The 72,089-nt window shown below is 36.4% G+C and overlaps 5 protein-coding genes across 5 annotated transcripts; 2 read left to right on the forward strand and 3 right to left on the reverse strand.

Annotated features, from left to right (window-relative positions):
• The first annotated feature begins 14,177 nt into the window (after positions 1-14,177).
• Positions 14,178-18,527, forward strand: LOC125189149 (amine oxidase [copper-containing] gamma 1-like). The gene is made up of 5 exons (XM_048086393.2): positions 14,178-14,816; positions 16,097-16,770; positions 17,011-17,124; positions 17,406-17,953; positions 18,119-18,527. Exons 1-5 carry the CDS (start codon positions 14,276-14,278, stop codon positions 18,327-18,329), a joined length of 2,088 nt encoding a protein of 695 aa, XP_047942350.1. The 5' UTR covers positions 14,178-14,275; the 3' UTR covers positions 18,330-18,527.
• Positions 18,528-23,147: 4,620 nt separating this feature from the next.
• On the forward strand, positions 23,148-27,410 carry LOC125188034 (Copper amine oxidase family protein). Its single transcript, XM_048084768.2, has 5 exons — positions 23,148-23,834; positions 24,688-25,358; positions 25,474-25,587; positions 26,068-26,615; positions 27,011-27,410. The coding sequence occupies exons 1-5, from the start codon at positions 23,246-23,248 to the stop codon at positions 27,219-27,221; spliced, it is 2,133 nt and encodes a 710-aa protein (XP_047940725.2). The 5' UTR covers positions 23,148-23,245; the 3' UTR covers positions 27,222-27,410.
• A 7,611-nt stretch (positions 27,411-35,021) lies between these two features.
• On the reverse strand, positions 35,022-37,312 carry LOC125188984 (geraniol 8-hydroxylase-like). Its single transcript, XM_048086122.2, has 2 exons — positions 36,289-37,312; positions 35,022-35,787 (listed from the first exon to the last, which is right to left on the reverse strand). The coding sequence occupies exons 1-2, from the start codon at positions 37,222-37,224 to the stop codon at positions 35,167-35,169; spliced, it is 1,557 nt and encodes a 518-aa protein (XP_047942079.1). The 5' UTR covers positions 37,225-37,312; the 3' UTR covers positions 35,022-35,166.
• Positions 37,313-48,257: 10,945 nt separating this feature from the next.
• LOC125191252 (copper ion binding protein) lies at positions 48,258-53,924 on the reverse strand. The gene is made up of 2 exons (XM_048088767.2): positions 53,767-53,924; positions 48,258-49,112 (listed from the first exon to the last, which is right to left on the reverse strand). Exon 2 carries the CDS (start codon positions 49,087-49,089, stop codon positions 48,565-48,567), a length of 525 nt encoding a protein of 174 aa, XP_047944724.1. The 5' UTR covers positions 49,090-49,112; positions 53,767-53,924; the 3' UTR covers positions 48,258-48,564.
• A 673-nt stretch (positions 53,925-54,597) lies between these two features.
• Positions 54,598-57,156, reverse strand: ACD2 (accelerated cell death 2 (ACD2)). Its single transcript, XM_048083969.2, has 2 exons — positions 56,806-57,156; positions 54,598-55,318 (listed from the first exon to the last, which is right to left on the reverse strand). The coding sequence occupies exons 1-2, from the start codon at positions 57,127-57,129 to the stop codon at positions 54,707-54,709; spliced, it is 936 nt and encodes a 311-aa protein (XP_047939926.1). The 5' UTR covers positions 57,130-57,156; the 3' UTR covers positions 54,598-54,706.
• Positions 57,157-72,089: the final 14,933 nt, after the last annotated feature.

Consider the following 72,089-nt stretch of genomic DNA (forward strand, 5'->3'; position numbering starts at 1 on the left):
CAGAGAGGGGAGGAGAGAAATGGAGAAAGGGAATTAGAGAGGAGACGAGAGGAGAGAGGTAGAGAATTAGTGAAAGGAGAGAGGGAATTCAATAAAAAAAGAGAAAGTTTGATGCCACCTCATGTTGTTTACCAATAGCTCAGAAACTATCCCTCAGCTTATTAATTCTCTTAGATGTTGTGAAGTATATGGACTCTAATTGTGATTGGGCTTGATTTATTTAGGCTGGGCTAATTTAATTCATAGGCCCATGTGATTATTGGTGTTAGCCCAATAACTAATAAGGGATACTCCGATGGCTGCCACGTGGATGCCTCTCTCGGATCTTGGCTGTTGGCCGTTGGATCTAGGTTAGTGTTTGTTATGAGTCTTGAGACTCATCACATTCTGATTCATTCGATACCATCTTCTCTCTCTCTTGTATGAGCCGCTCCTGCTTCTCTCTTCTCTCTCTTTAGATTCCGGCACCGTTCGCCGGTTATCTTCTCCGATCTTCTGTTTCCCTCATTGGTTCTCGGTTCTAGAGAGAATCATCGGTTTAGCTTCTGAGTGTGTGAGTGTGTGAGCATTCCTTCTCAGATCTAGGGTTTGTCCAACTTCTTCGTTGGATTCTTGAGAGATTGGAGGTTTCCTTGAGGGTTCTTGTGTTGCAGAGAAGTGCTCTGAGGTTGTTGTGAGCTCCGTGTGACTGAGGTGGTTTCTTGTGTTGTAGCAGTCGGAGTATCCTAGGGTTAGGGTTTGGTTACTTCGCCGTGCTCCCTTGAGACTTGTTGGTGAAGATTGAGGAGGTCCTTAGCCCTGTGAAGTCGTGTGTGTGCGACCTGAGCCATATCCTAAATCTTCTGAACCTTTGTTGCTATTTCAATTTAGATCCGCAAGGATCTTGCGTTTGATTACTAATACTTCTACTTAGTGTGCAGGTGCTTAATCGGATCAAGCTTGAGGAGTCCAGCCTGGTTGAAGGCTTGGCTAGTAGCTAGGGTTCCTGATTTGTAATCACTGTACTTAGTGTATTTGTAATCTTACTACCTTGTAGCTATTGTTGTATTTGGCTTGTAATTTCTGAGATTAGCCATCTCAGAGATCAATCAATAAAGGGGTCCCTGTAATTAGCGAATCCCGAGTGATCTGATCCCTACAGTGGTATCAGAGCCACGGGGGGATCACTTGGGCGCGCCGGGTCGCAAAAATAAGGAGGTGGGCTCGTCAGAGTAAGGCTCAGCCTCCGGTACAGGCTCTGAGGTAAGTCGGATTCTCCTTAACGAAGGGTTTCCGCTCAGGTAAATTGGCTTGATCTCTAAAACTTTTACAGCTTTCTAGTTTTAGGGGTGGGCAGTTGTTGCTGGTAGTTGCCACTGGCCGTGGCTTATGCTCTTTGTTCTCCTGCTTGTCTTGCATGTTCTAGTTGCTCTTTACAGCTTTCTTGCTTCCGTTGCTGTTTTCTTTTAGTGTCTCTTTAATCTCAAAGTGTGTATCCCAGAGCTTGACTCTGTGTCCTTAAGTGAATTGCCTATCCACCATGTGCCTTAACCGCCTTGAGTGACCCCCTGCGCCCCCATACATTGGGTGATTGTGAACTGGGAAATCCTTTTGCCGGGGTACACGTGACAGATAGGGAAGAACTCTCTCTGGACTTGATTCTTGAGTTTGAGATCACTTTGAGGTGACTCCTGTGCGTGTGCGCCTTTGCTGTATAAGTGCTTCTGTGTTTCTTGCATGAGAAACCCCTGCATATCTGTTTTAAGTGGTCTCTTTGACTGTTGTGTGTTTAAGACCACTCTCTGTGAAAGTAGGGTTGCTTGCTGTGCTCTCTGGTTTGCTGGTACTTTTGTGTGTGTTAAAATCTTTCTCAAAATGTCCCAGCCAGTTGGCATTGTCCCCTTTAATGGGAAAAATGATTTTGTGATTTGGAAACAGAAAATGAAGTGTGTTTTAATTCAGCATAAAGTTTTCAAATCTGTGGAGGGATTAGTCCCTGACACTGAGTCTGCAGATAAGGCTGCAGAAATGAATGAATTAGCTAGGTCTATTATTATACTCAACCTCTCTGATTCAGTGATTAGAAAGGTTAGTACCATTGAGTCTGCCTCTGAGCTTTGGGAAAAGCTAGATACTCTGTATACTGAAACCTCAATGTCATCAAGAATGTATTTGCTTGAAAAACTCTTTAAGTTTAAACTTGATCTTTCAAAGGACATTGAGGATAATATTGATATTTTTCAAAAACTTGTTCAAGACATTAAAAGGTCTGGTGACAAAACCATTGATGAGTATATTAGCATTGCCCTAATGAATGCTATCCCTGATTCTTACAATGATGTTAAAGCTGCCATTAAGTACCCCCTCTATTTTTAGATCTGCCCCTAACATTTAAAGCCTTTGACGGAGCAGTTTTAAAAGCTTGATTTTCCTTAAGCTCAATTTCCTTGGATTTTAATAAAACCTAGATTCTTGTGCCTCTGCCCCCTGGTGCCTCTGTGGTTGACTGCAGGTGGCTGTTTAAGCTGAAAGATGAGATTGAGGGGTTGAGGTACAAGGCTAGGTTGGTTGCAAAGGGTTTTACACAGCAAGAGGGGGTAGACTATACAGAAATTTTTGCTCCTGTGGTTAAGTTTACTACTGTGAGAGTGATGCTTGCCTTATGTGCTCATTTTAATTGGGAATTAAAGCAAATGGATGTCAAAACTGCTTTCCTTCATGGTGACTTGGATAAACCCATTTACATGAAACATCCAGAGGGTTTTGTGGATCCAAACTTTCCCAACCATGTGTGTTTACTTAAGAAAGCTTTGTATGGTCTTAAACAATCTCCAAGGCAGTGGAATATTAAGTTCAATACTTGCATGCAGAAGTTAGGCTTTGTTAGGAGCTCCTTTGATGCTTGTTTGTATGTGAAAGATCTTGATAAAGTGCATGTGTTCTTGCTGCTGTATGTGGATGACATGCTTATTATGGGTCCTTGCATGAAGTCTGTTACACATGTGCAATCTGCTCTCTGTGATAATTTTGACATGAAAGACCTTGGTGATGCCAAAAAGATTTTGGGGATTAATATCCTAAGGGATAGGAAATCTTCATCTCTGATTCTTCATCAGGAGCCTTATGTGCAAAAAATTCTTGAAAAGTTTAATATGCTTGGTGCTAAAACTGCTTCTGTTCCTCTAGCTGCTCATTTCTTGCTAAGTAAGGACTTGTTTCCTAAGTCTGAGTCTGATGTGAAAGCTATGAAAAAGGTCCCTTATTCTAATGCTATAGGTTTTGTTATGTATCTCATGGTTAGTACTAGGCCTGATATTGCCTATGTTGTTTCTTGCTTAAGTAGATACATGTCTAATCCTGGACCTGTGCATTGGGAGGCTCTTAAATGGTTGCTTAGGTATATGAAACATACTTCCAAGTATGGTCTGTGTTTTTCTAAGTGTGATGATGGTGTTGAGCTATGTGGTTTTGTTGATTCTAACTATGCTAATGACAAGGACAAGAGAAAGTCCACTACTTCCTATGTGTTTACTGTGTGTAGGTCTTGTATTAGTTGGAAATTACAATTGCAGCACATAGTTTCCCTCTCCACTACTGAGTCAGAATATATAGCTATCACAGAGGCTATGAAGGAGGCTATTTGGTTAAAGGGAGTTCTCTCTGAACTCAAATTCTTGCATAATACTCCTGCTGTTTATTCTGATAGTCAGTCTGCTATTTAATTGTGCAAAAATCCTGTTTTTCATGATAGAACTAAGCATATAGATGTTAGGTTCCATTTCATTAGAGATGTTGTTGAAAAATCTGAGGTTTTATTGCATAAAGTGCATACTGATAAAAACCCTGCAGACATGGGCACTAAGTGCTTACCTGTGGAGAAACTGCTTTCTTGCATTAAAAGGCTGCATTTTGATTGTGGTTAGCATGTGCATATGCATGTCCCGGGGGAAGACCTTGATGATTCATTAAGTTTTGGCTTAGTTGAAATCACAAGGCATTAAAAGTCCTATAAGACTAATTGGCTTGCCATCGGGTGTCTTATTAGGCAACCTGGCCTTATCTCTTGACTAATGAGCTTTAAAACTCTTTGGTGTCTTGAGAGGGCCTTGTAGGCTATGATGAAAGCAACACATGACCGTGGCTCTCCTCTGTTTACCAAATTTAGTCCAAGGTGGAGTATGTGAAGTATATGGACTCTAATTGTGATTGGGCTTGATTTATTCCGGCTGGGCTGATTTAATTCATAGGCCCATGTGATTATTGGTGTTAGCCCAATAACTAATAAGGGATACTCCGATGGCTGCCACGTGGATGCCTCTCTCGGATCTTGGCTGTTGGCCGTTGGATCTAGGTTAGTGTTTGTTATGAGTCTTAAGACTCATCACATTCTGATTCGTTCGATACCATCTTCTCTCTCTCTTGTATGAGCCGCTCCTGCTTCTCTCTTCTCTCTCTTTGGATTCTGGCACCGTTCGCCGGTTATCTTCTCCGATCTTCTGTTTCCCTCGTTGGTTCTCGGTTCTAGAGAGAATCATCGGTTTAGCTTCTGAGTGTGTGAGTGTGTGAGCATTCCTTCTCAGATCTAGGGTTTGTCCAACTTCTTCGTTGGATTCTTGAGAGATTGGAGGTTTCCTTGAGGGTTCTTGTGTTGCAGAGAAGTGCTCTGAGGTTGTTGTGAGCTCCGTGTGACTGAGGTGGTTTCTTGTGTTGTAGCAGTCGGAGTATCCCTAGGGTTAGTGTTTGGTTACTTCGCAGTGCTCCCTTGAGACTTGTTGGTGAAGATTGAGGAGGTCCTTGGCCCTGTGAAGTCGTGTGTGCGCGACCTGAGCCATATCCTAAATCTTTTGAACCTTTGTTGCTATTTCAGTTTAGATCCGCAAGGATCTTGCGTTTGATTACTAATACTTCTACTTAGTGTGCAGGTGCTTAATCGGATCAAGCTTGAGGAGTCCAGCCTGGTTGAAGGCTTGGCTAGTAGCTAGGGTTCCTGATTTGTACTCACTGCACTTAGTGTATTTGTAATCTTGCTACCTTGTAGCTATTGTTGTATTTGGCTTGTAATTTCTGAGATTAGCCATCTCAGAGATCAATCAATAAAGAGGTCCCGGTAATTAGCGATCCCGAGTGATCTGATCCCTACAGATGTGATATGAATAAAATGGAAATAGAATCACCAGCATCTTAGCTTAGGGAGTACTAATTTGTTGACCGTGTTATGCATTCTCGCTCCATGTATGGAGGTGAAGTTGTAAATCCACACTACGGATCCGTCTGCGTTGGATCCGTGTAAGAACTGCGAGTCAAGCACCCTGTAACTATTCACACTCGATGCCCATTTAATGTCCCGTCAGAAGGGTTTGGTTCTACTTTTAAGCGGGCTTTCAATAATTTTAAGAAGCATGGACTATGTCCAGAAGCAATCTATCCCTTGGTGGGTACATGTAAAGCTACAGTGTGCTTGCATAGGACACCTAAGTGGGATGGAAAAGTCATTGGGGGTGGAAGAATTGCAAAAAAGGTAAGTGTAACTTTAACTTGTTGATTTCGACAAATTGATTAAACCTGTACACTCTTCATCTATGTTGACTATTTATTGGTTGTTTTTTTGTATAGGAAAAAAAAACTTGGATTGATTATTTTATGCGGCTAACAAATGACAAAGACATTGAAAGAAAATTGGATTTCCAATTGGGGTTGGGTCGGTACGGTATATTGTACCGAAAATGCTGTACCGTATCCGTGCCAAAAATATCGGTATAAAAAAATTTCACACCGCTACTGTACCGAAAGTTTCGGTATTCGGAGATTTCGGTATTAATAATATCACAACTATTACCATATCGATATTTCGGTATATCGTATCGATTTTTGGTATACCGTACTATACGATTTCGGTACACTATACCGTTATACTGCCCCGTTTCGTATACCTTTATACCAAAACATATATTTCAAAAACCAAAAAATATATTATCTATTTAATCTATTTCATTTAGTTTTATATATAAATATATTGAATATATTGTTTCGGTATATATACCGATTTTCGGCATATACCGAATATTCGGTATAACGTGGTATACCGTTTTTCCAAAAATACGGTATACCACGGTATAAGAAAATCCATACCGTTTACGTATCGAAAATTTACGGTACCGTATTGTACCGTACCAAAAATTCGGTAATTTTTGAGATTTTTCGGAACAATACGAGCGATGTATTTTTTTCGATATTTTTACCCACCACTAATCACAAATACAATTAAGTAATTTTGGACATTATATTAGTCTACTAAATCGTGATTTAGTAGAATTTGGAAATTCCCTTAATTTTATTTAAATATAATATATCATGAAACAAAATCATCATCTTATTCAAATTAAAGAAACTCCAACTGCACTGGCATTCGATTGAATTTTTTACTTTCTTGGACTTTTGTATGAGTATTTTATTTGATTAGTTAGTTTAATTATATTTTGAATTATCCGGCCAAAAATTGAGGAAAAAAATTAAAACTGGACCCGTTTTATTTTTCCGAAATATAAAGGTTCAAAATAAGATATTTTAAACCAAAACCAGAAAACATTGTATATATTATTTAAAATAACTTTTGGACTTGAGTAAATTAAAAATGTAATTATCAAATCTTTTCATTCAGCTCTCTTTACAATTTTCAATTGAATCACACTTCAAACGTTTATATTAAAACCTCAACAGTACTATAGGCACATGCAATTGCAAACCCTTGGTAACTAGTTACTAGTCGCAGTTATCGAGATCATAAATTATTTAATAGTAAGCGTATATATAGATCTTAACATTTTAATACCCCAAAATTCGGTTTCGACAATAATGCAGATTGATAACAAATTAACTGGAAACACGTGTCCTATTGATTAGCTCATTTTTATCGTTGAATTCTACTCTATAGCAAAGGAAGACGTGACGAGATACAATAGCTAGTATATGGTTTAATCAATTGAGGGAACATCTTTTTTAGTCTACGAACTTTGCCAAAGTATCATTTTAAGTCCGTGAACTTTGAAAATATCATTTCAGATCCATCAACTATGGGTTAACATCATTTGAAGTACTTTTTTACTACTTCCAAGTTTTATAGGACGAAAATACTCTCGATAACTTAAAGGATATATATTTTTAATAAACTTATCATATACTCATATTTTTTATAAATATCTTTACAATATATTTTTGATGAATTTTCTAAATATATTTTGACCTTCAATATTATCATTTAATTATGTGACATGCAAGTAAAATTTCTTTTCTTCAATTTTTTATATTAAAGAATTTTAAAATAGAATAAAGAACTTTTCTTCAATAATAAAAAATTGAATAAGGATCTTTTCTTGCATGTCACAAAATTAAGTGATAATATTGAAGGTCAAATTATATTTAGAAAATTCATCAAAAATATATAGTAAAGACATTTATAAAAAAATATGAGTATAGGATAAGTTTATTAAAAATATATACCCTTTAAGGTATCAAGGATATTTTTGTCCAAAAAAACTTGGAAATAGTAAAAAAGTACTTCAAATGATATTAACTCATAGTTGATGGACCTGAAATGATATTTTCAAAGTTCACGGACCTAAAATGATACTTTGGCAAAGTTCGTGGACCAAAAAAGATGTTCCCTCTAATCAATTTAAAGAATATGGAAACCAAACTGGTCCAGTTTCGAGAAAAAAAAAAAAAGCACTAGTCTTGATTATAGACGAATCATCGTCTTCCCACATTTGCATTTGTTTCAAGTGTAAATTTTAAAGTAACTGCATTCATCACACGAAATTTTAAAAATATATTGATTTGATCTTTTAAGTACTTCACAATAACTAAAATAATTCAACTTGTCATGTCAAAATAATTTGGTAATATGGTGTGATGTCATTTTCGATTTAACCGAAAATACAATTTGAGTTAATTCTTAATTGTTCATGTATTTATGTCCTAATAATTTAGGAGAACATTTAAATATAAATATTGTTTATGGTTTTCTAATCAATTAATCATTATGTTTATTCAACATATGGGAACAAAATTCGTGGATGTATGCATGATGCTACTTTTTCATTCATCGTGCTTTTGCTAATCTTTAAATAGTTATATTGCATAAGAAGGAAAACTATGATCAGTGTATTATATTGTAGCCATAAAAAGAAATTTGAAATCCTTAAATAATGTGCCATTTAAACAAGCTGGGGAATTTTGCCATTTATGTTTGGTGTTTATTACTTATGTAGCAGAATCAAAATCAATTTCACGAAAATTATTAATGTTATTAGAAATAGAGGGAACATCTTTTTTGGTCCACGAACTTTGCCAAATTATCATTTTAGGTCCGTAAATTTTGAAAAAATAATTTGAGGTCCATCAACTATGGGTTAATATCATTTAAAGTACTTTTATACTATTTCCAAGTTTTTTTTAACGAAAATACCATCAATACCTTAAAGGGTATATATTTTTAATAAACTTATCATATACTCATATTTTTTATAAATATCTTTACAATATATTTTTTACGAATTTTCTAATTATAATTTGACCTTCAATATTATCACTTAATTTTGTGACATGCAAGTAAAATTGCTTCTTCAATTTTTTATATTAAAGAATTTTAAAATAGAATAAAGAACTTTTCTTTAATATTAAAAAATTTAATAAGGAGGTTACACACTTCTCACACATTCTTACATCTTCTTTCCCTTCCATTATCTCCCTTTTGATCCAATTTTTATGGTTGGATCAACCTATTTTTTTGTGTGTTAGAATTATTACAGAGACAAGGTCTTGGAAAAATAAAATACAGATTCAATCATAGAGAATCACATCATTCTGTCACGTCCACTGCTGGCTAAACCATAAGTGTCTTACTGATGAGAGTTTCTTCATTGTCAACGATGATATCAGAGACGGTGGAAAGCAGTGTAGCTGATTCCAAATCTAATTTTTAAAAGCTCTATAGAAGACTTCAAGGCTTATGTAGATTTGCGTGCGCACTCATCTCTCCAATTGTATAGCATCTACCGTATGTCATTGACGATGATAGTCGTAGAACCATCCAGAGAACCATCCAGATGATGGATGGTCAAATAATCTCCCCACAAAGAATAGTCGATTAGTTTCAAATAACTCCAAATAATCAAAATGTTCTTATACTTTCTCCGTCCCAAAAGAATATGCACTTTGGGTTCGGCACGAGTTTTAATGCAAAATTGGTATAGTAAGAGAGGAGAAGAGAGAAAAAGTAATTAATGTATTGTTAATGGAGAGTGGGTCCCACCTCATTACAAATAAAAGAGTTTCCAAAATTAGAAAATGCATATTCATGTGGAACGTACTAAAAATGAAAGAGTGCATATTCTTGTGGGACAGATAGAGTATATCTTAAGTCTATCCTATGAGGTTAACATCAGAGAACTAAGGGGCACGGGAAATGTGCATGAATTCAAAATTAAAGAAAGTTCGAGAATAAAAGCATCAATTGACACGTATTAAGTGTAGATTAATATGCATAGGAGACATTCATCGAATACAGAGAGCGGTAAGAAAAAGAGCTGGCGTGTTTTGGGAAGAGAGAGAAGGGATTGGTTATTCCAGCAGTGAGAAATCGTAAAGAAGAATGATAATATATTAAATTTCTCCATTCTTAATAATATATGTGGTACTAAAGATCTCTTAATTCGAAAAATAAATTTAATCCTAACAGCTTATAAAAATAAATATAACTAAAAAAGATGACTATTTTTGTGGGATGATCCAAAATGATAAAAAAAAATAAACTGTTTTTATGGGATGGATGAAGTAAAGTCCAAAAGTGATCCTAAATACATTACCCCTTTATGATTTGGTCTATAATATTATATTTTTGGACAGTATATTAGAATGTATAATAAATCGTGATTTAGTAGAAATTGGAAATTCCCTCAATTTTATTTAAATAAAAAAAATTGTGAATAATATATCATGAAGCCAAATCATCATCTTATTCAAGTTAAAGAAACTCCAACTGCATAGGCCTTCGATTGATTTTTTCTATTTTCTTGGACTTTTGTAGGAGTATTTTATTTGATTAGTTAATTTAATTATATTTTGAATTATCCGGCCAAAAATTGAGGAAAAAAGATTAAAACTGGACCCATTTTATTTTTCCGAAATATAAAGGTTCAAAATAAGATATTTTAAACCAAAACCAGAAAACATTTATATACTATTATTTAAAATAACATTTGGACTTTAGTCAAAATGTAAATATCAAATCTTTCACTTCTCTTTTCTTCTTTTTCTTTTCTTTTTTTTTTTTTTTTTTTTTTTTTTTTTTTACATTTATCAACTGAATCACACTACAAACGTTTATATAAAAGGTAAAAACCTCAACAGTACTACTACTATAGCATTTATTCTCTATATTTTGTGAAAAGGCACATGCAATTGCAATCCCTGGCTAACTAGTTGCACTGATCGAGATCAAAAATTAATTATGGGTGCATTGATAACAAATTAACTGGAAACACGTGTCCAATAGATTGGCTCATTTTTATCGTTGAATTCTACTATCTTGCAAATGAAGACGTGACGAGATACATTAGCTAATGTCTAAAAGAATAATACTATCTCCGTCCTTGAAAGTTTGATATAATTTATCATTTCAGTCTGTCTCTAAAAATTTGACCAGTGGTGGAGCCAGGAATTTTGCGGTGAGGGGTCCAAGAAGAAGAAAATTTTTAGCGCTCACTGTTAATAAATATAGATATCTCGATGATTTTGTTATCGAAATTAGTCGTAGGAAGACCCTTTTATGTTTTGCCTTTTTTCATCGTTTAGAATTAGAATATCTTAAATAAAGGAATGTTTTCAGATATTTAGTACACAAGAAAAATAAATGCATATCAAGAAAATTTAATCTTATCGAGAATAATTGATATAATAACTTTGTGATGATCTTAAAAAAAAATTAGAAGATTTTCATAAGTAAAACAATTGTTTAAGTGTACATATTAAATTTTTTTGATAAAACTATTAATTATATTACAATACTTATAAAAAAGTAGTTTAAAATGTATATTACAATAATGACAAGTTATTAAACAAATAATATCCTTTCAAACTATACTCTTTAAAAGTCACGAATTAAACAAATCTCTAATAAATGAATTGACAATAAAAGTTATTGAATATATATAGCACATCTCTAAAATATAATTTGACAAAAAAAAAAAATTAGAATATATCATTAGATAAAAATAACCTTTCATAATGATTAGGTTAATATTGCAATTTATTTGACAAGAAATGACTTACTAAACACATGCCAAATATTTAAAAAGGGAAGGTAGGAGTGCGTGGCTGAGAATCGAACTTTGCACCTTCACCACAACTATGATATATAGCCAGCATCACTTGCCAACTATGCTAACAAGTTATATGAGTAATGCTTCTGAATATATATAATACTCGAATGGCTGGGGGGCCCTTGGGCCCCCCATGCCCCAGCGTGGTTCCGCCCATGAGTTTGACATACTTTACTTTTTACCATTTAGGCAGTGGACCTCATATTCCACTAACTTATTCATACTCACATTTTATTATAAAACTAATGCTTTAAAAATAGGACCCACATTCCCCCAATTTTTTCAACTTATTTTCCATTACATTTCTTAAAATTCATGTCAGATGAAAGTGTGCTAATATTGGAGATAGTACCATGGTTTAATAGTTTAAAAATCATGGGCACCGAACTTGTCCAGTTTCGAGAAAATAAAAGAAAGCACTGGTCTTGATTATAGACGAATCATCGTCTCCCTACATTTGCATTTGTTTCAAGTGTAAATTTTAAAGTAACTGCATTCATCACACGAAATTTTAAAAATATATTGAGTTGATCTTTTAAGTACTTCACAATAACTAAAATAATTCAACTTGTCATGTCAAAATAATTTGGTCATTTGGTGTGATGTCATTTTCGATTTAACCAAAAATACAATTTGAGTTAATTCTTAATTGTTCTTGTATTTATGTCCTACTAATAATTTAGGAGAACATTAAAATATAAATATTGTTTATGGATTTCCAGTCAATTAATCATTATGTTTATTCAACATATGGGAACAAAATTCGTGGACGTATGTATGATGCTACTTAGTCTTTTTCATTCATCGTGCTTTTGCTAATCTTTAAATAGTTATATTGCATAAAAAGGATCAGTGAATTATATTGTAGCCATAAAAAGAAATTTGAAATCCTTAAATAATGTTCCATGTAAACAAGCATGGGGAATTTTGCCATTTATGTTTGATGTTAATTACTTATGTAGCAGAATCAAAATCAAGTTCACGAAAATTATTAATGTTATTAGAAATGAATGGTCTTGGTCATATATCTTCCTAAAGAATTACTCTTTTTATCAGATTAACATAATGACTAGTTATCATCAAAATGTACATTTTATTTTAACTCTTTTATATGTCATTCTTTTATTTAAATTGTTGATGGATAATTGACCCAAATATCTGTCAACTAAATTACTACAGTACTTTTATTTATCCTTCAAGATACTCAAATCTTAATTGATGTAATTCAGTGTATTTAACTTTTCAAAAATACTTGATGGCTTCCACCAGAAATCCAAGATACATTTCAAAAATCTTAACATACATTAAAAAAGTGTGGCCAATGAGTTATGGTGGAGGTGCACCAAATAAGGTGTAGATAAACTATCAAAAGAAAATATTCATATTGCTCTACAACCGGTATATATATAATTTAAATTGGAATTTTCATAAATTTGGAGCGACTTCACTAGCACTAAGTTGCTGCTAATGCATATATTAATCGATAATGCACCACTGTCAAAGTTTCAACGCCCACATGATCACAAAAATCCCAAAATATTTAAAAATGTATGGCCACTAACCACCATCAAAATGGTGTGTGCACGTGCTCTAGTGGTGGTTGTGATGAGAACTAATTTAATTATCTTTCCATTTTCTATAATTCTAATGGCGTTTTGGAGATCTGGGACCTTATGGTCAAGTGATCAGTAAAAAAGATATTAATCGCATTTTATTATCTCTCTACTTTAATTTATAAATATTAATGTTTTAAAATAATACTAATATTACTCTCATTATTCGCTATTAACTGTCACAAATTATCCGACTGCATAAAATAAAATATGCGAAAAGAATTGATATAACGTACATCTTATTTACTCCCTCCGTCCCACATTTGGAGTGATAATTAGTTATAACACGGGTTTTAAGGAATTGGTGGAGTGTGTAATTAATGAAGTGAGAGGTGGAGTGTGTAATAAATGAAGTTAGTTGGTGGAAAGTGAGATGAGTTGACTTTTAGATTTTGATTTATGTTTTGGTTTATTTTTGTGTATATAATGACATTTGAGTGTAATTTGAGTGAATAATGGGGTAAAATGTTATGTGCAAATATGGTAAATTCTAAATGTTACTCCAAATGTGGGACGGACTTTTATGGCAAAATGTCACTCCAAATCTGGGACGGAGGGAGTATTTTATGGCATAACAATGACAGTCTTTATAACAATAGTTAGTCAAAATCCAATATTCTTGCCAAAGAATGAGACATTTTATTAGATGACGAATTATATTCATTAGCTTTTAGGAAAATAAACCTTACTAAGGTAGTATAAATCTATTTAAAGTGAACTATGTCATTAGTCTCTAACCCTTTAGGGTTTTTTCACCATAGACTCCTAATAAAAAAAAAAGTCATCTATAAATACGAATGCGGAATTTTTAGTTATTTTTCGGACGAAAATGCCCAAATCAATTGAAGGATATTTTTGGCAATCCCTAAATTAGCCGACATATGAATTTTGTCACATTTCTGTCAATAACTTCTTCTTATATGATTTTCTAATAAGTTATGATACTTCATACATGATTCTGTTGACAGAAATGTGACAAAAATCATACTATATATCTCAATATAATGGAGTGACAAACACTAGGGGTAACTGGAATATTTTTATTGTTACGGTCTATAGTGGAAGAAGGTTAGTGAGAAATAGCAGAATTTTCACCCATCTATTTAAAAGTGACAATCCAGGCAACATGTTACTAAAGACAGTCACAACACACCCATTCATGTAAACAAAACAAAAATGTCAAAAAGAACAGCAAAATAATAATGACAAGCTACCCTCAAATCAAACTATGAAATACCCCACTAGATTGATTGCCTTAAATACACAAAGACACAGTCATAGTCACACTTGAACATACACAAAAAAATGGAGGGCAATAGCTTCCTCCGCCGCCTCTTCGTCATCTCCGCCGTCGCCTCCGTCGTCCTTCTAACCCTCATCGCCCTCCCCACCAAAACCAAACCCAATCCCCCCAACAGCCCCACAAAAGAGGACATCCCCCGCCACCCCCTGGATCCATTGACGGTCCAGGAGATGGCCCGGGCCCACCAGGCCATCAAGTCCTTCTTCGCCGGGAAAGTCTACAGCGTCCACTCGCTGGTGCTGGAGGAGCCCGACAAGGAGGCGGTGCGGAGTTGGCGGAGGGGGCAGCCCCTGCCGCCGCGGAAGGCGTCCGTGATCGCACGCGCCGCCAGGACGAACTACATCCTGACGGTGGGCTTGGAGAGCGGAGAGGTGACGCAGCACGACGCCGCGCACATCTCCGGCTATCCGATGCTCACGCTGGAGGAGATGGGGAGTGTGATGTACGCGCCCTTCTCCAACGCCGATTTCAACCACACGATTCTCTCCAGAGGCGTCGATCTCGCCGACGTCGCTTGCCTGCCCTTCTCCCCTGGCTGGTTTGGTAAGACTTCGCCTCTCATTCTTTTCTCACCTACATCAACTTCATTCTAATTTGTTCAAAAACATTATTCAAAGTATAGTCATGACTAATTCAAGTTGATGGTCTACTCCCTCCATTCCACTCTATTTCTTTTTAGTCAGTCCCAAAAGAATATACATTTTCTAATATGATGATGTAATTTATCTCTTTTATTTTATTAATAATGCATTAAAATACATATCGACTAAAAGTATATACTCTTGTGAAATAGAAGAAGTAAGTAATTTTCTGGTAATATAAATTGGGCCCGCAAAATAGAATGGGATGTATCTTAGCCGTTTGTATTTATGTGTCGAAGATGCTACTATGTGTCGAAGATGCTACTACTTTATATGCACATGACATGATCATATGGTTTCTAATTTATACATGCCGGCAACAATAGGTTTGTTAGATGCTTACTGAGGCTGGTCGTGACTTAACGTGGTCTGGAAATAATAAATAGTACTCCGTATATGTTGCTGTCGACATTTTTATATCTTATGCCCGAACGTAGTATCCCACTTTCATTTTTTTATGGAGTAATAATTTCGATCCATTTTATTCTTTAATTTTTAGCTTCATATATATAAATGTTTACTTTTAGCTTTTGATTTTACGAGATACCATTGTTTAGCGTCAAGTAGAGAGAGAGAATAATTGGATATATTGATGTTGATAGAAAAAATAATTGAAGTAGTAATGAATAGAGTTAAACGTTGATGGGGATTTGTTTTATTTTTTCAAGAAATGGTAATGTAACATTTTTGTAAGATAAATAAAAAAGAAAAACATGACATCCTTTCAGACAGAGTAAGTTAAAGATTAAATAGTGTGCAAACACAACTGCCCACATTATCGGTACTCAATTTATTTGATGTTTCTATTTTCGTTTTTATTAATTTATTTTAATTTTAGTATTTTCCTTAGCATTTATCCAGCTTGAGAGTGTAGTTCGTTTGCATTTATAGTTGATGAAAATGTGTCGTGTTCTATCCCTTAAAAAATGACACGTCCATTAAAAAATGGTACGCACCAATTTAGAATATCAGAAGTCAAAAATATATAAATTGCACTTATAGTACTTACCAAGATGTCTTACAACTAAGAAAGAGTTTTTGTCGTCTAGTATTTTATAACTGTAATAGATACACACCTTGTATTACATACTATTACTAATAATGTTATCATTTGATAATAATAATAATAATAGGATCATATCACTAGAATCATTCTCATATCTATGTAACAAAATGGTTTAGGTGAGGCTGAGAATAAAAGGAGACTGGTAAAACTAGAATGCTTCACAATAAAGGACACTGCAAACTTCTACATGAGGCCCATTGAAGGTGTCATCGTGGTCACCGACGTGGACACAAACCAAGTGGTTGAGATCGTCGAGAAAGGAAACCACATCCCCATTCCCAAAGCCGAGGGAACCGATTACCGATTAGACGTGGCAAACGGGCCGGTCATCAAGCTCAAGAGCCCCGTCTCCATGGAGCAACCCAACGGCCCAAACTTCATCATAGAAGACGAGCATTTGGTGAAGTGGGCAAACTGGGAGTTCCACTTGAAGCCGGACCCGAGGGCCGGGGTAGTGATATCACAGGCCAAGGTCCGTGATCCGGAGACAGGAGTAATGAGGGATGTGATGTACCAAGGATTCTCATCGGAGCTGTTTGTGCCTTACATGGACCCTGAGGAGGCGTGGTACTTCAAAACTTACATGGACGCGGGAGAATACGGGTTCGGGCTTCAGGCCCTGCCTCTTGAGCCACTGAATGATTGTCCGAGAAATGCAAAGTATATGGATGCAGTTTTTGCGGCATCTGATGGAACGCCTTATGTTAGATCGAACATGATTTGCCTTTTCGAGCGATACGCAGGGGATGCTGCCTGGCGACATACAGAGAACCCCATGACTGGCGATATGGTATCATATAAATAACTCTCTTTATAGGGTCGTATTCTCTTAAGACCGCTGGTAAAATGACAACCGAGAACTATATCAGTTTGCTGATTCATTAATCTCAGTTGACATCCATCCCAAAATATCAAATTATGTCTCGATATCAGTTTGCTGATTCATAAATCAACAAACTGATATGGTTCTCTGTTCTCATTTGATTACAACTCGTTTCTCTATGTATCTATTAATTAATTGCGGTTGTAGATTCGAGAAGCGAGGCCGAGGATTTCACTAGTAGCGAGAATGGTGGCGTCCCTGGCTAACTATGACTATGTTGTGGATTGGGAGTTTCATGCTGATGGACTAATCAATGTCAAGGTAAGTGCATATACTCGTTTGATTACTACTCCCTCCGTTCCATGTTAATAGAATAATTTTTCTATTTTTGGAAGTTCCAATATAATTGAGTCATTTTAATTTTTAGCAAAAAATAACGTACTCTTTTATTTTATTCTCTTTTCATGTCTCTTACTTTACTCCCCATCCATTTAACACGCTATTCTTAAACTCCGTAGCGAAAAGAAATACTTCTATTAACTAGGAAACGGAGGGAGTAGTTTTCTTTATTTGGTAAATCTAAATAATGTCCTGATGAGCAGGTATCATTGACTGGCATAGTGATAGTGAAAGGAACTAATTATGTGAACATGAACCAAGTAAACGAAGACGAAGACGAGCTCTACGGCACCCTCTTATCCGACAACATCGTCGGAGTCGTCCACGACCACTACATCAACTTCCACCTCGACATGGACGTGGACGGCTCCGACAACTCCTTCGTCAACGTCCATCTCCAACGGGCCTACACCAACGGCAAATCTCCGAGGAAGAGCTTCATGAAGGTCAACAAGACCATTGCCAAGACGGAGAAGGACGCGCAGATCAAGCTGAAGCTCACGGACCCCTCAGAGTTCCACATCATCAACCCGAACAAGAAGTCGAGAGTGGGCAACCCGGCCGGGTACAAGGTGGTCCCCGCAGGGACGGCCGCTAGCTTGCTCGACCCTGAGGACGCTCCTCAGATGAGAAACGCATTTACAAACAACCAGATTTGGGTGACGCCGTACAACAAGAGTGAGCGGTGGTCGGGAGGCCTGTTCGCCTACCAGAGCCACGGCGAGGACACTCTTCAAGTGTGGTCCGACAGGTAAACATTCCTTAGCCCGACCACACCTTGATTAAGTGAGACATTTCTTTCCAGTACGAGATTTAATAAAATGAGGTTTTGTTAGTTAAATGGAGGAGAATAAAGTAACGAAAAGTATGAGAGAGAAGGTGTATATATTTGACTTGTGTGTTTTTTTTTTGGTAGGGACCGGCCCATTGAGAACAAGGATATTGTGTTGTGGTACACATTGGGGTTCCATCATGTTCCTTGCCAAGAAGATTATCCTATCATGCCTACAGTGTCGTCGGGCTTTGACCTGAAGCCGGTGAATTTCTTTTCAAGGAATCCGGTGTTGAGGGTCGCCCCTTACGTTGAGAGCGAGCTGCCGGTTTGCAAGGCTCCTGCTTCAGCTTGAGAATTTGCACGCTTAGGTCAATTTTTTTCATCTTAGGGTATTTTGAGTAATATGTTGCTTTGATTACAAAGAGGTTCTGGTAAAACCTGAACCTTTAAATTCCAGATTGGAACAAGAAATTGGGGTAGCTAGGATGAGCATAAGTATAAAGCCACAATCCCGTTGTCATTGTTTAAATGAAGTCAATTTATCTACTGATTGCTTGCGTTCTCTTTAGATCATATGCGAAACACGAAACTCCATTTGAAGTAGAGCCACAAAATGCTTGGATACTCCCTTTGTCTCGTAAAGTCTTGATTTGCAATTTTGGTTCACTTTTATTATAGAAATAAGAATTACATTCAAAATAATATCTTTTTTCACTCACTTTTTTTTTATATTTTTTAAATTGGTAACGGACTCAACCGGGACTTTTAGTTAGACTCCTCTCGGTATGATATATTAATGCAATAATTTGACCCCAAATAATCTAGTTTGACTTGACATGGTGCTTTAACCTCCATTGAACTATAATTATTTCGTGCTTAAAAGTTAGTCTCGAAATTTTATAGAACCCTTATGCTGACAACTGAAATAAATATCATATGACTATATAAGTTTTACTCCCGCCGTCCACAAAAGATGTCACACTTTCCTTTTTAGTTTGTCCCACAAAAGATGTCACATTTTCATTTTAGGAAAAATTTTGTCTCTCACATGAATATAAAAATTATATTTCCTCTCTCTATTTAACAAACAAAACAAAACCTTCTAAAATCTTGTGTCGGCCCACAAGTGTGACATCTTTTGTCGGACGGGGGGAGTACTATAATGGGGGTGGTTCCAGTGAGAATTCAAAATCATTGTAGTGACACCATAAAACATATCAGTTTTTGATATTGAGTAGGAATTGATATTCATGTATCAACGAACTGAGTCATGAACTGATATTAATAAATTTGTGAACTACTCCCTGTTTTCGCATATTTAGTCCATTTTTGTGTTTGACACGAGTTTTAGGAAATGCAAATAAAAGTGAGTTGAAAAATTTAGTTATTATGAGTCTCATGTTTATATATTAGTATTTGTATAATAAAATGTGACTAGAATGAGTTAGTGGAACGTGAGTCATGCTTATTATTTATGGTAAAAAGAGAAAATGGACAATTAATATGGGACGGATGAAAATAACAAAACTGGATAAAATTTTATTTTTAATAAAATTTAAAATGAATTAAACCATTTTTTCTACTATAATACACGTAATAATTACATAAAAAGAACGAAATTTGGTAAAATATGTGCATGACAGGAAAATACTGAATGACCTTGAAAGAGCCAAACATCACGCGTGGATGGAGATGCCTAATAAAGGTTCAACATTACAATTAAAAACCTCCAAAAATTATAGGGGTAGTGTCTTTCGTTATCGTTATTGTCGATTTTTCGACTACGAAAAGACAAAAAATTTCCTTTTCGGGTTTTTGCTCTATGATATGGGCATATTCGATATTATTCATAATTTCTATATTCTTTTTTTCATCTAATTATTCTTTTCCATTTTATTTTACATATTTTGATAAATTAAGTGATAAATATATTTCTTTAGGTAAATTAAAGAAAAAAAAAACACAAAATCCCAATCCAATTCTGATTTTCCTGTTCGAATTGTTATTTTTTTCCTCCTCATAATGTTAAAGACGTCCGCCAACGAATTTGACATGTCATGATTTTTAATTAGCAATAGTCAGAGTTTTAAAAAAATATATTCCCTTAATTCACTGCATGAAAAGTTATAAGAGCATCCGCAATGGTGCTTAGGCCAGTCATAGGCCAGCCATTCTCTCCCTTGCCACGTCAGCAACACTGAAAAAACCACCTGCCACATCAGATTTAGGCCAGCCATAGGCCAGCCGCAATAAAAACAATTCAAAATATACTACATTTACGGAATTAAAATTACGATTAAAATACGGAATTAAATTTACGACACATATACGGGAAAATTCATTAATTGCATTTAAAAAAGTTACATAGATAAAAAAAAATTACATGCATAATAAAGAAAAAAAACTATCGCCGTGCAATCCTCCGTGCCCACAACTCTTCAATTATATCCTTTTGGAGTTGAATATGAGCATCCACTTGGCGCATGTTGGCAAATTCCTTGAGTCGGCCGGCTTCATCGAGAGGTACCCCCTGTCGTACACTAGGGGTGGCCGTTCCGTGGCTTGGACCGGCTTCATCGTCACTGACCCAACTAGTCAGTTGTACGCCTTCGTCTTCGACGATCATGTTGTGCAGGATAATGCAGGCGTACATTATCTCAGAAACGCATCCGACATCCCACAAACGCGTTGGGCCCTTAATTGCCGCCCATCGAGACTGGAGCACACCAAATGCGCGCTCCACGTCCTTGCGCGCCGACTCCTGTCGTTGCGCAAAGTAGGCCTTCTTTTCATCACTTGTTTGTCGGATCGTCTTCACAAAGACCGGCCACCGAGGGTATATCACATCCGCCAAGTAGTAGCCCATATCATGCCGGTTGCCGTTGGCCACAAAAGAGACGGCTGGACCGACGCCCTGGCACTTCTCGTTGAAGAGGGGAGACGAGTTCAGGACGTTGAGGTCGTTGTTCGACCCGGCTACCCCAAAATACGCATGCCAGATCCACAGCCGGTAATCAACTACGGCCTCGAGGATTATCGTGGGGTTCTTTGACTTGTAGCCGGTCGTGTAGGCCCCCTTCCAGGCAGTCGGACAGTTCTTCCACTCCCAATGCATACAGTCTATGCTGCCTAACATCCCCGGGAACCCATGCTTCTCCCCGTGCATCTGCATCAAATTCTGACAATCTTCGGGAGTAGGGCTTCGAAGGTACTACTCACCGAAAATGCTGATCACGCCCCCACAGAACTCCTTCAGACATTTCAGGGCTGACGACTCACCGATGTGGAGGTACTCATCCCACATGTCTGCCGCGCCTCCGTAGGCCAACTGCCTGATTGCCGCCGTGCACTTTTGGATAGGGGTGTGGCCGGGTCTGCCAGCCGCATCGTGCCTGAAGCGGAAACACAGATATTGACGCTCCAATGCCCCAACGATGCGCGTAAACAACTCCCTGCGCATTCTAAAACGCCGCCGGAACATGTTGGCGGGAAACCGCGGGTACTCTGCAAAGTAGTCCTCGTACAGCCGCTGATGTGCAGCTACGTGATCCCGATCAATCACTGCTCGGTGGTGGACAACTCGTGGAGGGCGAGGTATCGCCTGCCGTTCCACCATACGCATGTACCGCTCCATCCCGCGGTTCATGTAGGCCTCCATAGCCTCGTTCATCCTCCGTTCGTACTCCTCAGGATCCACACCACTACCACTACCACTACCACTACCGCTACCGCCCGCGTTACTCATCGTTCGATGATGCTCTTGTACAGAAAGTTAGAGAGATAGAAAACTCGTTAAAACAAGTGGTGCAAATGAAAATGAAACGAAAATCGCGTTTATATATGATTTAAAAAAAAAAAAAAAAAACGAAAATCGGCGCTGGCCGATCGCTGGCCGATCGGGCCTCCACAATGGCGGCTAGCCGATCGGCTAGCGCTTCGGCCAGCGACGAGCGATCGGCCAGCCCACGCCGATCCGCTCGCCGAAATCGCCCTCGCCGGTTGCAATGGTTCGGCTAGCCGATCGGCTAGTGCGACGAATCGGCTAGCCGGTCGCTAGCCGACCATTGCGGATGCTCTAAACATGAATATTAAGGGATGCAAATTTTTTGCCTATTAATTATAGGGAGCCCACGTTAAAACGCAATTTTTAGTTTAAGACATTATAAATGTCACCACTCAAAAAATGATATTGGAATGTTATTAGGGGAACAAAGGGAGGGAGTACATTTTAGTCAAATATACTCTTCAAAATGTACCAAACAATTCAAAATCTAAAAGTAATTAACTCAAGTTACAGCAAAACCGTTTAATTTGTGTGATTGCATTAATTAACTTTTGATTTTGTATTGACTAAGCAAAACGATGCTGCCCATAAAAAATTATCATTGATATTCCCTATAGAAATGTTAAATCGTTAATATTAATATACACTATAAAATATTTTTACCCAATAAAATTGCAGAACCCCTTCTCGGTTCTAGTTCAAAACTTAACGTTTGATAATCTTCATGTTCATCCTATAAAACCAAGGTGAATTATATTAAATGAGGTTTATTAAATTCTTTAAAAACTATTAGCATCAAATCGTACGAATAAGTTTATATTAAGTGCTTGGTTAAATACAAAGTCAGATTCATGTGATAGCTTCTCTAGATAAACGCAATATATGTATATATATAGTACGAGTGCATTTATTTGTCTAATTCCATCGTGTATTTTTCTTTGTCCGAAAAGATTCTTTTGTATTTTTCTGATTACGGACTCAATTTCATATATAGGCTATAAGAACAATCCAGGTAGAATTGACTCTCTTTTTTAAAAGTATAGTCTTTTGGGATGAGTTCTTCCGTATAGTCTTTATCATGTAGTGCTTTTATTGAGCGCCCAAACGGCTCGGAGTGGTAGCCGGGCAAAAAACTCGTCGTGATCAACGAGTATGTTTTTAGGGCCGACTGCGAATGGTGACTCACGAATTAATGGCAGGGCAAAGAATTCGTTGTGACTAACGTGGCCGTGACCAACGAGAATTCAGAGTGGTGGCCTAACAAAGAACCAGTCGTGACCAATGAGGACGTTGGCCTTTAAGAAGGGTCAATTATTACAAACTCAATTTTTCACATCGACCAGAAGAACAACTGGTGTAGAGTTTATAAACTAAATGCATGGTTAGGACTAAAGCTCAAAGACAAAAACGCACTCCTAGATATGTATAAGACATAGCAATCACTATTCTAACAGAAACACAGTTTAGTGGAAAACAGTGGGAAAATGGATGCAAGAAGCGTCTTGTTCATCTTTTCCGCCGTCCTAGTCACACTCTTCACTCTCTCCATCCTCTCATCGCCGCCCTCCCACAAGGCCGACCTGTCCATCAATCGCAAGAGACCAGCTTTCCTCCAAACTCCCACAAAGCACTCCCCCCGCCGCCACTCTGCCGTCGTCCCCCACCACCCTCTCGACCCCCTCACCGTGACGGAGATTCACCGGGTCAAGGAAATAATCCAGAGCCACCACTTGTTCATAAACAAAGCCTACGCCCTCCACTCCGTAGTCCTCCAGGAGCCCGAGAAGCAGGCGGTGCTCCGGTGGAGGAAGGGGGATCCCCCGCCGCCGCGGAAGGCAGCTGTCGTGGCGCGCGCCGGCGGGGAGACCCTCGTGCTGACGGCGGACGTCGGCTCCGGCGAGGTGGTTCGGCACGAAACCGGCCGGGCGTCGGGTTACCCGACCATGACGGTGGAGGACATGACGTCGGCGACGTGGGCCCCCCTCGCCAGCGCTGTTTTCAATCGGACGGTGGTGGCGCGCGGCGTCGATTTGTCGGACCTTGCCTGCCTGCCTCTTTCCACTGGGTGGTTCGGTTAGTGGCTTCCGTCTCCTATTTTTCCACCTTAATATACTTCCAAAATTATTGAAAAATTATTACTCCCTCCCTCCTAAAAAAATAGGACATTTAAGATAACACGAGAATTAATTTATAGTAATTGATAAAGTAAGAAATACGAAAAAAAATTAGTTAAAATGGTATTATGTGAATAATAAAATTATATTATTATTAATTTTTTTTATTAGTGAATAAATTGATGTATACTGATAATGAGTTTGAAAGAAATTTTTTTAAAAGGAATGAGATATTTTTATAGGACGGGTGAAAATGGAAAATTGTAGTATTATTTTTATGGAACGGAGGAAGTATTAATTTAGAAAAATGAAAAAGGTGGTTGTTATTGTTGCCACATTTAATGAGTTTTAATTTTTAGTACCAAAATTATGGAATTGACAAATTTTTGTTTTACATACTAGTGGTAGTAGTTCATACAATGATTCCACTAAATAATTTAATTAGATTGACGCTGATATGACAATATGAATGAAATATTTGAGGATACCAAAATTCAGCCAGTCATATCAAAATGAATTTTGGGGTAAATCATTCTTAATTGTAAAGTGTAACTTTTACACAGGCAATATCTTCAAAATTAGGCCAAAACTACTTTGCAAGTCACCATTAACAATGATGCTGTGTAGATGCTCACCCGAATCAAATTCATGATTTGAATTTTGGACGATTTTTTAGTTTTAGGCCATAAATTAGATTTAAAACTTTACAAAAATGACGTGACAGAGTGACTGCTTCATCAAATTCATGAAAAATAGATAACTTATTGTAATTTTTGTTCACTTTTGGTTGATGATTGTGATATATTGATCAGGCAAAAATGAGGAGAATAGAAGGTTGGTAAAAGTCCAATGCTACACCACCGAAGGCACGGCAAACTTCTACATGAGGCCAATCGAAGGCCTAACCGTCGTCGTTGATCTCGACACCCACGAAATACTGGAAATCACAGAGAAGGGCAGAGACATACCCATCCCAAATGCAGCCAACACCGATTATCGTTTCACGGCTCAAAATTCGTACCAAAGGCTCGTGAATCCCATATCGCTCGAGCAACCAAAGGGCTCGAGCTTCACGGTGGAGGACAACCATTTGGTCAAGTGGGCAAACTGGGAATTTCACCTCAAACCCGACCCCAGGGCAGGTGTCATCATCTCAAGGGCCATGGTCCGCGACCCTTGGACCGGGGAGATGAGAAATGTTATGTACAAAGGACTCACATCGGAACTCTTTGTGCCATACATGGACCCCACGGATGCTTGGTACTTCAAGACGTATATGGATGCAGGGGAATATGGTTTTGGGCTGCAGGCTATGCCCCTCGACCCGCTTAACGATTGCCCAAGAAACGCCTATTATATGGATGGCGTGTTTGCTGCGGCCGATGGGACGCCATATGTTCGGTCTAGCATGGTTTGTGTGTTCGAGAGCTATGCAGGGGACATAGCGTGGAGACACGCTGAGAGCCCCATCACCGGAATGGAGGTACAGTTTTAAAATGTCGCAATTACTTTTTCTTATCGGGACCTGATATAATCTTAAAATGTATGTTCTTATCATATTCTGCTTTATCTATCTTTTCTACTGAACGGTCCTGAAGATTCGGGAGGTCAGACCAAAGGTGACACTGGTGGTGCGTATGGCGGCATCGGTCGCCAACTACGACTACATTGTGGACTGGGAGTTCCAAACGGATGGGCTAATTAGAGTCAAGGTAAGTAGGAGTGCACTTGTTGCTATAATTGGTTTAATTTTCTCTATCAATCCTTTTCGCTAGTTGGAAAATACACTCATCATCTTGCATTATTTATATGGGGCCAAACTATTTACACCTTTTGATTATGAATGGGCCAAAATACTTTTTTTGAATATACTTTGATCTAGACTTGTCCATAAACTAGGGGCTATTTTTGAAAATGACATAAAAGAATCTTCTTACTTTGTTGTCTTTTTAACTAGGAACGCATTATCAAATTAGAGATGTTAAAAGCGTCACAACAAGGAAACCAATTTCTCCATTCAACTTCTTTATTGCACCTATAACTCATTAATCAATTTGATAATAACAAAAATTTAATACTTACTAGATATTTTAATATTCTTTACCAGAGATAAGATTAGACATGATTTTTTGTCTTTCTGTCATAAGTAAACATAACAACGGAACGACTGTATAATATTTTGATTGTACTAGGTTGGGCTAAGTGGAATACTGATGGTGAAAGGCTCTACTTATTCCAACACCAACCAAGTGAACAATGAAGAGGACCTCTACGGCACACTCTTGTCCGAGAACGTGATTGGCGTCATCCACGACCACTTCATCACCTTCTACCTTGACATGGACATAGACGGCGCCAACAACTCCTTCGTCAAAGTCAATCTCCAACGCGAGTACGCCTCACCGACAGAGTCCCCCCGGATGAGCTACTTGAAAGCCGTGAGGAAGGTGGCCAAGACAGAGAAAGATGCCCAAGTCAAGATCAATCTCCATGATCCGTCCGAGTTCCACATCGTGAACCCTACCAAGAAGACGAGGGTGGGGAACCCCGTTGGGTACAAGCTCGTCCCCAGTGGCACCGCAGCCAATCTCCTTGATCCCAACGATCCTCCGCAGCAGAGGGGCGCCTTCACCAACAACCAGATCTGGGTCACGCCTTACAACACCTCCGAGCAATGGGCTGGGGGCGCGTTCGTCAGCCAGAGCCATGGCGACGACACTCTACAAGTGTGGTCTAACAGGTACTCCCCCTGTTCTGCTGTAGTAGAGGAATTTCTTTTTAGCACCGAGATTCAGAAAGAAATATTTAATGTATCAAGTAAAGAGATAATAAAGTAGGAAAGAGAAAAAGGTAGAAAGAATAAAGTAAGAAACGGAAAACGAGTTACTTTTTTGCTAAAAAGAGAAATGACTCTGCTATAGTGTAACGTCTTAAAATGAAAAAAATGACTCAACTATTATGAAACAAAGAGAGTACATATATGATATATATGGCATTATGTAAAATGTTGTAGTTTGTGTTTGTTTGCAAGCTATTGCATACGATAAGAGCGGGTGGGTTTTGCCCAGGGCGCACTTTATGCATTTCCCTCGTCGTAACAACATGTGTTTTTAAGGGCAAGTTTCGATGATGCAGGGACAGGAGCATAGAGAAGAAGGATATTGTAGTGTGGTACACATTGGGGTTCCATCATGTTCCATGCCAAGAAGACTTCCCCATTATGCCCACCGTGTCTTCGAGCTTCGATCTTAAGCCGGTGAATTTCTTCGAGAGTAATCCAATTCTTAACATTCCTCCAAACTTTGAGAATGAACTACCTGTTTGCAAAGCTGATGCATCAGCTTAATTAGATATCCACTTGTGGATAGGAAATGAATGCTTCGAGAAATCAGAGGTCTTTGCTTTCTTGTATAAATGCTTGGATATGGAATAATAAGACTCTTTTCTCAGATGAAATTTTCATTAGACTCAGTACCAAAAGTGCCTAAATGGTCAATCGAAAACTGTGTGCAAAACAGGGTATTTTTGCCCTTAAGAGTTGTGTCTTGTGAAACATTTCTCATTGTGTGGACTATGTTGTACTTTTGTGTATGTTAGATATTTAAGCCCTTCTTAGAATGCTAAATGGAATAAGACAAGAATGGAATGATTCTATTCTTTTGCTTGGTAGCAAATAGCAATGAGAATATAAATGGAATAAAAATTGTTATTCCTTGGTTGATTTCATTTCTATATTTGTGACTACAAATAATATAGGAAAAGAATGGAATAGAATGAAACATTAATAATTAATATGTTTATTCCACTGAAAAAATTAATTTTGTTCAAAAATTATTTCGCCAAATATTTTGGATCATAATATGTGTGTGCGGGCGCATTATGTGAAAGTGTATATAGTGTTTAGAATTTTTTTATATGATTAAAATTTTTTGTTTTGTTATAAAATGTAAAAATAATACTATAATTGAGATAATATTGAATTGAAATAATACTTTCTCCGTCCATAAAAAATAATCTTATTTGTAAACGACGTGAGTTTTAAAGAAAAAATGGTGAAGTAAGAAAAAAGAAAAAACATGAGTAAAATAAGAGAAATAAAGGAAAAAACAAGCATAGTACGAGGGAGAGGAGAAAAAATGGATAAAGTATAAGAGATAAACATTCTATTTTTAGAAATGAGACTATTTTTTGTGGACGTCCCAAAATATCAAAATGAGATTATTTACTGTTGTGTACATGAGAAATATACAATATAATAGTATATAGTTTAATTTATTAAAAACTAAAATAAGGAGAATGAAATGGAATGACCATTCTTTAGCTAAATGGAAGGAATAGTTATTTTCATGGAAACGGAATAGTGATTTCTAAGAAAAAAATTTACCAAACAAAAAATTTGAATAGAAATAGGAATATCATTACATTCTATCATACCAAAAATGGTCTTATATACTCCCTCCGTCCTACAGAAATTGGTCATATTTCCATTTTCGGCAGTCCCGTAGAAATAGTCCATATCCATTTATGGAAACCTTTTTCTTCTTCTTTTTCCTTTATCAATTATACGTTAAAACTTGTGCCGATCTTAAATGACCTACATCTATGGGACGGAGGGAGTAGTATATTCAATTATTGTTGTGTTATATTATGGCATCTGCTTTGCAAATTAGAACTCTCTATTTTTCCCTTTTGTATAAATGTAAACAATTTCTTTTCAAATTTCCAGAATTTCTCGTCCTTCCTAATTTAAATAAACTTTGTAAATATTCACAATTCGAAAAATTTGTGGATTTTGAAACAATGTAACTGCTGGTTTAGAGGTTTCCACACAATAAATTTCATTGAATACAAGTAGTTGCAGTGGCCCGAATAATAAATACGCTATGTTAATTTAAGTTTTAATAAGAGCCCACACATTATGATTTGGTGATCCGAAATAACTTCATTGGGCCCCATGTATATTCATAGTCAAAGCCCAAATCTCTTTATTCACGTTCTATTCCACATGTTTGACTTACCATATTTACGGTTCAAATGAAGATTGGTTTATAATGAATGTCATATTAGCATAATTTCGGTTCAAATAAAGATTGGTTTTTATATGCATGTGATACTAACCATAATTTCGGTTCAAATAAAGATTGGTTTATATGTATTTGTAATAAAAGATATAGTACTCCGTAGGAGTTCTTGTTTGACTCGAAATGGTTTTAAGAAATGGAGTATAAAAGAAAGTAAATTGAAAAGTTAGTGGAGTATAAATTTTAATTTATATATTTTCTTGTAGTAATATTTTCTCTGTCACATAGAAATAGACTGAATTTCTTTTTTCCGTTCGTTTTATAGAAACTTTTTCTCCTTTTTTTACATAACCATTTATGGCTCCACTAACCAATACTCCCTCCGTCCCATTGAAGATGACCCACTTTTTTTTTTAGTTTGTCCCAACAAAGATGACCCATTACTTAAAATGGAAACACATTTATCTCTATTTTATTCCCTCTCTCTTACTTTACTCTCTCCTCTTAACACACAAAAATTAACTGCATAAAATCTCGTGCCGCCCAAGGAAGGGGTCATCTTCCTTGGGACGGAGGGAGTACATTATTTAAGTATTTTTTTTTTTGTTTTCTACTCACTCCGTCACCGATCAAGAGTCACATTTTTCCATTTCAGTTCATCCCCAATTAAGAGTCACACTTCATTTTTACCATAAATAGTAAGTAGATCTCACATTCCACTAACTCAATTCATCCACATTTTATTATAATATAAAATAATGGGTCTCATATTCCACTAACTTTTTCAACCAACTTTTTTTTACATCTCTTAAAACCCGTGCCCGGTCAAAATGTGACTCTTAATCGGGAACGGAGGGAGTATTACTTTACCATTGCGTATTAAAATTTATGTCATTCAATTTGCTTGTTTTTATGAGCCGAATGGAGTATTAATTTTATACTCCCTCCGTCCCACCTCAAGTGATCAACTTTCTATTTTGGGTTGTTCCACCTCAAGTGATTGATTTTCTTTTTTAGCTAAAAACAAAACTTTAACCATATCTTACTTTATTCTCTCTCTTACTTTATTATCTCTTTCTTACTTTATTCTCTTTTTATCTCTTTTACTTTTTTCTCTTTTATACTTTACTCTTTCCACTTAACTCAATACATATAATTTTCTTAATTTTCATGTCGGAAAGAAATCCATCACATGAGATGGGACGAAGGAAGTATTAAATGTGAGTAAAAATGAATCAATGGAAATATAGACAGTATGATATAACATCCTAAAATAACAAAATAAAAAAATCCTTATTGTGAAATGTAGAGAGTAATTCATATTCAAAACATAATTCTATTTTTACTATTATAGCATTCAAAGTCAAATCATTATCCATCTCAAGATCAAATAGAAATGCGTAATAAACTAATAATGTAACGAAATTTCATCATAAGTACTCCAGATAGAGCAACTCTTTTTACAAAAGACTATGGTCAACAAACTTTGATGTTTCCAGATGGAGATCCATATTGTTTGTTGTTTCAACGAGAAAGCTTAGACCATACTTTTATAATCCGTCACATTTCTTTGTTCATGCTTTTTTTTTAATTACATATTATCTTGAAATTGACACATGGGAAAAAAAAATCCAATTTAACATAATCTATTCTAATCTAAAGTGCAAGTTTGCTAAAAAGATCTTAATGTCCTTTTTGAAGGAAAAATGGAAAGATGATTATCTAATTCTATCCAAAAATAATTTTTTAAGGTAAAAATAATTGAACAAATAATAGCCCAATAAAATGCTAACTTCTTGAAAAAGTTTTAAAACACATTTAAATAATGCACTACCATTATTTTTTTATAATTAAGTTATTAAATTTATATAGTAATTAGCCTTATATTTGAGTTAAATTGGAATTGTGCTAGAAAGTTTAGTTTGTCTTCCATTTATTTAGGTTAAAATTGAGATTTAATCATTTATTGCAATATTTTTTCTCTAAATTAATTCACAAGCTAAACGACAACACATATATGCAATGCATACAATTTTCATCCTATATTTTACTCAATTAAGGTTTTTAATTCTTTTATTTTAATTCGCCTCTAATTAAACAATACTACTAAGTTTATAGATTAAACTAAGAAATAGGATGAAATTATATGTATTTAAAATTAAATCTAACTTATAAAGTTTGTATAACTTCTTAATATATAGAGTAGTGTAAATTGTCACATTTTCAAAACAAACAAGATGCATAAAATATGATCGTTATTTTAAGTGATAATAGTAATTTACTTTTTATACATATATGTGGCGGGAAGTAAGAAATTTATTCGTTCCAATATAAAAAATTCATTTAGTCTTTGGCAATGTATATCAAGTTATGCTATGGTCTGAAATTAAAAGAAAGAAATAAATAGTCAACTAAAATGTGATTAAACTTGACTTCTCAAAGAAGTTTTAAATTTTTATGATTTAAATTATTCATATATTTAATGTGGATATGTTTAATATTCTATATATTTTTTTCAAATTAAATTTTTATAAATTAAGATATTAAATTTGTATATTAATTTACCTTTTATTTGGATTAATGACTTCCATAACACTTTCAATAAACATCTTTACTCACTTATATTTTCTTTATTTGTAATATATTTTATTCTAATTAATTTCTACTCTTTGATCATTAGTCACACATTTTATTTTTGTCATTAATTTTATTGTCTTCACTCCACTTAGAATATAAAATAAAATTGCATAAATGTTTCATCAAGTAAATTCTTCATTTTGAGTGAGACAAGATAAGTACATTTCTATTTTTTTAAATCTCTATATTTTTTTCAATTTTTATTTTCTATATATTTATTATATTTTATATTTATTATTTGAAATGCTTATGTATTGTGTATAGCTCTTGTGTTAATACTAGTTTGATAAAAATGATGTTTAAATTAATGTTACAAACGCTTTTAACTAACAATTTGTGATACTATTAATTGTTTTATCCTCTCCATTTGTTCCATTTCCAATTATGAAATTGATTACTGCAAGTCGTACACGCTATTCTAAATTGAGAATCTGCAAAATCAATGCGACGCATTTAATGCTAGTCAACGGTATCATATTTTAATTTAAGAAATATTGTTGGCCGATATTTCAATACGAGTCACATTTCGTGTGACTACGGGTTTTACGAAATGTCCAGAATAGTGAGTTTAAAAAATTAGTGGAATATGAAATTCATTTTTTTATATATATTGGTTTATACGTTATAATATATGTGGGTGAAGTGAGTTGGTGTAATGTGGAACTTACCATTTATGGTAAATTGAAATGTGGTTCTTATTGTGGAACGGACCGAATAACAATTATTTTGTACCTAAGGGCGACATATTTTAGAGCACTCACAGTGGGTGACTCATTCTCATCATGGGCATACAATTATGATTTTGTTGGTATTTTGTGTAAAATGAAATACTAAAACCCCTATAAAAATAACAAAATATAGAAAAATATTATCTCGTACAAATTTTAGAATATATAGCCCTTTATACTACAATAATTTATGCGTCCGCTCTAGTTCTCAGAGCACTCCCAATGGTGCCGGCTAAAAGTCGGCGATTTTTCGCCGTCTATCGCCGACCAATGGGAGAGGTCGGCGATAATTCGGCGATTTTTCCTCCCGTTTTATCGCCAACTGGCGAAAAATCGCCGGATTATCGCCGAATTATCGCCGACCACTGTGGGCGATAATTCGGCGATAAAAATATTTTTTTATTTTTTCTCTTCATTCTCTCCCCATTCTCATCCCTTTTCTCTCTTCATTTTTTGTTTTTACTTTGAATTTTTTTTCCATTCCTGTACTATTTTTTTTTATTAATTTTCGTCGTTGTAATGTTTACCCGTGTTTAATACAACGAACTTTATTACTATTATTTGTTTTGTCTTATAAATTAAATTAGCTAGCTTTATTATATACAAAAATAAAACAATTAAATTAGTGATGATGTAAAAATGAAATGTTGAGTTAGGGATAAATAAGGGAGAAACCATTGGAGCAGTTGACTAAAAGTTGGCTAAAAACTGGGGATAAATTATGGTGCTGATGTGGCGCTGATGTGGCAGGAGTTAGGGAGAAATAAGGGAGGTTTTAGGGAAACTGTTGGGAATGCTCTTACGATGCATTGGAGGGAGACGTTACTTGGCGGTTTTTAATTTTTTAATTTTTTTGTTCTTTTTTTTTCCTTTTTATAATCATTTGTTCTTATTTTTTATTTTTCTTTTTTGGGCTTGGGTCATGTTTTGAAACGATATATTTGGATTTTATTTATGAGTTAGGGGTCTGCCTAAACCTCCCACCTACACTGGTGTTCTTTATTAAAAAAAATAATACTTAGCAGTTTTTTTAAATTTGATGTTTTTTTAAAAAAAAAATTCTTCTTTTTTCCCTTTTTATAATCATTAGTTCTTGTTTTTTTTATTTTTCATTAATTCAATTAATTTTATTTTGTTTATTCTATAGTCAATAAGATTGAATTCCATTTACCCTTAATTAATCCAATTAGTCCTGATGACTATCGAGAATTATATCTAAGTTCAAATATTTAACTAAGCATTATTCATTGTTTAATAATTTATCTTTAGTTATAATATATATTGTATTATATAATCTTAATAATGGAGTAGTTTATATAATTCTGTTATACAATATGTGTAGCATAGAGCCAATAAGATAATCTCTTTGTCCCACAATAAGAGTCATGTTTTGCTATTTTGGTTCGTCCAACAATAAGAGTCATATTTCACTTGTGACATAAATGATAAATAGGCAACATTCCACCAACTTATTACATTCACATTATATTATAAAACGAATACGAGTACTCTCAATTGGACTAGGACAATTACCTATTACCGCCCAATTGGACCGATTTTTGATCCACACCAAAACAATATGAGTACTCTCTTTGTCCCACTTTTAAGAATCTCAATTGAATTTAACATAAATTTTAAGAAATATAAAAGAAAATTGATACAAAAAGATAATGAAATATGTGTCATATTTTTTATATAGCTTTATAATAAAATGCGAGTGAAATGGTGTTAATGAAATATGAAGCTAATACTATTTATGAAATATTTTATTTGGGATGGAAATTGAAACTCCTAAAGTGGGAAATATGGAGTACATGCTACTCAATATATATAAGTTGAAGTTCGGCCGCCTTGGAGTTCTAGTATTTAATTTGTTTTGACTTTTTTGGCAATAATGTATGAATATATATGCTGTTTATGATCTCGACTGAAATAAACAATAATAAGATGCGAATCTTTCTTTTGAGTAAGAACTAAGTATGGTTTTTGTCTTCATCGATACCATGTGAATTGCATTTCATCATTCGTTGATTAATATATTGTTTATGATAAGATTCTTGCTCTTAACAAAGCAAAGGTGTATATCTCTAGGAGATTTTGTCCAAAATCAAATAACCATGTGTATTGTGTAGGATAGTAGGAGATCCTGTGCTGCTACAATTACAAACTTTTACTATTTTTCCACTGTATTCCTTCGTTTCCATCATAGTTGAGTTATTTTTTTATTTTAAAAAGTTTCCTTATAGTTGAGTTATTCCATATATTTCCTCAATCTCAAAAGAATATGCATTTTGAGTTCGACACGAGTTTTAATGCAAAATTGACAAATTAAGAGAGTTAGTCGAGTTTCCAAAATTAAAAAAATGCATATTCTTGTGAGAGAAAAAAGTTTTCAAAATAAAAAAAAATGCATATAAGAGTGAGACGAACTAAAAAGTCAATAATGCATATTCCTGTCACATCAGCAGCCACTTCAAAGCTTATTTCTCTGCAATGAGAGCCCATCAGGAGAGCCTATGCCTATCTCATTTCTGATTTCTCACTTTTTCTAACTCTTATTTTATTTTCTCTTATATTATTCTCTCTATTTTATTCACTTTCTATTCTACTCTCTACTTTTTTTCTCTATTACTTTTTTATTTATCTAGTACTTAACGCACTAAACATCCATTTTTTTAATTCTGTGGCGAAAGCTCTGCCTCAACTACGAGGGAACGAATAAAGTATTTTTTTCAGGCCCTAATAGGCCAAAACAGAACATGGCATAAACAAGTAATCTTGATTGATGCATCATTAATTTTCAAGAAGGGAATGTGGCATTACATGCTTTTGCAAATGACAACAAATTTTGCTATGCAAAACAACAAGACAGAAACATGGCCCCAAATCCCCTTATAATCTATCATCAATCATACAAGCTAGGATCAGACAATCTTGGAGTGGGGATAGCAATAAGAGGGTGTTTCTTCTTCAAAACAATCCCAAACTTCTCTTCCAAGTCCAACTTGTGGCCATCAGGCACACTCCAATCGAAAGAATGAAGCAACGAAGCAAGTGAATACATGAACATCCTCTCAGCCATGGCTACGCCAGCGCATATTCTTCGCCCCGATCCAAAGGGGAAGTACTTGAAGTCATTGCCACTGTAGTCCCATTTCCCATCAGAAAACCTCTCGGGGCGAAACTCAAGAGGGTCTTCCCATACAGAAGGATCCCTGTGGATCGCCCACACGTTCACAAATATGCGGGCGCCCTTAGGGATGGTGTAGCCGGCCACCACACTTGTCGCGCTGGGGCAGTGAGGGACGAGCAGAGGCAGAACCGGGTGCAGGCGCAGAGTCTCCTTCATCACTAGATATAAGTAGGGCAGTTTGTTGATGTCGGATTCTTCAACAATCTTGTCCTTTCCAATTACACTATCAATCTCTTGCTGCACTTTCTTCAGGATATGTGGCTTGTTCATCATCTCAGCCAATGCAAACTCCACCGAGTTCGATGTTGTGTCCGTCCCTCCCACTACCATATCCTGCAATACGCAAACCATATTCCAGTTTAACTATACTCGCATTCCTGTTTGGTCTGTCTCAATCAAAATGACTCATTATTAAAATTAGAAACACTTTTACACTAAATAACATTGCATAAATCTCATGCCACAAAAAATGTATCAGCTTCCTTGGAACTGAGAGAATACAAGTCAAAAGACAAGACCACCATCCCAAATCAGACACTAATATGTGCATAAGTAAGAATGACAACTCTTACAAACAAGGAGTCAGGATCATTATTTTGTCAATATGAGATATTATGTGGTAATCAATTGCAAATCCTATATATTTTGCAAACTTCAAACTATAATATGGATTGTTAGATTTCAAGATTTGATATCATCATATGGCAAATAGCTTCAACATTTTCAACTGATTGACGTTGCGTTGGCATTTTTAAATCTTGAAATTAACAATGTAGATCATAGTTTAAAATTTACAAGAAAGATGCAGTTTGCATATGATCACTAAGGAGTTACCATGAGGAGAGCTTTAACATGACGAATGGTAAAGGGAGTGGAATCCCCATCTCCACTAGCATCCTTCATCTGCAGCAAAATCTGCAAAAAATCCTTACTTCCACCGCCGCCACCCATCTTCAACCTCCGATCAATCATAGTCTCAAAAATCCCATCAAATCTCTTCGCCAAACCTCTCATCCTCTTCTGAATCCCCTGCAAATCCAGCCTCTCCAGCACCGGAAAAAAATCCGAGAAATTCGGAGCTCCGAGGAGCTCCGTCATCTGCCCGACAACCTGCTTGAACTCCGCCCCAAGCCCCTCCCGCTCCTCCCCCTCGACCGTGCCGCCCCACAGCATACTAGTAATCACATTCATCACCGTCAGAAACATCTGCTCCCCAACATCCACCGCCGCCGCAGCCTCAGCCTTCCGGTGGAGGTGGGCGATCGTGTGGCGGAGCTCGCGGCGGCGCAGCGCGTAGACGGAGTCGAGCGTTGCGCCGCTGAGCATCTCGCGGACGCAGACCTTGCGCAGCATCCGCCACTCGGGGCCGTAGGGGGTCCAGACGATGTCGGAGCCGCCGTAGGAGGCCTCCTTTCCGGCGACCGGGACGTCGCGGTTGGCGAAGGTGGTGTCCTGGATTTTAAGGACCTGTTTGGCGAGGTCCGGCGAGGTGACGACGACGCCGAGCTTCTGCCCGAGGTGGAGCTTGTAGATGGGGCCGTGGGAGCGGGCGAGGGCGGCGAAGTAGGAGTGGAGGTCCGGGTCGAGGGAGAGGAGGTTGCCGATCAGGGGCAGGCCGCCGGGGCCAGGTGGCAGATCCCGATTGGTTGACCTTTTTATGATAAGGAACGTCGCAATCGTTATAACGGCTATTGCTATTGATGCCATAACCGAAATGGAGATGGGGCCGTTGCCGTCGGTGGCCAACCAATAATTCGATAAGGGATTCATGGTTAGTGAAGGGGGATGTCTGCTATTACATATTGTAAGCTACTCCTATATATTTATAGTAGCGTTGGAGTGATTCATAAATGTAACAAAATACTAGTACAATATCAAATTTCCAAGACGGTGCAGCTCTATCGTTTCAAATAAATAAAATGTCAAATTCCAATGACGTACCCCATGGGGTTGAATTCGGTACACGAATCTTCATTAAAGAGGACAACATTTTTTGTTTTTACATCGAATCAGATATCATTTGTAGTTTTTATTCTTCAAGAATATTATACTATATCTATGTGGACATTGATACTCCTCTCGCCTTTTGTCTCATAAAAATACTTACACTTTTTATTTCTGTTCATTCCATAAAAATATGGACACGTTCATTTATAAAAAATTAGCCCACAACTCAAGACTCATATACAGCAATTTAGTTATTCGTCACAATTCATATTTGAAGGAAATAAAAAAATTAAAGGGACTGTTTTTCTTTCACATGAAAAAGACATATATACTCCCTCCGTCACACAAAAAATGTCACACTTGTGGGATGACACGAGATTTTATGAGGTTTTATTTTGTGTGTTAAATGGAGACAGAAAATACTATTTTTATATTCATGTGAGAGAGAACTTTTTCCAAAAATAGAAATGTGATATCTTTGGTGGGACAAACTAAAAGGAAAATGTGACATCTTTTGTGCGACGAAGGGAGTACTTACTTATAAATCCGGAGGGTATTTTGGTCCAAAAATGCAAAAGTCCCTTTTAATGATATTATTATATCAATATCCAAGGATGTGAGCTGATGCTTTTAAAAAATATATACTGTAGATGATATTACTTGCAATGTCGATGGACTAAAAATGCGATTTTCTCATTTTTTTTTCTAAACATGATTTAGTGACAAATACGGAATTTGCATATTTTTAAGGGCTAGATTTGACTCGTTTTAAATGTCAATCGTGCAAATTATGTTCTTAAATTGCATATATTATACATTTGGTATTTTTGATGTGTTTGTTGATAAATGATAGAAAAAGATAGAAAAAAGATGCAAAAAGGCCAAGGTGCAGCAGTCTCTGTTTGAGCCCATTCTGCCAGCGTGTTTTAAGTCCAATCAGTGCTTACTACATATCATTCTCTTCGTCTTCGAAAGAGCTTCGCTTAGATATCTTGCACGTCTCAATCGGAGTTCTGTGGAGAAAGTTATGACTATTCTACGAACGTTGCGCAGTGCAGTCAAAGCTGGCGGGAATTTAGGCAGAAATTCACGGAAGAAAAGAAATTACTCCCTCCGTCCCCCATTAAGAGTCACATTATTCCATTTCGGTCCGTCCCCAATTAAGAGTCACGCTTCATTTTTACCATAAATGGTAAGTAGGTCTCACATTCCACTAACTCACTTCACACACATTTTATTATAAAACCAATATAAAAAGGTGGGTCCCACATTCCACTAACTTTTTCAACCAACTTTTCTTTACATTTCTTAAAACCCGTGCTCGGTCAAACTGTGACTCCTAATCGGGGACGGAGGGAGTATTATATTGGGAAGCATGAAGCCAAATCTCTCCTATTTCTTGTAGGCCACGAAAATTATAAAAAATAAACCTTTTTTTCATCCTATAAATACCTCTAACCTAATTCATAATCTTCATTTCAGAGCCTTCAATCATTCCCCCTATACACATTCCTCCATTCCATCTCCTACACATAATTCATCCATCTTCCATTGGAGCGGAGCTCTGCAGATCCAGGCAAGAGAAGACTGAAGATTGAAGATTTAACCTTGGGTTTTATCAATTTCTTTCATGTCTAGTACTTTTATTTTTGTTTTTACTACTTGTCTATAAGTAGTTAAACATCATTTGTAGATTTTTTTGTGAACACTTTTATGAACATGTTTTGATTTATTGAATTGAACCTTTTCCTAGCTCTTGTGATTGTTTTGCTTGTTCTTGTGCTTTTATTGTTCTTTTGTCTGACCAACTTTAATACTATGTCCGTTTAACTAGATTAATCGAGAGATAGCTAGTTTTACGTGGTAAAAGGAACGAGTACGACACATAGGTTTATCTGCACTCGAGAGAGGGGACCCTTTGTGAGGGCTTGAGTCTTAGGAACTTAAGGAGTTAGAATCTAATCTATTGGAAGGAAACTTTGATAGTTAGAGCCTAATCTGCTATAGCTATTGGAACATCTCCTTATGCTTGCCTATGGATCATGTTTTATGCTTTCTCTCTTGGTTGAACACACCCTTTCGCAATTTTGATAAAAAGATTTGGACCTCGCTTTTTTATGTTGTCTCTTGGTCCATATGGTGGCTGAGGAACAAGGTGATATTGAAAAGGCGGAGCCAAATTGGGATGTTGAGAAGAAGCTTATCTTATGGAGATTGGGATCATGGACTAAAGCTTGGTGTCCGGGATTTCCATTTCTACCAAGTCAAATGAGCGAGGAGCTGCCCAAAGTTAGACGATGGACAGGAAAAAGTTAGGCAAGAAGGTGATGGTCGTTGCTAAGGTGACCTCTCTTTGTTTTATGTGTAAGCTTTTGTTGGATCCTTTTGTCTGTTCTTGTTAGTCTAGGTGTTTTGGCCCTATAGCCTTTTTTGGTTTTTTGTTTTAGACTTGTTTGTCTTTGACTTGCTCACCCATTCTAAGTGCGGTTTGAGCCTTTATTTTATCGGAAAAAAAGGTGCACTCGAGAGAGGGCTTATCTTAGAATCGCGACTTTCCTAATAATCCTAGAGACACATAAAGGTAAAGGTTATGTGAGATTAATCATCACTAGGTCGTAGTAGTTGGATCTAAAACTCTACATTCTTTAGCCTGTTTTTTTGCTTTCTTTTATTTTTTATTTTATTTTTGCCTAGTTTATAAATCCAAAACCCCAAAACTCCGTGTCTCTAGATAGTATATGACGCTTAGTATATGATATCCAGTTGCGATCTTATTTCCTGTGTTCGATGTCCTGATTTTGACCTTTAGCTATACTAGATCTACCCTGTAAATTTGCTGGTATTTTTAGCACTAATAAATAGTGCACCAAGTTTTTGCGTCATTTTTTTTATCAATTGAAGACCTATGAAAAGCTTAAATATTTTAAGTTAAATTAAGATAGAATAAACTAAATAATGGAATGAATTAGATGAGGAAACAAAGAATAAAAATATATAAAATATAAATAAGATAGTAAATTGATTGATATTATCTAAGAAATGTTGTTCATAATTATAGATACCTATAGGTTTTTTTTGAAAAAAAATTTAATAAGTGATTCAACTTTCTAAGTGCTCCAAATAGTAGTTGTATTCAATTTCAAATTGTAAATCAAGTAATAATCACTGTCTTTTTGAAAAACATTGTATGATGCCAACAAAAGGAGTTTTTAATTTAAATAGTTTGACAGGGTATGGCTAGAGTACAATATTGATAAAGATGATTCGTGAATACATGCAGTAAAAATTGGAAAACAATTGGATGAATGAATCTAAGTTGTATATAGTGCAAGATAGATTTTCAAAACAATTAAAATGAAAACTATTCTTCACGGTTTCAAGACATAACAATTCGTCAAAAAAGTTATCATCTATCGTCTCGTTAAGATTGTATAGACATCGTACATAAAATTGAATATTTTTTTATTATTATTAAGAGTGAAACTACAAAAATATTCATGGACTTTGCCGTTCATACATATGTGATCTCTTGACTTTAAAAATATTATTTGCAGTCTTTGGACTTAGATGTTTGCACATTTTTATTCTTTTGCACTTTTTTTTTTCACACTGAAAATGCCCCATAAGCCAACTATTTTTCTTTGTCAAACTCAATTATGCTGGCACACTATATGATAATATTTTTTAACCTTCACTTATCTATATTGATGGTTATTACTTATTACCAAGTTTTATGGTTCATCTTATTTTAGTTTGTTCACTTAAACAGTGTGTAAACTTAGAAACTTGAAAACTAGATGAAATTAATTCTTGGATAATCTAACATATCAAGGTAATAAAAGTTTCTTCATGCATAATACCATAGTCTTGCATCTGAAAATGGTTCAAGAACTTCGATATATATTTATATCTTGATATTACATAGAAGAAATTGTTGGCAATTAAAAACTAAAAGTATAACATATAACTATCCCACATCGATGTCAATAGAAAACTGAAACTAGTATATAAGTCTCATGGGCCCTCCTTCTATCACCAATTGGTTTTAGGATGGAACCCATGGATTTGTAACATGGTATCAGAGCGGGTCGCCGACTGTGGGTCAAATTTAACTGACCCAGCAGTATATCTGGGCCGAAACCGAAAAAATGACTGACCCAGCAATATATCTAGACTTAAAATTTGGGCCAAGTGGTCCAACCGACTGAAAAAAATTGGGCCAAGTGATCCAATCGATCAGAAAAAAGTCCAACCCCAACAAGGTTCACCTTGAAGGGTTTGAGGGAGGGTGTTGGCAATTAAAAACTAAAAATATAACATATAACTATCCCACATCGGTGTCAGTAGAAAACTGAAACTAGTATATAAGTCTCATGGGCCCTCCTTCTATCATCAATTGGTTTAAGATGGAACCCATGAATTTGTAACAGAAATCATCAACAAAATAGACTTTATCTTTATTTGTATGTTAATTGATCAAAATCAAATAATGTTAATTCTAACTTCAAGATTTCTCTTATTTTTTATATTAAAATAATCTAGCAATTAATCATTAAAGTTTAATTATTATATATTAGTTGAAGATGTACGTTTGGAGTGATGAAGGCATACAATGAGCCAAACAGGATCTGGGGTCTGATTCAAACTGTTCATTTCCTATCAAGACAATTTCCAAATTCTTTTATCTTGTCACCGTTATCTTCGTCTTTGAAATATCTTCACGTGGGTACCTTGTACGCCTCAATCGAAACTCAGATGAAGAAGTTATGACCATTTGATGAAGGCTACGCGGAGCAGTGCCGACCCGAGAGTTTTTTGACCAACCAAAACGCCCGGGTTGGCACCATTTCGCCTGGGTCGGGCGTTTTTCTCGGAAATTGCCAAATTTTAGTTTTCAAATTGGTTTCTAGAGCAGTGTTGGGGGGATATTTGGACATTCTAGGACGAAAAGAGAGAGGGGAAAGGAGAGAAAGAGAGGAGGAAGAAGAGAAGGAAGAAATGCCGGCCAACATTCCGACGAATCATCTCCAAATTTCAATTGCACTCAATGAGAGCATGCTTCCTATAATTTTAATTGTGATTTTTACCATGTGTTTAGGCTAAACTATCAATGTTGCTCCTAGTTGTGATTTAGGCTTGTTCGAATGTATCTACACCTTTGAATTCATGCTTTGACATCGTTGATGAGTTTAATAATAAATTCTATCACTTTAGATGCATCTATCGTTATATATATTTAATCCTTGTTTATCGTCTTTTTAATATAGACTTGGATGGACTAATCAATTGATGTGTTGTTGAATTTGAATTGTTCAGAGGATAATTTGACAACGGGTTAAGTAAGTTTATATAGTAGATGATCTTTTATTCTCGCGCTTCAGCAGAATTTAATATCTTTGAAAATTAGTTCTATTAAACAAGTGTTAACTGACTGTGAACTATAGGTCGCAAACATGTTCAATGCAAGCGATTAGCTAGGTTGATTAATTAATCCCAAAATATGTGTTTTTGATGTAGGTGTAGAATGATTCAAGTCTAATGAGCAACTTGGAGTGACATGTCTTTCCGTTTGTGAAATCCTTCTGTTTTTATGTTTGTTTCAATTTTGTCAACATCTTTTAAAACCAAAAATCAAACTTTTGTTATGTTTTTATGTTTTTTTTAAGTTTAAACAATCTTTCACCTCCCTGTGGTTCGACACATGAAATACTACTTACGACGTTGTATTCTTGCAGCATTGTAGTATTATAGAGTTAATTAATTAAACTTGATATATTGTGTAAACTGGATAAGATACTCTAAAATACGCATCATTACTCCCTCCGGTTCTCATTAAATGCCACATATTTCTTTATTTGGACGATCCTAATAAATATCTCATTTCATTTTTACTACTCCCTCCGTCCCACTTTAGTAGTCCCGATTTACCATTTTTGGGTATCCCACCCACTTTAGGAGTCCCGGTTAGAATATTTCATTAATGGTAATAGACCCTACATTTCACTAACCTTTTTCCACTCATATTTTATTATAAAACTAATAATCCCTCTATCCCGGCTAAGATAACACATTTCTTGGTCGGCACGAGATTTTAGGAATTATTGGTTAAAGTGTTTAATTGAAGAGATAAAATGTTGGTATAAGTATTAAAATAGAGAGAGAAAGAAAGATGAATATTATAATAAGAGTGAGAAAAAATAGTTGGGTGTATTAATTGGAGAGAGATAGTTTCCTAAAAATGAAATATGTATCTTAGTTGGGACAAACTAAAAAGGAAAACATGTCATCTTAAACGGGACGAATGGAGTATATAAAAGTAGAATCCACATTCCATTATCTTTTTTACTCCCTCCGTCCCGGCTAGGGGTGAGCAAAAAACCCGAAAACCGAATATCCGAACCGATCCAAACCGAAAATTTTAAATTCGGTTCGGTTTGTTCGGTTTTTCGGTTCGGTTCAATTTTAGAATTTTGAAAATTTCGATTTTTCGGTTCGGTTCGGTTCGGACGAAAAAAAAAACCGAAAAACCGAATTTTATTAATATACTATATATTTAAACTAAACCCTAAAAAATAAACTCCCCACCCACTTCCGCCTCCACTCCTTACTCTTCTTCCTCCACTCCCATCTTTCTCCAATCTGCCTCCATCCCCAGAAAATTCTCCAATCTGCCTCCATCTCCAAAAATCTCAACAAAAATCTCCAGAAAGCTCTCCAATCTGCCTCCATCTCCAGAAATCTCTCCACCTCCAAGCCTCCAGCCGTGAGCTGTCCACCCACGCTATTGCACTCGCCTTCAGCTTCACACCGTTGCCGGTAACCTCCGCCATCCAGCCTACACGCAGGCGACTCCAGATCTGGCATCTCCCTAAATGCAAATCTCTCCAGCTCCAGCTTGAAATTATGGAAATTTAAGATTTTTGTTGATTAGTTTACTGTTTAGTGTGTACTCATTTTGTGGAAATTGTGGAAAATTATTGTTGATGAGTTCATGCGTACCCATTTTGATTAGATTAGTTAATAATGAAATTTAAATTTTTTTTATTTCGGTTTTTGGTTGTTCTTGATGATGGATGAAAATCAATTTTTCTATTTTTTTGGTTTTAGCTTTTTTAGTTTTTTAAAAATCTTATAGAATTTCGGTCTTTTTCGGTTTATTCGGTTTTTGTAATTCGGTTTTCGGTTTTTCGGATTTCGGTTTTTCGGTTATTCGGTTTCGGTTCGGTTTTAGTTTTCAATAAAATTCGATTTTTCGGTTCGGTTCGGTTTTGGCAAAAAACCGAACCGAAACCCGAATGCTCACCCCTAGTCCCGGCTAAGATGACACATTGCTTAGCCGGCACGGGATTTTAGGAGTTATTGGTTAAAGTGTTTAATTGAAGAGAAAAGGTGGGTGTAAGTATTAAAGTAGAGAGATAAAGAAAGATGGATATTTTAATAGGAGTGAGAAAAAGTAGTTGAGTGTATTAATTGGAGAGATAAAGTTACCAAAAAAGAAAATGTGTCATCTTAGTTGGGACAAACTAAAAAGGAAAACATATCATCTTAAGCGGGACGGAGGGAGTACCAACTTTCCTTTATATTTCTTAAAACTCGTGTCAAACTCAATTGAGACTTCTAAAATGGGATGGAGTGAGAACTTTAAATAAGTTGAGCTCACATTCCACTAATTCATTCAAATCATAATTATTATAAACCTAATATATAAAAGTGGGGTCCATATTGCACTAACTTTTTCCACTCACATTCCTTCACAAAGTCAAACAATTTCTTAAAATTCGCACCGGTCAAATATGAGACATTTAATGGGGACTATAGGGAGTATTAGTAAAGGATATTAGTCTCCAAAACCATGTGCTAAATTCTGGTATTCCTGACGAACTTTAAAATTAGTCTAAAATATAACAAATTTTACATTTTGTTTGTTATTTCTCAATCCAACATCTTTGGCGAAAAACTTATTCTACGTGGACAACTGTGAAATATTAATGATATTTAAGACCAATTTTTAAGTTCGTGATAAATAGGATAAAAAGTCACGTAGAAAACCACATGGATTTAGTTGTGCCAATTAAGATTTAAAAAATGCACATAAGTTTGTTGGATATGTTGATTGACCTGTCATGTAAAATAAGAAATAAAATGTAAAGTTTGTGATATTTAATATCAATTTTAAAATTTGTGGGAAATACCAAATTTTTGGCAAAAGTTTATGATTTTAGGGACCAATATCCCTATTAGTAACGATAAAAAAGAGTGAACTACATAAATAGTACCAGATCTTTCACTTTGGCACAAAAATTGTATTTGATCTTTATTTTTCTTTTTCATTTTTGATACCTCGTGACAAAAATAACTATAGATACCAAACATGTGATTTTTGAGTCATAAAGGATATCTTTGGAAATTTTAGTTACATAGTACCAAACATGTGATTACTTGTCTTTCCTTTCTTCTTTTTTTTTCTTCTTAGTTTCTATTTCCTCTTCTTTCTTTTTCTCTTCATCTTCTTCTTTTCTTTTCTTTTTTTATTTTATACATACAACTAATTAACATTCATAATACAAATTAAGGATAAAACACCTAATGAAATCAATTGTCTAAAATAATAAAATTAATTGAAATATTTTTAATTTAATTATTTTACATCATTTCGGGACTAAAACACCTAAATAAAAATATTCAATCATTTTGTACATTATAAATATAATTTATTATATATTATTTATTAATAAGATAAAATAATAAGTAATATTTATTATTATTTAATATTATATGATTCATATTTTAAATAAATATCTTATAGTTATTTATTAATTACAAATTAGTAGTATATAATAATATAATAATATTAAATATAATTAAAATTTATATCTATAATTAAATATGACATCATTTGAATTATACGTAGTATTAAAAAATAAATTAAATATTAATTTATAACATAATAATAATAATAATAATAATAATTAATAATAATTATTAATAATACTAGTATATAAGAGAAAGATAGAGAAGATATATATATCATTTTAGGTTCTCTTTTCGTGTATGCTCAAAAATGTCCTCCATAGCAAAAATGTGAAAATGTGAATTTTAGGGGGCATTTTGGGTGAAAATTAACCTTAGGTACTCAAAATGTGATTTTTGAGTTAAAAAACGATATAAAATAAAAATCAGGTACCATTTTTATGCGGAAGTGAAAGATCAGGTACTATGTTAGTTCACCCATAAAAAAAAGTTTATGAAAGTATAGAAAATAAAATTATTCAAATGCATTAGTTCAGTGCTCGTATAACTACTTCAATTTCATTCTGGCAAGAGTGATAGAGGTATAAATTGTGAGTCTGGCAAGTAGATTGATAGAGTTATAAATTGTGAGTCAATAATGAAAGTGTAGAAAAGAAAACTATTCAAATGCAAAATAAAGATAGAAATTAAAGTGTGTCAATATCATTGAGTTGATAAAAAAAAAAGTTAAAAATACCCTTCATGGCTTGGGGGTATTTTAAATTGAAAAAAATGAATAAAATGCAAAAGGACTAAAAATGTGCAAAGAAAAAAATCCAGGGATCGTTAATGATATTTGTAAAGTTCGGACACTGCAAACAACACCGATTTTATTGTTTACTCTAGGGGTGGCAAAATGGGTAGCGGGTAATGGATAATTCTCATCTCGACCCGCTATCCGCCGGGTATCGGGTACCCGATATCCAACGATAACGGGAAATGGGGCGGGATCAGGTAGTGTGTTTTAGAGTTTTGCGGGTAGCGGGTATACCCACTACCCATACGGGTATACCCGTTAGTCCCGTTAATATCCGTTATTATTAGTATCAGAGTCATATATCATTTTTAATACTCCATCCATTCCATATTAATAGAGGCGTTTCAAATAGTTAAATTAGAGAAAAAAATAAATAGTTAAATAATAATAGCCATATACACATTCATTTTGAAAAATTAAAAATAAATAGTTAGAATGGTGAAAAAATAAAGTAAGAGAGATAATAATGTAGAGAATAGTATATATATTATTATTTTTCCAAAATGAGTGAAGAAAATGAAATGTTTCTAAGAGTTCTTTTGAAACATTTTATATTTCGACGAACATACAATTGAAAACTCATCGGAACTAGCTATAGAGTCCCCTCACTTTTATTCTTAATCTATTCAAAGTTTACCATCAATATTAATTAAGTAAATTAGGGAACATAGACGATTATTATGGTTTTCAATTTTTTTATTCGAATTTCGGGTCGGGTACGGGTACCCGCAATGCCGGGTACGGAATACCCGACACGGGTATCGGGTAATCCCGGTATATCACGGGGTTGGTATTGGGACAATCAATTTAGCTAAAATCGGGTACGGGTACCCGACTTGTCGGGTGCGGGTACCGCGGGTAACCCGTTTCGCCACCCCTAGTTTACTCTACTACTATTAAATTTCAGCACCAACTTATTAAATTTTTTATGCCAACAAAGATTGTAGAACTAATTATGTTACATTTAAGTGGACAAAAAAATAATCAAAGGGAATTTAATTTCAAGTGAAATTATTGATAAGATGATGAACAGAGAAAGTAGTAGAATTTGAGTTGCTATTTGATATTAATCTTGAAAATTAGACGAATCCTTGAATTTTTAGTTCTAAAATGGCATCAACGTAATGACTATTCTCTCTTCAGTTTTCAAATTTCCAAATAAAGCAGTGAAACATTTCGCACCACAATTGGTGAACTACCAAGAGTAGTTAATACCACAAGCCTAAAAGCCCCTCTGACCTGGCCACAGAATTTGTTCAAAAAATTGAAATAAAAGAACTTGGAAAAAACTAAAGAATCCTTGATGGAGTGAAGGAAAACATGGTGATGAATTTATTCGAATTTTTTTGGTAATTCCAGTAAATGGATGAGTCAGTCTTCCAAGATTACCTAACAAGATCACACAGTTATGAATCATTAGAAAATAACAACCATGGAAACATAGGAGTCATCCATAATTTAAAACATGGCTCCTGGGTATGAATTTCCACCAGTCACAACTCATCGAAACCTTGCATTCTCCACTCACGAACGAGTACTCAACTGTTTCAAGGCATATCCAAGGAAACATGGACCATAAAATATTTTATGGTTGCCGAATATTTGGTGCTGAGAAGCTAGTTGCTGTGACTGGCTTGCTGCCTAGCTGTGCGAGCACAATCTGCAAAATCTTTGACCAATTGGGCACATTTTAGAGGGTCCTTGATATGTTCCTTGTAGCAATTCAAACATGCATCCTTCTCATCAAGACAAGGCATGGGCTTGCTATTTGGAAGCTTGAACTCTTTGTCATGAAGATCTTTCGCTCTTTCAGTGACTTCCTGTAACATGTTCTCCTCCTGCTTATGCAACCTCTCCACGACTTTCTCACTCTCCTCAAGGACAGACCGAATGGCCTCTAACTCTGGAATTGGAGTTTTGTGTGAAGGAGGTGGTGGTGGCACGTAAAGAGGAGGCTGAATTGGCCATGCGGTTGAAGAAGGGCCTCTGAGTGCCTCGGAATCATCAGGAAGCTGTTTCGTTTGTGGTTCTTTGGGAATTTTTGGTGTGGGCCTCCTGGTTTTCTTCTTTACCACCTCATCGTTATTGAGAAGTTTTTTAACTAAGTTGCTGCTGATTTGAACTGTGAATGATTCATCCATGACGCCAGATGCTTCTTTATCTCCTGAAATATACACAAGACTTATTCCAACAAGCAAAAAAAATATTTGGAAATTAAATTTTCATTCATGGTTCCACCTCACTGTCCTAACTTGGGAATGGTTTAGTAGATTCCAGAATCCGAGGATATCAATTAGGATTCTATCATCAATCAAAATGACTAATCACAAGCACATGATAGATTTCATGGCCATAATCACGTCCGAGAAGCAAAAAATTCCAACTTTCTCGTGTCACCTACTTTGTTAGCACTCTTTCTGCATATAATATTCACATCTTTACTGCAATTAATTTTCAGCAACTTCTGCTGATGCAGTTCTCTAATACTCTATTTCCATTCTATCATTCCACTTTGTTTCAATCTCCTAATATTTAAAAGCAGCCCTATGAACAAATCATAAAGAACTTAACAGAAGATTTTGCTTTAAAGCATAGGGCGCAGGTGGATAGTCATTTGAATTGAATTTGCCTATTTTTAGTACAAAGTGGAGATCTACCCAACAAACAGGGGCATCTGACAATAATAAAGATTAATGTGAGTTTCCCTAGCATTGATGAATTTAATTTATCAAGCAAATGCAGTAGAAGTCCTCACCCAATTACACAGTAATGTTCAGAAACGTAAACACGGTCCAATAGTTTAAGTGTGTGCAAGTCTAGCCCCAAATATGGGTAAAAAGAAAGGGAAGGTACATAATCAAACAATATTGCATTGCCGATTATCCATTCCGAATTACAATTGAAAATTTTGCAGATATCCTATATAAGGCCACAGCTATCATAGATTCATAGTATAGTAATTACTTCAGTCCCAATAAAGCACGCCCAATTTTTTTAGACACTGACAGCTGAAGACATGAGAAACTTAAATAATTGTATAAGGTAGTGGATATAATCTAGGACATTAGGATTAAGGAATTTAACTTTGCCTGTATGATTTTTTTGCTGCGTGACTTCCAGTAATCCCTTGGTTGATGAGAAATTCCAAAATCAAGTGAAGATGCATACCTTTAGTAACAATTCAAGAAGCATGCCTTGTGATGACTGGCACTAAACCAATTATCTATATATCCTATGATCTCAAAGACCTATATAGATCACCATATCCATTTATTGACCTAATCATAAGAATAGTTATTCAATTGTTTATTAGTACGCATTTTACGTATAAGAATTCTAAAAAAATAAGAAATTAACAGTTTCTCAAAGTTTTCAATAAGAAAATCTGAGGAAGTATGAGATTATGTTACAGGTTACAAGAGGTAACATTTGTAAATACTTTAGGCCTAAACGAGAAATGTTTGCAATAGAAAGATACTTACAAAAGAAAAATATCTATGGGTTATTCTCGATCATCGAATATGCATCTTTCTGGAGAACAGCTTTTTATTATGTGGGTAAAACTCAGAGATCTTATGTACAGCGAGATTACGAAGGCAGTTGGTTTCTCACATAGGTCACAAGAACCAATAGGTATACCCTAGGAGGAAAAATAGTAGTACTAGTATTACCAGAAACATCTATTTAGCTCAACATTTCTGTCATCTTTAGATAACTGAGATTGCCTGCAAGGCTGAGAATCTATTGCTTGCTGAAATATCTAGTGAGCGTATTTAAATGCCTTTATGATTAAAAGATATACCTAACTAACTAGCAATCAGATTCAATCTCTTAGAATACCCTATATTTGGACATCCTTACAGAATGTGGAAAAAAGCATTATGAAACAACAAAGACACATAAAAATGATACTCCCTCCATCCACGAAAAATAGGCCCATGTATGGATGGCACGGGTTTTAATGAGAAATTGGTAAAGTAAGAGAGAAGGAGAAAATGTGGGTAAAGTATGAGAGAGAGAGGTGGCTAAGTTCGAGAGAAACTTTCTATTTTTGGAATGAGACTGTTTTCGTCGCCACCCCAAAATGGAAAAATGGGACTATTTTTCGTAGACGGGGGGTGGGAGTATTATACTTCAAATTCTAAAGAATATCAGCCTTACTACTGTGCATGATTAAGTCTCCAAAAACACCCGTAATTTAGTATTTCTCTTGAATCTTTATTTTCCAGTTCAGCAGATGAGAATCGGTGGTTTCTCCATATTCATAGAAGAAAAGTTTTCAATTTTTACTTAAGTTTTAGATGTATAGGTTCCTTAATTCATTGCAAAAAACTAAAGACTGGAAAATCTTGGGGACTTTCCTAACACCCATGATCTATCAATTGCAGATAATAGACCACTTATGTTTGTGTAGCTGCCCATATCACATTTCCTTATGAACCTTAAATGTTAAATGAACTGAACTTGATAAACTGTAACACCATATTACCGATTTCCCATGAATAATTCCACTGCCTTAGTTGATCTTTTTTAACCTTAAAATACATTTCTCACATAGTTGAAGATAACTATTCCAAATTTGAATTTTCTAGTTGGAATAAGGTATAAACAAAATGTTTTGAGCCAACTATTCCTCTATATGCCAATATGGATATGCAAAGTGAAAGTTTCACCCATAATTAAGCTCTCATGAATTAGATACGGATAACATAAGACATGAGTATGAAATATACAACTATACTTTCATATATTAGCCAATCTAAAGAGAAATTCAGGATTTTCTGTTCTTTCATATGATTCAAGGAAACTTAAGACAACATTAACAATATGATTAAAAAATAATGCAATCTATTCCAGGTCCAAACCATATACTAGGTTTTTGAAAGCAAAGTTTATATATTCTGATGATGTTCCTCCCTTTCAGTGTTCTTATGAAATACTCCCAACTTAAGTTAGTAGTTACTCTACATCTCGTAAACCTTCATTAAATTTACTTTTAAACATGAATGGGAACTGCAACCATCAATCAGATAAGAATCAGGAAACAATTATATCAATCATTAATGTATTGCCAATATATTATAAGGCACGGCTACTATGATATGGCCGAACCTCTGCTTAATCAAGCATTATAACTTTCTAACCTCTCCTACCTTATCAGTCGTCAATCCCTAGGGTTCACACCCCATTTTTCAGTTACAACATGCAACACTGAAGGAAAATATTTCAGTCTCGATAAAAATAGATACCCCTAGAAACATGTAATCAGTCAAATCTTACTTCAACTTTTGTTTTTGTTTGATTATCTCTGATTCTCTATTTAGGATTTCAACAAAACCACTGTGGGTAAAGAAGCTATTCTTCTAATTAGACATTCCAAATCTCTATTTACCAGTGTATGCTCTGGAATATTATCATAATCAATACTTGGAATTAACACCTGCACATTCTCAATATCTCACAACCCTTCACGAAGAAGTCCAAAACAATAATATCTCACAACTCTTCACGAAGAAGTCCAACCCTTCACAGTTTTACCATTTTGGGCCGTCCACCAAAATCAGACCAATTTCTCAATCGGAAAGTTTTAAACATTTAAATACTACTAATAATGTGGATCCCACAATCCACTAACACTACTTCCCTTACTTTTTTCCCCTCTCTCTTATTTTAACAATTGCACATTAAAACCCGTGCCATACACAACTATGTCTACTTTTGGTGGACGGAGGTAGTACTACTTAGTCAAGCTATATAAACTTCATCCCTGGTTGAAGAAAATATGTCTAGCGTGGTTGTGTTGTTTTGTGAAAATAAAATGCATCATTGCCCAAGGCTACATTGTATTTGTATATGACGAATTCTAACTCAATCTAGCAGTTTTCCACTTTGTTCAAGGAAAAGCTGAAACTAATCCAGAAAAATGCAACAAAACTAACTTTAGAAGATAAATACATAAGCTGCCACAAATCAACGGTCAAACTTCTCCCAACACTAAATTGTTAAATATCATTATACTTCAACTGACATAAAATTAGCAAACAATTCCACAGAAATTAATTTTTGGAAAAGAGAATGATTTGAAGGGCATAGCATAACTGCAGAGTTAAGCCAATCTTGATCATATTCAATAAACCAATGGAATGTCTTCCAATACTTCTGCAAATGATCTCCATAGAAATTTAGAAACATGCAGTGTGACTGTATGTTGTGTATATGATTTTGTGTGCACTAGTATTTGTGATTGAATCCCACTAAAAACTTTTAGATCAAGCTTGTTTCACCTAATATTTCAAATGTGGTTTACCTCATTTCTCTCTTATGGTTTACGAGCTATTGCAGGTTACCCATCTCATCAAAAATTTACAACTAAAACTTGCTAACCACGCCTAATCATGCCCCCACTTACCAGATTAAACATGAAAATATCCAAACGCCAAAATATAAGCAAAACGTTAGATTAATTGTGCTAAAAAAACATTAATGTAATCACTGCACTATATTTATATACTCAGATGAGAGACACAGCATAATGCGATCTAAAACAGTATTGGAATCATCACATCGCCAGAAATTATCCTAATTTAGTTTATCAGATTAGTATTCGTTCGACGCTAATGCTCGAGGGTTTGACGCCCCATTTCTAGATTACAATATGTAATAGTCATCAAAATTATGAATTCCTCTCTGCAGAGAGCCCTCGAATTTTGGTATAAGTCGAATCTTATTTCGTCGAGTTCGTTTCAAGGAATTTTCCTCTTTCGTTTGATTATCTATATTCAATAATTCAGCAGAATTATCAGGGAAGAGACGAATACCTTCAAGGCCGCGGGAGCAATTGCTTTGACCTTCTTCCTTAGTCGACCCGCGAAGGCGTGCCGGCGTGGTCTGCTGCAAGTTTGGTTGGGCGGCCGACTTTATTCAGACTTCTGAAAAACTCTGCACTCTGCACTCATCTGTATTTGGTTTAATTTGCTAATTTACCAATAAATTTTTCAATTGTTAATTTCATTATTTAATTAGAGCTGCTGCTTTCTCTATTTCCGATTAGAAATGAAATAATTTTTTTTTATTATTTTATTAAAAATAAATTATTTTTTAATATAGAAATAACTTTATTTTTACTTTTTCGTACTCCTGCTATATTAAATTGCATGATGGAAAGCACACAAAATTAGTGAGATTTACAAAAGTACACAAATGCCTTTCATTAAGTATATTTAAATGATATTAATATAAATAAATTATTAATTTATAGCATCAAAATAATAATATTTATATTGATTAATAATAATAGTATAATGAGTTAGGAGAACGAGAGAAGATATTATAATATCACTTTTGGTAATAGTTTTATCAATGCCCAAAATACCCTTTATGACACAAATAGAAAAATGAATTTGTTTAAAGGGTATTTTAGGATGAAAATTGCATCAGATACCAAAAATGTGATTTATAGGTATCAAAAATGTTATTTATATGCGAAAGTGAAAGATCGGAAATAATTTACGTAGTTCACTCTATTTTTAAAATCCAGCCCACAAAGATACAAATAGCAAAATTTATAGATCATTTTTATAATTCACTCCTCTTATATTTAATTCACAGTTTAAATTAGTATTAAAAACAATAAAATGGATCATGCATCATCACACAATCTAAAATACTAGATATATAGTGATTACTACATAGCCCCACACTTCCTACAAATGCATATGAATATCTGAATTCCCCATATTGACAAATTAGAAAAGAAGATTACTTATTGTAACATTCTTTTAGAGCATCCAACACTCTATCAGCTACTTCTTGCCCAAACAGCCTTGGAAGACTTGAGCCAAGATCCACCTCAATAGTTTTGTTCTTAATCACTCGATCCCTTTCGGCTAGATACGCCCTCTCAGATGCATCCACCTCCCTCGCTGAACAAGCACACGACTCAGCCCAAAAATGCAGCAAGTCCTTGGAAATTGGACTAATGTCATCTTCAATTATCTGTTCTATGCTTTTGGATTCACTAGCCCCGGCGTCTATGGTGACTAGAATAGCCGTTGGAGAAATAACAGCTCGTATGTAAAGAGATGGAGAGTAGTAAGGTGTAACCTCTGGCAGCGCTTGAAGGCGTTGCCTATGTCTGTCCAACTGTGTATCTTCGTAGTAGTATTTGAGGTATTCGGGATAGAGGATAAGATCTTTTCGTGGCATCAGATCAAGGATGAGCACAAGGGACGTTGGACTGCTCTGGATGAGGTCCAGCAGAAAGTGTGGCGCGTCAGTCGAAGATGTCAAGTAGGCCGAGAGGGTCGTTATGTTGAGAGCTCCACCTGATGGCAATTTGCAGTGTATCCAACCTCCCAATATCAAATCAATCTGATACATGTTTAAATTTAGAATGTGTAATTGAAGCTCAGCTTATATATGATCAGGTTAGAATGTGTAACTAAAACGCAGCTTAAATATATCTCTAATATTTTCGCTACTAAGCCACATATGCAATAGAGTGAATGGCTCAATCACAGTAAGCAGAAGATACATACTCCCGTCCCACACTAAATGAATCATTTTCCTTCTTAGGATGTCCCACTCTAAATAACACATTTCGAAGAATAGAAACATCATTCTCTCTATTTTCTCATGCCGAAATATAAATGCTCGATTTATAATATGACAGAGATCGTTGTAAAATACTAAACCTATGACCCTAAGAGGTCATAGGAATAAGATTTGTTTAAATATTTCTCTCTTTACATTGATACTAACCCTTTATTTCGCCAACATCACACCACAAACTCTTTAAATTGCCTAGGTTTCTATCAAACTGTCCTAAATTTGAAGTCCATATATATAAATAGATCAGTTGAATTTAGCTCATGTTCCACCCTCAAACTAATTTAGTACTACTAGTTTCAATTCTTTTTTTAGTACTAGTATGTGATACTCCCTCTGTCCACAGTAGGAATACTCCCTATGTCCCATACTAGGAGTCCTATTTGATTATGACACAGATTTTCAGAAATGTAAAGAAAAATGAGTTGAATAAATTAGTAGAATATGAGTCTAGCTTATATATACTCCCTCCGTCCCATAGTAGATGGCACATTTGAAGAATATTACGAGATTTTAGAAGATGTTATTTTGTGTGTTAGATGGAGAGATAAAATAGTATATTTATATTAATGTGAGAGACTTTTTCCATAAAAGGAAATGTGACATCTTTTATGAGACAAACTAAAGAGGAAAGTGTGACATCTATTATAGGACGAAGAGAATATTAGTTTTATAATAAAATATGAGGAGAATAAGTTGGTGGACTGTGGGGGCTATAAACCATTTATGGTAAAAGTGAAATATGACTCTTATTATGGGACGGACAAAAATAGCGAAATAGGACTCTATAGTGGAACGGATGTAGTATTATTAGTACCCCTTGTCTCATTCAAGATATCCATCTTTCCTTTTTAATTTGTCCCGCTCAATAAGTCAACTTTCTATAGTTAGAAATAAATCACTCTCTCCTCTCTGTTCATTACAACATTCGACTACCTTTTGCTAAATCCACCTAACAACTCCTCCTAAAATATCGTGTCACTTAAGAATATGAATATCTTGAGTGGGAGCGATAACATTTACTCCATTCGTCTCTCTAAAATAGACCACATTTGAAATGATATTTTAATTCAAAGTTGATAGAGTAGAAAGATGAATGGAATATTATTAGTGAGAAAGTGACCCATGCTTTTTTTTCATAATGAAAAATGTGGTTTATTTTTAAGGGATTCAATTAAAAAAATCTTGATTTTGTATGTAGAAGTAAAAAATAAAAATTAAAAAAAAGGAAAAGAAAAAGGAAAGGACACCTGAGAAGAAGGGAGGCCGGATCTGAGGTGGAGTGAAGCTTGGGCGGTGCCGGCGGAATTCCCGAAATGTTGAGCGTGAGAGGGTAGTGTAGAAGTGGGGTGCAGCGAGGATCCAAGTTTGTCATCCACAGTGGAAAGCAATTCCACCATCAGCTTCTTGATGGGAGCAGATGCATAAGGGAATTCCATCATTTTTGCTTTGCCGGAATCCATGGAATTTGAGCATCGGACTTTACTTCTTGAACCTGAAAACCGGACTTTTGGAGTAGTAATCACCGGAAAATGTTCCAACCACTTGTTAAAATTTGGTGAGATGACAGCCATAGAAAATGTTCATCCAAATAATCAGCTATCAATATTTATTTTATTCAAAAAATAATCCATCTTTAAATAATTTCATTCCTGCACCCATAATTAGAAATCGAGCTTCGGCCTTTTGTATAATTGGTAATTGGTAATAGGCCTTGGTAGATAATCTAAAATTTTATGTTGGGCCATGAAAAACGATAGAGTGTTGGGCTTTTTGAGAATATAAATTAGCCTAAGTTTGTAGATATACTTATGAAGATAATTATGAAGTATTTTATTTAAGTGTTTGGTATAACAAGTTACGACTAAGGATAAAATTATGATGGTCAAAATTAACCTCACTAATTTAAGTTAATAATTAAGGTACCATTGAAGAATAATTGCTACTCCATCTCTCTTCTACGACTATCTCTCTACAGTACATAACCAAATTCCTAAGAGCATCTCCAATAGCGGCTAGCCGATTCGCGGCGCTAGCCGGTCGGCTAGCCGAACTACTGCAACCGGGGAGCGCCGAATCGGCTAGCCATTAGCGAGCGCACGCCGATTTGAAGGCGCTGGCCGATGCGCTCGCCGATGCACTGGCCGCCATTGCAGGCTGGTGATCGGCCAACGCAATTTTTATTTATTTATTTTTTTAAATTTTTGAAACACTATATATTCGCGATTTTCACGTCATTTTCATTTGCATCACTTGTTTTAACGAGTTTTCTCTCTATCTAAATTTCTGTACAAGAGCAACATCGAGAGATGGACAACAACAACTAGTTTACTCCGGCGACGAGCGGGTCTCAGACACCCACGGTACCCGTGGGGTCTGGATGGGGGCAGATGGACGGGTAGTACAACATGTACCATTTGAAGGGGTTGGCAGCGGAAGCGCTCACATAAATCAATTACATAATAATTCAGATCTATTTAGCGGATTATTTAGACAAATTCTATTCGCGTAATTATCACATGTATCATACTCATAACTCAAATAATGACATGCTTTAAATTAATTGAAACCTAAAACATGCTTTTCTAAGGTTTAGCCATTATACCTTGATGATTCTCCAAAGAATCGAAGATAGCTAGCGCCTTCTCCACGTGAAGATCTTGTTGGTGCACGCAGCGGAAGAGCAGGTAAATAAATCACATAATAATAAGATCTATTTAGCAGATTATTTAGACAAAATCTATTCGCGTAATTATCACATGTATCATGCTCATAACTTGAATTAATCATGCTTTAAGAATATTGAAAACCTAAAACATGCTTTTCTACGGAGTAGAATAATACCTAATTAATTCTCCAAAGAATTGAAGATGGCTAGCGACTTCTCCACGTGTAGCTTTAAGTACTAGACCACAAATCTTCTCTCTGGTTCCCGAACTGTACTCTAATATCAGTGTGGGCTGATCTTACTAGAATACTAGGACTTAAATAAAGAAGACAGAAGAAATCCTTTTTGGAATAGGACTCAAATTCGAAATCTCCTACAGCTGGGAGAGATCGAAATTTTCGAAAATTGCAATATGAGATATTGTGTATTTTCTGTCTCCTTTATTCTCCTATTTATATTAAGTTCCTTTTGGGCCCAGACAGGGATCTATGGAAGGCTTTGGATATGGGCTCATCCAATTTACTTTTTACTAATTAAATTGAACCCACAATTTAATATAAGTTATAATTGGAATATTACGAGCAGCCACTACAGAAGTAATATTGAACTCTCCCCATCCAAATCCGAAATTATAAGTAATCCGGGTTTCCGTTTATCTTTCATTTCCCGTGCTTAAGATTAATATGTCCATTAATTAATTAATGTCTGCTATTGACTTAATTAATTAACTTCTTATTAATTCCAAGAGTGGACTTAGCATGAAACACTCATTTATTATTCATAGAGTAATCATACTCCAACTAGCTAGGTTCCGAATAATAAAACTTAGTTTCGCGCTCCTCTTGAGGACATTATCAAACGAGACTCACCTCGTGCACGATTCAATATAATAGCAATCCTAGCACCGCTAGATATCGATCACCACTGCCCAATATATCAGGATAATTGGGCTACGAAAAACCCGCACCATTTGATAAGTCAAAGCAATGCATAATCAATACCGTATGCTCAATGCTAACCTACATTGATTAAGAAATAAATATTTATCAAGACCTCGCCTTTCAGTAGATAGCCCAAGGCAAGTCTTGCTGTTAGATCCGTTCAGTGCTATACCACACCAATGTCATCTTATTTCAGTAAGGCTTAGAAATATACGGACTGACATTGCAACCTTTCTCGATGGGTAGTCTAATTCCATCTAGGTTGTGAAATTCATATTTTTCTTTGTTTAGAACTGACCGTATTACCTTAAAGTGGACGACGCCCACAACCGGTCTACTAAAACAAAGACTTAGACTTTGTTAAGTTAACTTATACATTTAAACATGCATTAACATCCATTAAATGTAAAACATAACAACATTATGACAAAAATAATCTGTTTTATTCATTGGAAAATAAAATAAGAGTTTTACAGTATTCAATCACTCGAAACGTGATTTCTAGTATACAAACTCTAACAATCTCCCACTTATACTCAAAACACTTTCGAGTATACAAAATGTGCTAACGTCTAAATCTCCCACTTATACTGAAAGCGGATTGAGGTCTTGAATTAGTCGAACTCCCATTCCTTCAACATGGCTTTCATACGGCTTTACCGCTAACGCCTTCGTGAAAGGATCTGCCAGGTTGTTTTCTGACTCAATCTTGACCACTTGTATGTCTCCTCTCTGCACTATATCTCGAATGATATGATACTTCCTCTCTATGTGCTTGCTCGCCTTATGAGCCCGTGGTTCCCTCGAATTTGCCACAGCACCAGAGTTATCACAATAAACGGTGATGCGCTTGGGCATATTCGTAACCACACCTAAGTCCAGAAGGAAGTTCTTAAGCCATACAGCCTCCTTTGCAGCCTCCGAAGCGGCTACATACTCGGCTTCCATGGTAGAGTCTGCAATGCATTTCTGCTTTACACTCTTCCAAACTATAGCTCCACCTCCTAAGGTAAACACATATCCGGAAGTTGATTTTCTCGAATCCAGATCAGCCTGAAAGTCTGAATCTGTATATCCTAAAGGACAGAGCTCGGCTGCATTGTAAACTAGAACATAGTCCTTAGTCCGATTAAGGTACTTGAGTATGTTCTTTACGGCAGTCCAATGTCCTTGGCCGGGATTTGATTGATATCTTGCTACCATGCCAACAGCAAAGCAGATATCGGGTCTAGTACAAAGCATAGCATACATGAGACTACCAACTGCCGAGGCATATGGTATTCTTCTCATCTCTGCTATCTCAGATGCTGTCTTAGGACACATCTCTTGAGACAACTGGATGCCATGTCTAAAAGGTAGGAAACCTTTCTTGGCATCTTGCATGCTAAAGCGTCTAAGTACCGTTTCGATGTAAGATTCTTGGGATAAGCACAACATTTTCTTACCTCGGTTCCTAAGAACCTTGATACCGAGAATGTGTCCCGCATCACCCATATCTTTCATCTCGAACTGGCTGGACAACCAAGTTCGCACTGATGACAACATCTTTTTATTGTTTCCAATTAGAAGAATGTCATCTACATACAAAACTAAGAACACAACATTTCCTTTTTCAACCTTCTTATACACGCAGCTTTCATTAGGGCATTTTTCGAATCCAAACTTTTGAACAGTTTGATCGAAACACTGGTTCCATGATCTAGATGCTTGCTTGAGACCATAAATGGCCTTCTTAAGCTTCCAAACCATGTGTTCCTTGCCCTTCACTACATAGCCTTCGGGTTGTTCCATGTAGATGGTCTCCTCAAGACTCCCGTTTAGAAACGCAGTCTTAACGTCCATCTGCCATACTTCCCAATCCATGTAAGCTGCTATAGACAAAAGTATACGGATCGATTTGAGCATGGCCACTGGGGAGAAGGTCTCATCGTAATCGATACCTTCCTTTTGGGTATACCCCTTAGCCACTAGTCTTGCCTTGAAGACTTTAACTCGTCCATCGGGTCCACGTTTACGTTTGTATATGTTGGTTCACGCAGCGGAAGAGCATGTAAATAAATCACATAATAATCAGATCTATTTAGCAGATTATTTAGACAAAATCTATTCGCGTAATTATCACATGTATCATGCTCATAACTTGAATTAATCATGCTTTAAGAATATTGAAAACCTAAAACATGCTTTTCTACGGAGTAGAATAATACCTAATTAATTCTCCAAAGAATTGAAGATGGCTAGCGACTTCTCCACGTGTAGCTTTAAGTACTAGACCACAAATCTTCTCTCTGGTTCCCGAACTGTACTCTAATATCAGTGTGGGCTGATCTTACTAGAATACTAGGACTTAAATAAAGAAGACAGAAGAAATCCTTTTTGGAATAGGACTCAAATTCGAAATCTCCTACAGCTGGGAGAGATCGAAATTTTCGAAAATTGCAATATGAGATATTGTGTATTTTCTGTCTCCTTTATTCTCCTATTTATATTAAGTTCCTTTTGGGCCCAGACAGGGATCTATGGAAGGCTTTGGATATGGGCTCATCCAATTTACTTTTTACTAATTAAATTGAACCCACAATTTAATATAAGTTATAATTGGAATATTACGAGCAGCCACTACAGAAGTAATATTGAACTCTCCCCATCCAAATCCGAAATTATAAGTAATCCGGGTTTCCGTTTATCTTTCATTTCCCGTGCTTAAGATTAATATGTCCATTAATTAATTAATGTCTGCTATTGACTTAATTAATTAACTTCTTATTAATTCCAAGAGTGGACTTAGCATGAAACACTCATTTATTATTCATAGAGTAATCATACTCCAACTAGCTAGGTTCCGAATAATAAAACTTAGTTTCGCGCTCCTCTTGAGGACATTATCAAACGAGACTCACCTCGTGCACGATTCAATATAATAGCAATCCTAGCACCGCTAGATATCGATCACCACTGCCCAATATATCAGGATAATTGGGCTACGAAAAACCCGCACCATTTGATAAGTCAAAGCAATGCATAATCAATACCGTATGCTCAATGCTAACCTACATTGATTAAGAAATAAATATTTATCAAGACCTCGCCTTTCAGTAGATAGCCCAAGGCAAGTCTTGCTGTTAGATCCGTTCAGTGCTATACCACACCAATGTCATCTTATTTCAGTAAGGCTTAGAAATATACGGACTGACATTGCAACCTTTCTCGATGGGTAGTCTAATTCCATCTAGGTTGTGAAATTCATATTTTTCTTTGTTTAGAACTGACCGTATTACCTTAAAGTGGACGACGCCCACAACCGGTCTACTAAAACAAAGACTTAGACTTTGTTAAGTTAACTTATACATTTAAACATGCATTAACATCCATTAAATGTAAAACATAACAACATTATGACAAAAATAATCTGTTTTATTCATTGGAAAATAAAATAAGAGTTTTACAGTATTCAATCACTCGAAACGTGATTTCTAGTATACAAACTCTAACAATCTCCCACTTATACTCAAAACACTTTCGAGTATACAAAATGTGCTAACGTCTAAATCTCCCACTTATACTGAAAGCGGATTGAGGTCTTGAATTAGTCGAACTCCCATTCCTTCAACATGGCTTTCATACGGCTTTACCGCTAACGCCTTCGTGAAAGGATCTGCCAGGTTGTTTTCTGACTCAATCTTGACCACTTGTATGTCTCCTCTCTGCACTATATCTCGAATGATATGATGCTTCCTCTCTATGTGCTTGCTCGCCTTATGAGCCCGTGGTTCCCTCGAATTTGCCACAGCACCAGAGTTATCACAATAAACGGTGATGCGCTTGGGCATATTCGTAACCACACCTAAGTCCAGAAGGAAGTTCTTAAGCCATACAGCCTCCTTTGCAGCCTCCGAAGCGGCTACATACTCGGCTTCCATGGTAGAGTCTGCAATGCATTTCTGCTTTACACTCTTCCAAACTATAGCTCCACCTCCTAAGGTAAACACATATCCGGAAGTTGATTTTCTCGAATCCAGATCAGCCTGAAAGTCTGAATCTGTATATCCTAAAGGACAGAGCTCGGCTGCATTGTAAACTAGAACATAGTCCTTAGTCCGATTAAGGTACTTGAGTATGTTCTTTACGGCAGTCCAATGTCCTTGGCCGGGATTTGATTGATATCTTGCTACCATGCCAACAGCAAAGCAGATATCGGGTCTAGTACAAAGCATAGCATACATGAGACTACCAACTGCCGAGGCATATGGTATTCTTCTCATCTCTGCTATCTCAGATGCTGTCTTAGGACACATCTCTTGAGACAACTGGATGCCATGTCTAAAAGGTAGGAAACCTTTCTTGGCATCTTGCATGCTAAAGCGTCTAAGTACCGTTTCGATGTAAGATTCTTGGGATAAGCACAACATTTTCTTACCTCGGTTCCTAAGAACCTTGATACCGAGAATGTGTCCCGCATCACCCATATCTTTCATCTCGAACTGGCTGGACAACCAAGTTCGCACTGATGACAACATCTTTTTATTGTTTCCAATTAGAAGAATGTCATCTACATACAAAACTAAGAACACAACATTTCCTTTTTCAACCTTCTTATACACGCAGCTTTCATTAGGGCATTTTTCGAATCCAAACTTTTGAACAGTTTGATCGAAACACTGGTTCCATGATCTAGATGCTTGCTTGAGACCATAAATGGCCTTCTTAAGCTTCCAAACCATGTGTTCCTTGCCCTTCACTACATAGCCTTCGGGTTGTTCCATGTAGATGGTCTCCTCAAGACTCCCGTTTAGAAACGCAGTCTTAACGTCCATCTGCCATACTTCCCAATCCATGTAAGCTGCTATAGACAAAAGTATACGGATCGATTTGAGCATGGCCACTGGGGAGAAGGTCTCATCGTAATCGATACCTTCCTTTTGGGTATACCCCTTAGCCACTAGTCTTGCCTTGAAGACTTTAACTCGTCCATCGGGTCCACGTTTACGTTTGTATATCCACTTGCTCCCAATGGCAGTACAGCCTTCGGGTAGGACAGACAAATCGTAGACGTCTTTGTCTAACATAGATTGTAGTTCCGAATCCATTGCTTTCACCCATTCGCAATGATCGACATCAGCCTGCGCCTCTGCAAAATTCCAGGGATCCAGTACATTGCTGTCCGAGGAGTGATCCATACACTCACCCAAACCAATGTATCTATCGGGCTCATGAGAGACCCTCCCACTGCGGCGCGGCACTACAATATCTGGAGTATTAGTTGAAGTTTCTGGAATTGTTGTTACACTTGGTAATTGTTCTTGGTTAATGGAAGTTGAAACTTGAGTTAGCTCTTCTAGAGCAATCTCACTGCTGGACTTATGATTCATTACATAGTCTTCCTCTAAGAATGTGGCATGAGTGCTCACAATCACTTTCTGATCTCTGAGACTATAGAATTCATAAGCTTTCGTTCCTCTAGGGTATCCTATAAACACGCAAACCTCAGTCCTAGATTCCAGCTTAGTTGGATCCTTTTCCAATACATGAGCCGGACACCCCCATACTCTGAGATGTTCTAGATTGGGCTTACGCCCATTCCACAACTCATATGGGGTAGTAGGAACAGATTTAGAAGGTAAGACGTCTAAGAGATAGTTTGCAGAAAGCAAAGCATGACCCCAAAACGAAACAGGTAACCGTGCATAACTCATCATCGATCTGACCATATTTAATAAGGTCCTATTCCTTCTTTCAGCCACGCCATTCTGCTGGGGTGTGCCCGGCGCAGTCGTTTGGGATTCAATCCCAGCTACCGATAAATAGTCCAAAAACTCGGCACTTAGGTATTCGCCTCCGCGATCAGATCGCAGGCATTTGATACTCTTACCATGTTGCGTCTCTACTTTAGCCTTAAACTCCTTGAACTTGTCAAAAGTTTCAGACTTGTAGCGCATCAAATAGATGTATCCGATTTTCGAGTAGTCATCTGTAAAGGTGACGAAATATCGAAAACCGCCCCTTGCCTCGGTTGACATTGGTCCACACACATCAGTATGAATGAGCTCAAGTACTTCTTTGGCCCTATTCCCCTTTGATCTAAAAGATCTCTTAGTCATCTTGCCTTCGAGACAGGACTCACACTTCGAAAACGGTTCCTTCTCAAGACCTTTAATAAGATCTTGATCAACCATCGCATGAATCCTTCTTTCGTTGGCATGACCAAGTCTAAGGTGCCATAAGTACGTTTCATTCATTGAAGTTGAAGGTTCTTTTCTTTTCTTAGAAATTTTCGATGTAGCATTGAGTTCTGATTTACGTTGATTAAATTGTGTAGAAGTGATCGTGTACAGATTGTTTTCCATGATACCGCGACAGATATAAGAACCATCTTTCTTAATAACGCAATTGTCATTAAAAGAAATCGAATATCCATCATAAGACAATTTAGAAACTGAAATTAAATTTCTTCTAAAAGAGGGTATCAACAAAACATTCTTCAAAATCAAAAATCTATCACTAGAAAAACGTAAATAAACGTCTCCCACTGCAACGGCCGCCACTTTCGTAGCGTCGCCCAGCTGGACCTCTATCTCACGATCATGTAGCCGTCTTGTCACCTGCATCAAGTCAGGATCAAAACATATATGATCAGTTGCTCCAGTATCAATAACCCAAGTATGAGTAGATGTCAAAGCCAAACATGACTCGACTACTAGAGCATGGTGCATACCTGCAGCCTTGCCCTTTTTAGGACAATCTGGCTTCCAATGACCTTTCTCTCCACACTTGAAGCATTTTCCAGTTTGCTTCTTGTCACCCCGCTGTTTCTTCTTTCCCTTAGCATTGTTGACTGCTACTTGGTTCGGTGCCTTTTTCTTTCCTCTTCTAGCCTTAGAGCCAGAGGAATTAGGCGCGATACTCATCATAGCTACTTTAGCTTGAACCATAAGGTCCTCCGCCGACTGAAGTTCAGTCAGCAACTCTGCTAAAGTATAATTCCGTTTGTTCATCTCAAAGTTGAGCTTGAACTGCTGGAAGCTAGGGGGAAGACTCTGAAGGATTATAGTAACCTGGGACTCGGGATCGATCGTCCCTCCCAATACCTCAATCTGGTTGAGGTGACTCATCATCTCGAGGACGTGTTGCCTCACAGACGAGCCTTCCTTCATAGACTTCGTCATGATACTCCGAAAGGCTTGAGACTTAGCCGTTCGATTCTGAGTACCAAAAAGATTTGCGAGATTTGTCATGATCTCGGCGGCAGTTTCCATGGCAGAATGCTGATGCTTGAGTACTGATGACATAGAAGCCAACATGTAGCACTTAGCCATCTCATTCGCCTTATGCCACCGTCTATGCGCATCTCGCAATGCTTGGCTGGCACTAGCAGCCGGGACAGCTGGGCGTGGAGTAGTGAGTACGAACTTGTACTCTTCTGCTGTGAGAACGATATCCAAGTTTTGTTTCCATTCGATGTAATTTTGGCCTTCGAGTTTGTTTTCTTTGAGAATGGCAGAAAGAGGATTAAAAGACATCTTGACGAATTTTATTGCATTGCAAACAGAAGATTTTACTATTTGTCATAAACTTATGTAAGGAAATTGAGTAGATTAACCATAAAACTTTTCAAAATCTTACAACAGCAAAATTAATAAATTGTATCCTCCTCAGGAGGTTAATACGCATTAAAATTTCGACAATTTACTGGTCACAACACCGACATATCAATAGCTTCCTCCTCTGGAGGTTGACATGTCAAATGCTTCCTAAGCACGACCACCTGGTTTAGCATTACAGTATTTTATTTCTACAACACACTCCCATAACAATGTTCATGTGTTGATAACAAAATCAAGCTATCTCATAAATTCCGATTGAACCCTGAAACTCGCAATTCCTTAGGATTATTGTCCCTACTCTGTAGGTGGCGATAATATTAGGAATCACTTTCTAGTTCACTCTATTCATTATTTGAGAAGTCCGCCCTTATGAACTTACTGTTTTCGTAGGATTATTGTCCCTACTCTGTAGGTGGCGATAATATTAGAAAATCAGCTTCACAAAATTTGGCAGTCCAACCGATGGAGACCATATATAAACCATTAGTTCATAATTATCGCTTAGATATTTGGGTTATGGTTTTAATTAATTATCCTTTAGCCTTAAGGCAGATTAAGACTAATTAAATTCTGTTGGTATTTAATTTACTGGATAATTAAATCTTTTATAATCTTTAATATCTTAATATAGAAACTATTAATCTAGAATTTAATTCTCATTCATGTCTTACTATAAGATATATCTAAAATAAAATACATTATTTATAATCTTAATTAGACATGAAAAATCAAATTCATACAATTTCCAAGTTCAAGATTAGGAAGAATATCAATTATATTATTTAATGTATTCTTATATATATCATATCTTATAATAGATTCTAGATATATATTATAATTAGGAAACTATTAAATTATTCTTATCTATATCATCTAGGATATAAAATATTCATAGATATAGAAAATAATCCAAATATTCCTAAAATCTAGGGAAATCTTCCCAAAATGTTTTATTTCATTAAATAATATTATTTTTAATGATATCTATTAATTAAACAATTAAATAATCATTAAAATAATCTTTCGTCAATTTCTAGAGATTCGAGGTTGGCACGAATCTACACAACGAAGATACGAAGATATCCCCGGAGATTCTCGCCGGGACGGCTTGTTCGCCCCCCGACGACCGCCGGAAAACCCGCGCCTTACGGCGCGCTCTTCCTTCTCCCTTCTTCCTCCCGGCGGACAACCGCCGAGATTTCACCCTCCGTCGTCGTCGAGCCAGAAGGCGCAGCCAGAGCCACGACCTCCCGGCGATCTCCCACTGCCCGACGAGCTCGCGCGCACCAGCAGCCGGCGGCTGCTCTCGGTTGCGCCTCGCTAGGGCTGGGTCGGTTAGGGTTTCGGTATTAGGGTTAGGGTTAGGGTTTTGCGAAGAAGACCGGCGCCTCGGTGGTTCTCGGACGAGCCACCGTGCCAGGCTTCCTCCGTCCGACGCGTCTGGTGCCGCCTGGGCTCGCGGTCTCGATCGGCGGCGCGCGCGAGCCCCTGCTCGCATGCGCGTCGCCGCGTGATCGCACGTCCTCGGCTCCTGTCGCGTCGCATCGCGTTTGATCGGGGCCGGCTAGGGTTTGGCGGGCTTGGCCGGTGGCGCGCGCGAGCCCTTGCTCGCCGGCGCGTCGCCCCATGCCCGTCGCCCTCGGCTCCCACTCGATTGGCAACCCTCTTCGATCGATCATAGCGCAATTCGTCCCGGCGCAAGCGCCGACGAATCGCACATCTAGTTCGTTCGAATAATTCAAGTTCTATGATTCGAATGTTCTTGAGTTCAACATGCATAAACATAAAAAATAAAAACACAAGAACATGCTTCGTAATCAATCAAGACATGCATACATGAATTTCGCGAAATTTAAATCCAAATAATCAGAGCCAAAGACTGGCTCTGATACCAATTGTTGGTTCACGCAGCGGAAGAGCATGTAAATAAATCACATAATAATCAGATCTATTTAGCAGATTATTTAGACAAAATCTATTCGCGTAATTATCACATGTATCATGCTCATAACTTGAATTAATCATGCTTTAAGAATATTGAAAACCTAAAACATGCTTTTCTACGGAGTAGAATAATACCTAATTAATTCTCCAAAGAATTGAAGATGGCTAGCGACTTCTCCACGTGTAGCTTTAAGTACTAGACCACAAATCTTCTCTCTGGTTCCCGAACTGTACTCTAATATCAGTGTGGGCTGATCTTACTAGAATACTAGGACTTAAATAAAGAAGACAGAAGAAATCCTTTTTGGAATAGGACTCAAATTCGAAATCTCCTACAGCTGGGAGAGATCGAAATTTTCGAAAATTGCAATATGAGATATTGTGTATTTTCTGTCTCCTTTATTCTCCTATTTATATTAAGTTCCTTTTGGGCCCAGACAGGGATCTATGGAAGGCTTTGGATATGGGCTCATCCAATTTACTTTTTACTAATTAAATTGAACCCACAATTTAATATAAGTTATAATTGGAATATTACGAGCAGCCACTACAGAAGTAATATTGAACTCTCCCCATCCAAATCCGAAATTATAAGTAATCCGGGTTTCCGTTTATCTTTCATTTCCCGTGCTTAAGATTAATATGTCCATTAATTAATTAATGTCTGCTATTGACTTAATTAATTAACTTCTTATTAATTCCAAGAGTGGACTTAGCATGAAACACTCATTTATTATTCATAGAGTAATCATACTCCAACTAGCTAGGTTCCGAATAATAAAACTTAGTTTCGCGCTCCTCTTGAGGACATTATCAAACGAGACTCACCTCGTGCACGATTCAATATAATAGCAATCCTAGCACCGCTAGATATCGATCACCACTGCCCAATATATCAGGATAATTGGGCTACGAAAAACCCGCACCATTTGATAAGTCAAAGCAATGCATAATCAATACCGTATGCTCAATGCTAACCTACATTGATTAAGAAATAAATATTTATCAAGACCTCGCCTTTCAGTAGATAGCCCAAGGCAAGTCTTGCTGTTAGATCCGTTCAGTGCTATACCACACCAATGTCATCTTATTTCAGTAAGGCTTAGAAATATACGGACTGACATTGCAACCTTTCTCGATGGGTAGTCTAATTCCATCTAGGTTGTGAAATTCATATTTTTCTTTGTTTAGAACTGACCGTATTACCTTAAAGTGGACGACGCCCACAACCGGTCTACTAAAACAAAGACTTAGACTTTGTTAAGTTAACTTATACATTTAAACATGCATTAACATCCATTAAATGTAAAACATAACAACATTATGACAAAAATAATCTGTTTTATTCATTGGAAAATAAAATAAGAGTTTTACAGTATTCAATCACTCGAAACGTGATTTCTAGTATACAAACTCTAACAGTATATCCACTTGCTCCCAATGGCAGTACAGCCTTCGGGTAGGACAGACAAATCGTAGACGTCTTTGTCTAACATAGATTGTAGTTCCGAATCCATTGCTTTCACCCATTCGCAATGATCGACATCAGCCTGCGCCTCTGCAAAATTCCAGGGATCCAGTACATTGCTGTCCGAGGAGTGATCCATACACTCACCCAAACCAATGTATCTATCGGGCTCATGAGAGACCCTCCCACTGCGGCGCGGCACTACAATATCTGGAGTATTAGTTGAAGTTTCTGGAATTGTTGTTACACTTGGTAATTGTTCTTGGTTAATGGAAGTTGAAACTTGAGTTAGCTCTTCTAGAGCAATCTCACTGCTGGACTTATGATTCATTACATAGTCTTCCTCTAAGAATGTGGCATGAGTGCTCACAATCACTTTCTGATCTCTGAGACTATAGAATTCATAAGCTTTCGTTCCTCTAGGGTATCCTATAAACACGCAAACCTCAGTCCTAGATTCCAGCTTAGTTGGATCCTTTTCCAATACATGAGCCGGACACCCCCATACTCTGAGATGTTCTAGATTGGGCTTACGCCCATTCCACAACTCATATGGGGTAGTAGGAACAGATTTAGAAGGTAAGACGTCTAAGAGATAGTTTGCAGAAAGCAAAGCATGACCCCAAAACGAAACAGGTAACCGTGCATAACTCATCATCGATCTGACCATATTTAATAAGGTCCTATTCCTTCTTTCAGCCACGCCATTCTGCTGGGGTGTGCCCGGCGCAGTCGTTTGGGATTCAATCCCAGCTACCGATAAATAGTCCAAAAACTCGGCACTTAGGTATTCGCCTCCGCGATCAGATCGCAGGCATTTGATACTCTTACCATGTTGCGTCTCTACTTTAGCCTTAAACTCCTTGAACTTGTCAAAAGTTTCAGACTTGTAGCGCATCAAATAGATGTATCCGATTTTCGAGTAGTCATCTGTAAAGGTGACGAAATATCGAAAACCGCCCCTTGCCTCGGTTGACATTGGTCCACACACATCAGTATGAATGAGCTCAAGTACTTCTTTGGCCCTATTCCCCTTTGATCTAAAAGATCTCTTAGTCATCTTGCCTTCGAGACAGGACTCACACTTCGAAAACGGTTCCTTCTCAAGACCTTTAATAAGATCTTGATCAACCATCGCATGAATCCTTCTTTCGTTGGCATGACCAAGTCTAAGGTGCCATAAGTACGTTTCATTCATTGAAGTTGAAGGTTCTTTTCTTTTCTTAGAAATTTTCGATGTAGCATTGAGTTCTGATTTACGTTGATTAAATTGTGTAGAAGTGATCGTGTACAGATTGTTTTCCATGATACCGCGACAGATATAAGAACCATCTTTCTTAATAACGCAATTGTCATTAAAAGAAATCGAATATCCATCATAAGACAATTTAGAAACTGAAATTAAATTTCTTCTAAAAGAGGGTATCAACAAAACATTCTTCAAAATCAAAAATCTATCACTAGAAAAACGTAAATAAACGTCTCCCACTGCAACGGCCGCCACTTTCGTAGCGTCGCCCAGCTGGACCTCTATCTCACGATCATGTAGCCGTCTTGTCACCTGCATCAAGTCAGGATCAAAACATATATGATCAGTTGCTCCAGTATCAATAACCCAAGTATGAGTAGATGTCAAAGCCAAACATGACTCGACTACTAGAGCATGGTGCATACCTGTAGCCTTGCCCTTTTTAGGACAATCTGGCTTCCAATGACCTTTCTCTCCACACTTGAAGCATTTTCCAGTTTGCTTCTTGTCACCCCGCTGTTTCTTCTTTCCCTTAGCATTGTTGACTGCTACTTGGTTCGGTGCCTTTTTCTTTCCTCTTCTAGCCTTAGAGCCAGAGGAATTAGGCGCGATACTCATCATAGCTACTTTAGCTTGAACCATAAGGTCCTCCGCCGACTGAAG

The sequence above is a fragment of the Salvia hispanica genome, chromosome 5 (assembly GCF_029641045.1).
Source record: "Salvia hispanica isolate PSC_SH4W2 chromosome 5, Shi_PSC_v1, whole genome shotgun sequence".
Classification (NCBI taxonomy): Eukaryota; Viridiplantae; Streptophyta; class Magnoliopsida; order Lamiales; family Lamiaceae; genus Salvia; species Salvia hispanica.

Coding starts and splice junctions, on each gene's coding strand:
- LOC125189149 (XM_048086393.2), top strand. CDS start 14,276: ATGGAGGGCAATAGCTTCCTCCGCCGCCTCTTCGTCATCTCCGCCGTC. Junction 14,817..16,096: donor CTTCTCCCCTGGCTGGTTTG/GTAAGACTTCGC, acceptor AAAATGGTTTAG/GTGAGGCTGAGAATAAAAGG. Junction 17,954..18,118: donor CTTCAAGTGTGGTCCGACAG/GTAAACATTCCT, acceptor TTTTTTTGGTAG/GGACCGGCCCATTGAGAACA.
- LOC125188984 (XM_048086122.2), bottom strand. CDS start 37,224: ATGAATCCCTTATCGAATTATTGGTTGGCCACCGACGGCAACGGCCCC. Junction 35,788..36,288: donor ATGTTAAAGCTCTCCTCATG/GTAACTCCTTAG, acceptor TGCGTATTGCAG/GATATGGTAGTGGGAGGGAC.
- LOC125188034 (XM_048084768.2), top strand. CDS start 23,246: ATGGATGCAAGAAGCGTCTTGTTCATCTTTTCCGCCGTCCTAGTCACA. Junction 25,359..25,473: donor GCCCCATCACCGGAATGGAG/GTACAGTTTTAA, acceptor ACGGTCCTGAAG/ATTCGGGAGGTCAGACCAAA. Junction 26,616..27,010: donor CTACAAGTGTGGTCTAACAG/GTACTCCCCCTG, acceptor TCGATGATGCAG/GGACAGGAGCATAGAGAAGA.
- ACD2 (XM_048083969.2), bottom strand. CDS start 57,129: ATGGCTGTCATCTCACCAAATTTTAACAAGTGGTTGGAACATTTTCCG. Junction 55,319..56,805: donor CCGGCCTCCCTTCTTCTCAG/GTGTCCTTTCCT, acceptor AACATGTATCAG/ATTGATTTGATATTGGGAGG.
- LOC125191252 (XM_048088767.2), bottom strand. CDS start 49,089: ATGGATGAATCATTCACAGTTCAAATCAGCAGCAACTTAGTTAAAAAA.